At 40.5% G+C, this 72,089-nt stretch overlaps 1 long non-coding RNA gene across 3 annotated transcripts; it reads right to left on the reverse strand.

Annotated features, from left to right (window-relative positions):
* Positions 1-25,885: 25,885 nt before the first annotated feature.
* On the reverse strand, positions 25,886-51,994 carry LOC129145822 (uncharacterized). 3 transcript variants are annotated; one of them, XR_008551910.1, is made up of 4 exons: positions 51,878-51,994; positions 49,981-50,218; positions 46,106-46,399; positions 45,538-46,022 (listed from the first exon to the last, which is right to left on the reverse strand). It is a non-coding gene; the product is annotated as an uncharacterized LOC129145822 (long non-coding RNA). The 3 variants fall into 3 exon arrangements; XR_008551911.1 differs by lacking the exons at positions 45,538-46,022; positions 46,106-46,399 and adding an exon at positions 25,886-26,024; XR_008551909.1 differs by having other exon boundaries at positions 45,538-46,399.
* Between the last annotated feature and the right edge of the window lie 20,095 nt (positions 51,995-72,089).

Genomic DNA, 72,089 nt, shown 5'->3' on the forward strand with positions numbered 1-72,089 from the left:
CAGCTGTGACTAATAGCAAAGAGAAGGGGGGAAGAAGCTTCTCGAGCCTGCAGGCTTCAGACAGGCGGGCTCTGGGGGAAACAAGAGAAAGCCATTAACTAACCACAGTGTTATCTTGATTCTGCGAGGAACGAGCTAGGGACGCCTAATGAACTAGCCTGAACCGTTCAGACTGAGTGTGCCTCTGGGAGCTCTCCTAGAACAAACAGTGACAGATCAATGCTGGTTCCCCTATCAAGAGAAAAGGTTACTGGCTCCTCGAAGGAATTGCAGGATGAGTCTATCTCTATGATACACTTTCTCTTCTGTTAAAATTTTAACTTTGCTTTACTATGGTCCATTGTAAGTGGCGGGAAGTGGAGAGGGCCTGCCCGTGTGTGTGTGTGTGTGTGTGTGTGTACACTGGTTTTTCCAGTTCATTAATACAGCGGATTTTCTTGTGAGAGGACATTTCTTTCTACGCTTTTTAGATCATAGCTGAATTTTTAGTTGTCCTGGCCCCACGCGAGATAGGTATTTCACACGAAATCCTACAGCCTTCAAATCCTGTCCCTCTGTTGGAGCTAGATGGGGTCAAGGCAGAGGCAGGCAGAGCTCACCTTTTCCATTCAAACATCCCAATGGGGTACTTGCCAGAGATTTTCCAAAGGTGATCCTTGGCTGAATCCTCCACATTGTTCATTTTCTCAGAGGCTTAACTGCATCAGTTATCATTCTGAAGAATTTCTTGATACGAAATGATGTTAAATCTCAAATTCTTATCTTATCACTCCGTCATGACTGAGATTGGAGAGTGCTTCTTAGGGGTGGCCATGTGGAATGCTACTTACATACTTAGAGAAAATTGGTCTGGGGCCTCCCTGGTGGCACAAGGGGTTAAGATACAACCTATGAAGCCATCCGCAGCCACTGCAGCAGTCCCGGCCAGGAAGCTGCCCAAATGGTGCCCACAGGGACTTCGATTCCCAGCCAGGGAGCTGCCCACATGGCACAGCAGACCTCTCCTGACTCGCCTGCTGCTCCCCTCAGCAGCGTATTTCAGTCAGTCTGCCTGTTCTGCTCCCCACTCTGTCTCTGGTGAATCCTCTCACCCCCACACCTCTGGCCTGTATCCCAGCTCTTGTATGCAAAAATAAATAAATTAAAAAAAAAAAAAAAGAAAGAAAACTGGCCTGGATTCCCAAATTAAAAAAGAGAGAGAGAGAAAGGAAAAATATTTCGAATCATTGCCCATTTCAGGAAACTATTGATAAGGTCAGACTCAATCTTGAAGCCCATTTGTCTCTATCCTAACTTTCCTTTGAATTAGGTCACAGAATCAAATTTTTTTTTTGCCTGCTAATTTGCACAGTGTATTCTTAAATTCTCCAATCATTGTAATTTGGTAGCTTGGCTTTAATTATCCTAAGTGAAAGTAAGCTACCTCTCTTCTGGTATCTCACATTCTCCTAGAATTTTTGTTTTCTATTGTGCTACGTTTTATTGAAGTAACGTCAGTTTATAACACTGTATATGATTCAGAAGCAGAGGGTCATACCTCTTCAGAATTGGTGATCCTAGCTCACCCACCACCAAGGTGCCCATAGTCCTCCAACATCACCCACTGGTCCCCTCACCCCTTTTCTCCCTCACTAGTAGCTTCAACTTTGAAGTCAGGTTTCTAGGGTTTGTTTTGACTTAGATTTGTCTTGTCCTTTGCTTTGTTTCTTTCTATTCCACATACGTGTGAAATCATCTGGTATTTGTCTTTGTTCTTCTCACTTATTTCACTTAGCACAATCCCCTCCTGTGCTATCCATGCTGTTGCAAATGGGAAAATGGCAAGATTTCTTTTTTTAATGTGTGTGTGTGTGTGTGTGTGTGTGTGTGTGTGTGTGTGTGTGTATATATATATATATGGTGCAGCAGACCTCTCCTGCCTCACCCGTTGCATATATTTATATATATACTATATATATAGTATTCCACATCTTCATCCACCACTCTGTCCTTGGCATTTAGTTGATTCCATAGCCTGGCTACTGTGAGCATGTAGCCCTTCAAATTGCTGTTTTTGCGTTTTTTTTTGTTTTTGTTTTTTTGCTTTTTTTTTTTTTTTTTGGCAGATAGCTAGGAATGGAATTGCTGTAGCACATGGTAGATCTAAATTTAATATTTCGAAAAATCTCCATACTGTTTTCCATAGGGGACGGGTCAGTGTACATACTCACCAACGCTGTGGGAAGCTTCCTTTTTCTCCACATCAACACTTGCTGTTTCTGATATTTCTGATGTGGGCCATCCTGAGGGGTGTGAAACAATATTTATGATTTTGAATTGCATCTCCCTAATGAGGAATCGTAATCTAAGCAGAGATCCCTGAATGTCAGCTATCTATGAGGGATCTCAGGGATCTCAGATCCCTGAGAGTCAGCTATCTATGTGGGATCACACTGTCTCTTATCCATCAATATGTGGGCTAATTTTGCACATAATATGCAGTTAATATTTCTGTAAACACATACTTCCTCAAAACCTTAAGATATGCACTCTTTGGCCCAGAAATTCCAATTTCAATAATATTTGTAAGAAAATGATCCTGATTATATGTAGAATTTTACCTATAGGAATATTTCTTGCAGCAGCAGTAATGTTAAAATATGTTTTCCAAACTCGTTATTATGACTCTACCTGTGTTAGAAAAATCTGTGTCTTGCAAATATGGTTCTATTATGTTGACTCACTTAATGTTATGTGATGTCAAGCAAACCAGTTCTTCATATTAAGTAAAAAAGGGAAAATTTAGGTAATTCTTACTTGAATTATATGAGTCCACTTAGGCTGCCATACTAAATATCATGGATTGGATGATTAAACAAAAATTTCTTTCTCATAGTTCCAGAGGCTGGGAAGTTCAAGATCAAGGTGCTAACAAGGTAGTCTTTATCTAAAGGCCTTTCTCATGACTAGTGGGTGGTTACCATAGCTCTGTAGATTCATATCACCTCTTCTTTGTGCTATGGAGGAGGGGAAGAGGAATAGAGAGGAAAAAGAGAGAGATGAGAGAATGACATAGAGAGATGGGGGAGGGGACTCTGCTGCTTATAAGGACACTAACCCAAGGGTTTAGGGTCCCAACCTAAATACTTCATTTAACCTTAATTATCTCCTTAGAGTCAGTGCCCTTCCCTGAATATAGTCACAAGAGAGGTGGTTAGAACTTCAGGATATGAATCAGGAGGGGAGACACAAACATTCAATTGATATAACACAGTTTCTTAGTTAGTGGAGGCTTTTATTAATGAGCTATTCTTCAAATACATATTTCAAAGACATTTCATTGAATTTGAAATAAGATTGTATAATTAGGTCAAAGAAATTCACAACAATAGCTTAGAGAAAGTTCTTGTTCCTTTGTATACATGCAGACAGAGGGTCTCGACTTGTCCCTCCACTAGTTCTGTGACCAGAAACAAGGCCTATGACCTTTCTGGATGTTGATTCCAACATCTTTCCAGAGTAACTCAACCAGATGTCTTCTCAAGTTTCTTTTAGCTCTAAATTTCATGCATCTGTGACTGATTTTTGTAGCTCAACATTCTCACACCTATGATATAACTGTCTGAAATTATAATGTGGTAAATAACAGTTACAAAATCCATGACTATAAAAATTGCATGTATAAATAATTTACACATGTGTACTTACTTTCTCACCAGGTTCATTTGTACAAATCATTCTGGATTATTGTTATGGTCAACAGAATAAACTATGTAGTATTCTCTTAAATTCAAGCCTTGAAGTTGGAAGCCAAATGAAATGAAATACAACTCAAATTTAAAGGAGAAATTGAATCCATATTTGGAATTTCAGCAAAAGCAAGAACAAGAAAAAACATTCCAGGACAATAATGTAATTAATTTTTATGAGTAGAATATTAACAAACATATTTCAAACTCTGAGCTATATTAATATTCTTATTTTATTATTTTAATATTTATTGCCTAGCAATTTCCTTCATATAGTCCATAAAACAAAGATGGTTTCATATGATGAGGTCCTAATACCAATTATATAAACAAGTTGTTAAGGTTATAAAAGTGCAAAAGGAAAAGTATAAATATTGCATTGTATATCAACGAGTCTGTAAAAATCTCAAAGGTTAGAGGTTATCAATTTCAGTTTGATTCTTGAGTTATTCATCAGTGATCCAGATTGATCAAAGAACAAACCAAACCACTGATGGACATTTTGGAGGAGTCAAAAGCATCAGCCTCAAGGGGTTGCAAAACAGTAGTGAGGGAAATCATCCCTGAAGTCAAGATCTAGAAAATGTTCCAAGATTCTGAGACCAATGTTTCCACTCAAGTGTTTAGTCATTTAATAGGTAATTACTTTAAAAGACACTTATTATATAATTTCCATTTATAAAGCCCACTGGGTAGAGAGGCCTCAACTCTCTAAGGATTTCTGGGTGCATCTTTTTGCATAGTATTTTAAATGTTTTGTCAATCATTTTTTACTTCCTTCTCCTTGAAGCCCTCATAGGTTTAATACAATCAACGTTCTAGTCCCAACATACTCCATGATAGAGCCAATGTAATTTTAAGCTATGCTGGACTAGCTCAAATTTTCAGAGGAGGAATCAAAATCAAGAGGGACAAGAACCTGACACTTTTATAATGGGGAAACATGGTCATTTAAAGAGGAAGAAATGCCTGAAGACAAGGCAAAGCTAATGCTATGTCCAAAGGGGGTTTAACCTGGACAATTATCCAGAAAATTGAGAATTCAGACTGGTAGATAATAATTTGGATGGTCCCAAACACACACAGAAAATGTGTAGCTTAATTACTGAATTTTGCTATCTACAGTTTCTATTTTGCACACAATTGTAAGCTACCTGCTTGATTTTACAGTTTGCAAAACTAGTCATTTATTTCATGATGGTTGAAGATTGGGTGGTAGCTGGGAAAAAGACTAGTTTCTCAGTACAAATTTGTTGCAGAATATTGAAGGAAGGAAGGAATAAAGGAAGGAATGGAGGGAAGGAGAAAGATAGGGGCTTTGCTCCCCCATCTTACTTGGGGGTGCCTGCCCTGCCCTAGCGCTGTCTCTGGCACAGTAGGGAAGTCCAATTTTAAACGGTTTGCCTAAGAAGTTCCCAGAAAACATTCATTATTTCCCTCCCTCTTTCTTTTGTTTATTTCTTTTGCTACTAAAGAGAGAAATGAAAGTTTTCATTAGTTGAACTTTTGCCATTCTCTTGCCTTCTCTTTCCCTTAATTTGAAAAAAATTAATGACATCTCCAGGAAAGAGAGATGCCTGGAAGTCCTCGGTTCCCAATAAACTCCCACCCACCTCCTTTCTGCAGAACAATTGTTTGAATCCTGAGATTTATTTTTTCTCTCTCCAGTATGCGTCTACTTCTCTGGGTGGCTCTGTTTACAAGAGAAAGACGCTTCTTTAGTGGGTGTTTACGTGTGTTGTTTTTTTTAGTCTTTCCTCCCTTTTTTCCTAAGAGAAGATAATCAGGTTCTCATGTTACGACTAAGTGTTCTAGTGGATGGAAAAAGGTTGCCCGTGAGGTCGTTGCTGTGTGGATGAACTTGTAGACAGTGACATATCAGAGCACATCTAAGGGAAATATTATAGGGGCCATCAGGGCCGGTTCAAATTTCCTGATTGCATATAGTAAAACAAGATAAGCTTCAGTTACTGGAGTCCTCACTTCAATATAATGGAGAATTGGAGCTGTGTGTGGATTCTGATCTCTCTAAGTGGCCAAGTGTACCCGAAAATATGAAAATAAGGTTAACTATAGCTGGAAGATCAAGGGTGCCAAGGAGTTAGGCCATATCATTTTGGTCAAGAAATAAAAGGGTTACAAGAGTTCAAGTAGGTCTGTGGCTTTTCACCAAATGCAGAGTGGGACTTGAAATGCATAGCCTCGTATTTCTTTTTCCTGGTGATAAGTCAGATAAGATAAGGAAACTTAGCCTTAATGGCTTCAAACCTTTCTATCTGTGACCATAAAGTGACCATTTACAAATTGGCATCCGTTACTGACCTCAGACTCAGTTCTTCTGGACCTGTCACCATCAGCGGGTCTTCCAGCTAAAACAACAGCCGACTCATACAAAAAGGTTCCCACTGTCTGCGTGCGAGGAGTCCTACCAGAAGACAGCTGCTGAGAACAGCTGTCTACTTACACAGCCATCTTCGGGGAGAGTGATTAATGAACTCACTTGGGCAGCGAGGAGCCCAGTTCACTGATCCATAGTTGCAGCACAGGTATTGATGTGAAACTAATGAGAAATTTGATGCTCAAATTTGAATGTTTATTCCAATTACCAACCAGCAGATCCAAATTTTTTTTTTAAGCTTAAAGTATTAACCTTTTGTTAGGATTGGGTAGCATCAAGCTGTGGTTTTTTTGCACTGTGTGCTAGAATTTGCAGACTGAAGGGTGCGGGGTCTGTTTCGACAAATGGTCCTCCTGCCATACACATCACTTGCTTTAAATATCATGTTAAGTTTCAAGCCAAGGAAAGAGAGAGAGAAGGAAGTACCTGCCATGTGCCTGTCACACTGGCAGCCACTTAGCAGCTAACACATGGATAGAATGAAAAGTCCCTCCCAAACCAAATTAATATGACCTCAGAATGACTATATCTCGGTGTGGAGACCAAACCAAGAGTCCTGGCATTCTAGAGCCTCTCCATGCCCACCAGGCTGCACTCACTTATAATGCACAGCCCTGGCTCTTGCACTTTACAAGAGATATGAACCTTTACTCTGGAGAAAATGTGAACATGGCAATGAATGGATAAAACACAAAATAAGGTATTTGCTTAAAGGAATGGAACTATACAAGGCAGAGAAGAGAAGGCCGTGGAGGAAAAGCAGCAGGGACATTGGAGGCCTGCAATGTGCATATGTTGACTATGTAGGTCAATCCCTACCTGGCACCCAAAGCAGATGATTTTTTTTTTTTTACACTAGCCAGGATAGGGCTAGTGTCTGAGCTTTCAATGTGGAGACAGTACCGCCAAACAGTCAAAATCCACAGGAGACTGAAATCCTCTTGCCTGTCCAGAATGGAAAGGATCAGGAACCTTGATAAATTTCCTCCAGGGCCTCTTCTCACACCTAACCTCATAGGTGAGGTTTCACTCGCTACCTGATACAAATTCAACTCTTCTCATCCTGCATGTCCCAACATCCTCTTCTGCTTAATTTTCCTTCCCCTGATATTTTACGTTTGCACATATTTGTTTGCTTATCTTCTCCCAATCCAGAACATGAGTCCCAGGAGAACTACCTCATTAGTTTTCTTTACTGATGTCTCCCCAGCAATTGGATAAAGGGGCCAGTAAGTGGTTGAAATAAAGAATGATTAAATTAAAATATTAGTTGGAATGCCTTTGGGAAACTCATCAGCTCCACTCTATGAATCCCTGTAGTATAGAAATAGCTCAAGTGGTTGAAGTTTTTGAGGGTCGACTATGGCAATGTCTGAAGAAGAAGATTTTATCCCACCCACCTGTTTTTGGAGGTGGGGATTCTTTGAGAGCAAAGAACTCAGAATCCTTGTGTCCATCTATCAGTGACAGAGGAGACTCACAAATCATCCAAAAACAGACCAGACGGCCTCTGAGGTCCTTCCAATGTGCTGTGTCATAATAATTTCTCTGGAGGTTGAATATCAATGTTAAAGACTTGTGCCATTTTAATAAAGTCATCACACAGCACTCACAGACCTAGAAGAGGTTGTCTTCACCTTCCAGCAGTTGTCTCTTTGGGGGATAATGCTAAGAATATTCTTATTACCGTTCTTGTTAGACACTACTAATAGATGTGGAAGTATGATTCGGGTATAATTTTGTGACAGAACGATTGAGATTATCGTGGTATGTCAGCTGTATCCTCAAAGCAAAGAGCCTTTCAAAGAGCAGGGAGAGGTTTCGGAGCATTAAAATCTCGTTTAGGAAATGACAATCTTATTGAATGAAATGGGACCATGAGGCGTAGGAAGAGTTAAATGTTCTTCCAGAAGAGCCTGACTCTAAGCCAGGACATGGCATTAAGCACAGAGAAAATTGGGCTGAATAATCCCTTTAGACTCTTTAAGGTGCTGAGCTGACATTTTGATATGCTGCAAGTTGGCAAGTCAACATTTCATAGTTTATCTTCAAATTCCACATTTTAAAAGTCTTATTTCCCTCTTCCAAAATGACTGTACCTGCAACCACCTTAAGCCATACCTAAACAGAATTGGATATCTACGTTTTTGTTAGTTCAATAAAGAGACAATTTATTATCCCAAAGTTTGCTGGGAAAGGCGTCCCATTTCTGCTTAAAACCCTTGCCTTAAATTTCATAATAGCCACCGAATTTTGTAAGTACAACACATTCTGAAATGATAGTAAGATGTAAGGCATTACAGAGATAGTGCTCTTGAAAATAAAAATTTAATATGTGGTTGAAGTATGAGTTTTAAAATCAGTTGGGGCTATTTGATGTGGTTTGATTATAGATGTCAAAATATAAATTTTTCTATTCTTAATCAGACAGGCTACTGAGAATGTTCCCCTGTAGGGATTTCCAAATTTAATTGAAAGAGATTCTTAAACTCTAACTCGTGTGTTGTGATAGCTAAAGGGAGATTAATCAGGGTACAGCTGGAAAAGAGAGAATGTGTCTAAAAATTATTGTAATACATATGGTACACAACAGGGATTCAGTAAAACCAAGTCCGTCAGTCAACCACACATCCTATTCTTCAAAAAACTTTCCCCATTCTTCAACCTAAGTTTCCTTCTTTTCTATGTTCCATCAGTATCCAGCATTGCCCTTCTTGTGACTCAACACAAGAAGAATTACCTGTCTCAGGTCACTGTCCTTCCTAGGACGTGAGCTCCATGAGTGTTGGACTGTGTCCACTGTATCTCCAAGGACTGAAATAAAGCATAAGCCAGTGCATTTGCTATATGTAAATTATGCTTGAGCTTTGTCAATATTTTATTTTATTTCATTTTTAGATTTATTTATTTATACAAGAACTGGGGTACAGGCCAGAGGTGCAGGAGGGTGAGAGACTTTACCAGAGAGAGAGTGGGGAGCAGAACAGGCAGGCGGACCGAAGACTTTGCTGAGGGAGCAGTGGGCAAAACAGGAGAGGTCTGCCGCACCATGTGGGTATCTCCTTGGCCAGCCGGGAATCGAACGCATGCTGCAGAGCCTGTGGACAGCTTCACAGCGCTGTGATCAACCCACTGCGCCACCCAGGAAGCCCTGTCAATATTTTAGACAGATTGTGTCAATCACCCCAAGTATAAGAACTCAAGTTCTAGCCCATGAGTTGCAATACTTATTTCCTTAAATTTCAAGACTTCTAACCAGAAGTCTTGGAATGCAACACACGTATGCAGGACTCACTCCACATCTACATCCTCCAAGGAACACCAAGCGCAGCTTGTAGTATAAGGTACTCATCAGTCATTGGCTCATTAGCAAGTCTACTGTGAGCAAACACAACTGCCTCCATTTTGCAAATGGGAGAAGTGTAGGTTTCTTCCAGAATTCTCCAGTGACTTGCAAGTAGTGCATGTTATTTTTGCTCCCTTTGTTTTTTAATTAATATGTCAGCATCCAAGGAAGTACAATGTAACAAAAAGCCTCAGTCCTGTGCATCTGGAGCAGAGAGAATCTTCTTCCATTTAATAGAAATGGACTTTTCTAGTCATGTTTATGTTGAACATTTCATGTGTCAAGCAATAGTGAAAAAGACTACTACCTGGACAGAAGCTGCAGCATTGTCTGCTGCGTGCAAGAGCATAAATACCACCATAGCTGCTCTGTTCCTTCAAAACAATGGGATGCAATTAAAATAGAAATTTCTGACTGCAATGCCAGGAATATTCTCAGTCTCTTATAAGCTGTTTACTACTGAAAAGATAGTCTCTCACTTTGACTTCTTCTCTTCTCCTAATGTGTATGTGTGTGACTTTGTGTGTGTAATGTTTCCAGATTTGAAAGGTTTCCTTCACCTTTGTAGTATCTGTGCATGTATGTGTGTGTGCATGTGTGTGCATGTGCGCATGCACACAGCCTTGAAATAAAGTGCCTGATTCCTGCCTTGGTTCTGGCCCCTAGCTGGTCAGGGATCTCTCTCTGAAGAGTCCCCAGCCCAGCAGCAGCCACCCAGAAGCTGTTTGTCTGTGTTAAGCCTGTACACTTGACAGGGACTGCAGTGGAGATGGGCTGACCTTCCTGGCCCAGTAACCAAAAGGGACCCTGTGGGGAGCACCTGCAGAGGCGTTTCTCCCCGGGGTCACATCAAGTCTGTTCACTTCAGTCACGCTATTTTAACTGTTCCCTGTCTTCCTCACTGACCAGGGGAAAGGGAGATTGTTCTCCTGCCCAGCTTCAGAGGCACTGAGCCCTTCACCTTGACTTCTCTTACAATAGCAAACTAGGGAAGGAAGGAAAAAAAGAGGGCGTAATACTTAACAAAGGCCCTGGCCTCTGATCATGGGGTGACTACCGTGTAGCCAAGAAGGGCAGGTAGGTTCAGGCTGAGGGTGGCAAGCTCAAGGGTCCCTATTTACACGCATTTCACATGCAGGATACTTTTCAGCTGCCCCCACAGATCTATCTTTGTTGGTGGGGAGTCTTGGTCACAAAACATGATTTTTTGAGGGTCCTGAAGAGGTGGTTTGAGGGTTCTGAAGAGGTGGGCAACTAATACAACTTTTCAATTATGGATGGATTGTGGAAAGTCAATGATCTCACATTGTATGCATAAGTCAGAGGCGTGGGGCTCATACGGAGGTGCTTACATAGAGACACCTGCTTAATATTTTTAGTAAAAGAAATCCATATTTAGTATTTTTTTATTTAGTTTTACAAATTCTACTCGAGCTTCAAAGACACCGTCTCAGAGCTTTAAGAGATTAAATGTTAGGCTTGGGGAAAAGGATCAAATAGCTTGCATTTCACATTGGTCAATTATAGGCCAAATTTCCTTTAAATGTTTCAGAGAGAGGAGTTTCCTGGGAGGGGAGCTTTCTATTCGAGCTTTGTGAACAAAGGCAAGTTTGTACACTGGAGGACAGGCCCAGGGGACCGCTACGGAGAGAGATGGAATGATTGCAGTGAAATCAAGCCCACTCCACCGCCCCTCTGTCCAGTTTGCACCCCCTCCGGGATGTTCTCCTTTTGCCTGGGAAAGTCAGGCAGCGGTCAAGCTGAGGTGGAGCCTAGACTTCAGGGGTGAATGTGCACACCGACCTCAGGGACCTGGGGGACCCCAGAAAGTAACCGGTCAGGGAAAGCACTTTGAAAATGGTGGGATGTCGTTGCTATTGCCCTTAGGATCTTGAGGTCCCCCAGACGCGTTCGTGGTGAGTCTGCTTTAGTCCTCTCGCTGCTGGAGTCATTCTGAGAGGTGGGACTTGTCGCTCATCGACCTGCATCTTTTGAACTGCGCTCAAATAGGGCAAATTACAAAATCCGTTCTTGTTTCAATCGTCTGAGAGAAGTTGCTGTTTCTACACCGCACTCCATTGAGAAATCAATGAAACTGTTATATCATAGTTACAATGAGCTGATACTGATTTAGAAAGTGCAAACAACAAGAGCACTTTTTTAAAAATAGGGACTCATAAATTCCTTGGGACTGGCCCCACTTCACACACACTGTAAGCCGGAGGTGGGGCTGCTCCTCACCAGTTGAGGAGGGAGCCAAGATTGAGAGCAGAGAGGCAGAATTACTGAACCAGCTTGCCCAAAGGAATGATAAACTGGGAGGCACCTTCTGTCGCAAATAGAATGTCCTAGACGTGGGTGAAAATAAAGCTGGTGTACCCTGAAATCTCAGGCCAAATAAACATATACTTAGATCTGGTTACACCACAGGATAAATCCCTGGCTACTAACCACCTTCCCCAATTTCTCAGTCACATCTGGCCAATTTTAACTTGTTGCTCGAGGTTGAAACCAAGCGAAATGCTGTGGTTATAGTAATTTCCACCAGGAAACCAGGAGGCGTGGGGTGGCACGCAAATGCAGGATTTTCAGGAGGGTTTATTTTTATTTCTAACCTGGAACTTGAGGTTTGCTAATATATAAAGGACTGAGGTGGCAAACTAGCTCTCCACGCGGCTCTGAAAGGGGAACTTTTGAGTTGCCTTTTCCCTGAAAAATGTCTTTAGATTCATGGAATTCAGTGACTGGAAGAGAGTCTTTTTCTTTCTAAGAGGAAGCAGAGAGCTGATTCCTCACTCCCCCCATATATTACCCTGAGGCCTATTAAGAGTCACCAGTTTCTGTAGGATCCCCGACGGCCTTGAATCTGAAATGGGCACGACTAGCCATTTCAAAGATGAGGCAGCAGATGCTCTGACCTCCTTCCAACAGCAAACTTCTCACACTCATACCTGTCTTCCTTGACAAAATGCAGTTTAGGCGGTGCCTTTCCCTCCTCGCCAGCCCTGACATGGTTTCTACAGCTTCAGGACTGAAAGATGCATGTGACCCAGTTCTGGGGGAAGCCCGTGGTGGGTGCTGGGGCTTCGGTGCACCCCAATCCTCCGCCACATCAGCTGTGATGCGGGATGCCTGGCGCATGGCGCTTCTCCACAGCAGTTTCTTCTCAAGGTTGGTGGCCTCCAGTCCGGGCTTATCTGTAAGTTACTTCTCAGGAATGGGGCCAGATCAATACTGTATTCTTTCAAACCTCTCTAAACCCAGCGGGGAAGGCAATCACCATAGAGCCGCTCCCCACACCTTCTGGGGCAGATCAATATTCCGACAGCGCGTGTCTTTGTTCCTTCCCCAGCTCTGAGATGTTCTGCATGCGCTACATGATTGCTTAAAGGCCCGCGTCCCCTTCCCCCTGGATGACAGCCCTGATCTTCCCTAATACCATCACTGTAATTGCCTTGACATGAAATAGCAGCACAAGCCCAGCGCTGGGCTTTGAGGTGTTTTATCTTTTTTGAACATCTCTATTAGTAAAGGGTGTTGATTTGGCTTTAATATGTAGTCGGAACTTTAATGCCAACCTGTGCTTATTTACACCGGTTTGTGAAACCCACTGAGCTGATGTTACCTATGGGAATCCTATAGGGACTGTTTCAGGGGGAGAGGAAAATGGAAAACTCTAAGCCCCAGAATATTAGCTTAAACTTTATGCGGTTTGCAGCCCATTATATCCACCCCATACTGCCACAGCAATTGTCTTAGAAGGGTTCCTTGTCTGATTTACTTTTTAAGTGATGCTGGGTGAAATGAAATATTTATTTTACTGTTTTCGGCCAACATACCATTAAGTGGTAAATTACGCAAAGGCTCAGCAGATGCCATTTTTCCAATTCTTATTTTCATCGATGTTTATGCCTGCTAAGCAGCTGTTGATATGGTCTGAATCTTTACCACACAGGGTTTTCTTTCTGTTGCCCTCCTACTTCTCATCTCCCTCCAAAAAAAAATAGTGAAATATATTTAAAAATATCCATTATGTGATGCATTAAAAATTTCAAAAAGTGTAAATAAAAGCCCACTCTTGGCCTGAACAATACACGCCATGAGTTTTGGTTTGTATTCAACGGGCTACCCATGCCTCTTCAGCTTCTGCAAACTTGATCTGCTCCGGCTCTGGGTATTGACCTCCAAAAGCACTTTCCTTGCTTCCAGCCTCCCCTGATTCTGTTCCCCTGAGACCCACTCTTCCTTTGTTCCTCTAAATCCTCTGCACCCTTCAAGATCAAATGCCAGACTCAACCCCCGTGAGAGCACTTGGAAATGAGTCTGACCCAGAGGTCACAATAGATCACTGTATTGTACCAGTGATAGTCAGACAGCAGGACACTTGCTGCCAAAACCTGTTGAACATTCAAAGTTTGCCAATGATTTGTTTTTCTAAAATATAAGTAGGATGCTAATTGATCAATGTTGATGTTTATCGAATACATTGATAAATGACAGCTGGAGATTATCCCTCATCTTATGCTCTCACTGGCACACTGATAGGTTTTTAAGGATGCAGGTGTGGGGTTGCACACCCCAGCTGCACCTTTTCTGGAGCTCAGAGAACTTACACGTCACTCATGGTCAAATGTGGTGTGGCTTTTATGCATCTGACTGTTAAGTTCCCAGGTAGGTCATTTTTATTGGTTGGGTCATTCACTGGTTCAGTACAATGCCCTATACATAGCGACAGGCACAGAATAAATGCCTATTAATGTGTTGGCCGGTGGAAGCGATCCTTTAATAGAAAGCAAGTATGTCTGTGAACTGTAAGCACATCATGATTGTGAAAAAGCCACACCAGTGGGAAATAATTCAGAATGCCCCCAGTAATGCAAACTAATTAGTGAATTGTCACTTCTCCTGACAGATACACCAAATAAAGTTGCTTTAGTTAATATTTTACTTTAATTTAATACTCAGACCATTTCAGGTCGAATATTGAAGTACAACTTCTGAATACATTAGATTTCTAAGATCTATAATTAAAAAGTCCAGCTAAAATATTCTGATGTTATAACCTGTTATGTGTAGCTGAGAAAAGAAATCTACTTGTCCGACACTTGACTGTCTTAAGAGGAAAGAAAGAATTGGTTTTACTTGCTACACTCAGAATGACAGTCACATCACAATGTAATGCTGTGAAATACAACATGTAACATATAATGTGTTGAGATGAGAAAGGAAGAAAGATAATGAGAGAGAGTAAATGATTTCTTCTGCATTCATGTCAGTTGATTGCAACTGAATTAATATCCATTTTCAAGTATGTTACATTATTGCTGTGGAAATTACAAGCAATGTGTACCAGATATTATGAAATTTATTTTAAAAGCATTGTCTGAAATATTGATGTAGACAATGAAAGCATAAGGGAGGACAAAACTCATTAAAGAGCAGAAAACAGGTTGATGAAAAGTAGAGACACAACAGTCTACAAAGTTAAAAAAAATAAAATCAAAGTTCCGTTTTCTTCAGGGTTAATGTAATACATTTTGAACAAGGAAAATACTTGGTTTTGTTCTTCCTTCCTTCCTCTCTCCCGTCTTCCTTCCTTCCAACAAGCCTCAAATTTGAACTTCCCACTTGCTCTCCAGGCTTGAGAATCTGCTAGACTGGCTTACAGAACTCAGGAAAACTCTATACTTATGATTACAGTTTTATTGTATCAATAAGCGAAACACAAAACAGACAAGAGAAGAGATACCTAGGGTTGAGTTTGTGAGGGTCCCAAATTCGAAGTCCCATATGGTGCTGAGGACATGTCACGCTCCATCATCATGGGACAGTGCACAGTGTGGCTCATCAGGGGCTCTCTCTCAAGCTCCTGTGGCTGTCGTTATTATTGGGGCTTCATTAAGTGGACACAATCGATGGACTCACTAGCAATATGAATCCATATGCAGTCTCCCAAACCCCTCAATGTTTAGGCAGATACCAAATGGCTCCACCTCTTCGATGCCGCTGATCACACAGCTTCTCCTTCTGGCATGACCGTCCTGTCCTCCATCTTGAGTAATTCCATTAGCATAGATTATGTGGGGACCCCCATGAGCCACCTCATTAGCATAAACCATCAGACGTGGTCTAAGGGGCCCACTATGAATAACAAAGACAGACATTCCCAGCACAGGAAATTCCAAGGGTTTAGAATATAACTGCTGAGTCCAGGATAAAGGCTGGCCAAATTCTTTATTATACAGAACTGTTATTATTTTGCTGAACCATATAACATAAGATACAAATTCCTAAGTGTTTCCACATGTGTCCCTTATAAGCAACATCTACAATATAATTATTAAACCAAGGAAATTGAGCACAAATATTGTAATATTATATGAGATATAGTGCAAATTCATGTCTCCTTTTTTTCCCTGTGAATTCCGACTCTTATCTAGATTCACACACGCTACTTAGTTGTTATATCTCATTATTTTCTTTAAACAGAAATCACTCTGTAATCTTACTCTCTCCTCCCATAATATTGACAGCTGGGAAGAGTACAGACCAGGTATTTTGTTTAAAAAGTCCCCCGGTTTGAAGTTGTCTGATTGTTTCCTTGTGATTTGATTTAGGTGATGCACTTTCTGGCAGGAATACTGCACAAGTTTTATTTTGTCCTCCTCAATGAACCATATCAAGAAGCACATGCTACCTTAATTTAGGTTGTTTATACACTCTATGTCTATTCTAAATTTCTTTTTCCTTTGTCATTAATAAGGAGACAAGTGGAACTACTTGAGACTCTGTACATACACTATAACAAAATTTCACTCAATCGTGTTATTGCCCATGAATGATTCTTGTCCATATTAATTATGATTATGGTGGTTGCAAGTGTTGATTTTCAAACTCTATTTTTCCTCCTGTGTTTGTACTTAATATTTTATAGCAGAAAAAAGCTTTTCTTTTACTCACTTCCATAGGTTGGTTTGTTTAGTTTTTAGTATAGGTAATCATGGATTTTTTTTATTTGGTGTGTTATGACACTGTTAAATTTCCTTTTTTTTTTTAAAGATGCATTTGTTTATGCGTACAAGAGCCGGGGTACAGGCCAGAGATGCGGGGGTGGGGTGAGAGGATTCACCAGAGGCAGAGTGGGTAACAGAACAGGCAGATTGACCAAAGTACACTGCTGAGGGGAGCAGCGGGCGCGGCAGGAGAGGTCTGCTGTGCCATGTGGGTTTCTCCCTGGCCGGCAGGGGATCGAACTTGTGTTACCGATGCTGCTGCAGATGGCTTCACGGTGTGTTGCTTAACCCCTTATGCCACCAGGGACGCCCGATGCTGTTAAATTTATATTTCCAGCAATACATTCAAGCAACTGTATGTAAAATGGTGTTCTTTGGAAGAGATATATATTTTTTGTATCTCTCACAAGTAAGAAAACTGTGATCAAGAATCAGTCAAAATGCAAATTCCTTAGCTGGTAACTTTCTAAGCCTTCTCGTTGAAATATAGATGTTGCAATAAACATGTCAAACAAACAAGTAAACAAAGATTCCAACAACAATATTCCTATGTGGGGCTTCCAGAGAATGCCTTTTGATCCAAGTAATCACAGAAAGAGCTAATTCACTGTGTACTCCAAAATATACCCATCACTGAAAGAGAACAGAGGATGTACTTCAAGGTCAATAATTTTAAAATCATACCGATCTGCTTCAGATTTATAGTGTATCTTAGGAAAGGGTTTTGGCGCCAAGGTAGATGAACATGGACTCCCTGAAAACCACCATGTGCTACCTATCTTCTGGCACACGAAGTCCTTTCTAGAGCCCACACCTGATTATCCATACCTGGGATGCCACCAACCCGCTTTCTGCACTGACAGCTCACCTGCTCTTACTGACCCAGCTTTCCCTTTGAGTGAAGCTGTGACAATGTCAGAGATTATACGCAAAACCTTTTTTCCAGTATCTGTATCTGTGCTTCCCTGGTGGTGCTTGGGAGGTCATGAGTTCTGGGGCGAAACCCTGGGACAGAGTGGGCCCTGAGTGGGTTTGTATGTCAGGCTATCCTTTCCAAAACCGACCTCCAGATCTCAGGGGTGTCAGGGTCCACCGCAAGAAGGGACAGCTGTGTTCTGCTAGTGCTAAACTGCCCCCAGGGAAGCTTCACCTGGATAACAGTACACTCAGGTAGAAACACTTTAGATTGAAAGAGTCGGCTCAGGTGAGCTCTTTGCAAATCTGCCTGATGTATTTTCTCATTTGAAGCTCAAGCTGTCAAACTTCACCATGGTGTCAGACAAGGTGAACCATCTTGTAACCTGTTAATTTGCTCGAAATAATGACAGCAATAATCTGATCAGGTTCGCTAGACTGTCTCCACTTCAAGTGGACAGTGGTTTCCCCTGTTAAGATTGTGACACATTAAGACAAGTGTGTGATTATTATATCCAGTTATGGCACTTGGGTAACTTGAGACAGCCCACTGCGTGCGAGTAGCCAACATTTACTGCCCTGTGTATCCATTTGCTGTGATTGGCACATTGGTATGCTTGAACCTGTCTCCAGATCCCTTATTTCCTTCAGGGACTACATCAATCAAAAATTCCTTCAGCTGACCTCAAGTGTATTTATCAATATTTAAACTCCTCTCTGAAGATATTGTCGCAGGAGTTATTTCTAGATTGTCTTGAGCAAGTTACTTGAACTCCCTAACTAAGGAGAACAAAGATAAACAACCACGATGGAGAAGTTATATTTAGACTCCTGATGGAGTAGAAAATGGATCTTTGTTTCCTGATAGTACACAAAACAGCGTTCTTCCTAAATTCTTTAGAGAGGCCATGTAGTCCTCCTTGATATCCAAACTGGAGTGGAGAGGATAATTCGAGAATATTAATGTATTAAAATCATTTCAATTTAGTTGTGTCTATATTGACAATTTCTTATACTCAAACATTCAAACATCTACTATGTCTAATAAATGATAAGTTGGGACACATCATTGAATTCTCCATTAAAGTGCATCAAGAGCAAATATATCAATAATTACAAAGTTGTGGATCTTCTCTTCCATTAGATTCCTTTCCTCTGAATAAACTTATACAATTATTCAAATATAATTAGGATCAGGGTTGGAATAAATTAGCTTTACTTGAATTAAAGTTAACCCTCAAGAAGCTTTTTATGGTCTTATCTTTTTAATTTTTTTTAAGAAAGACAAAGTATTTTTATGAGAACAGATAGAAAATAAAATAGTAAAAGGACATTAAAATCCCATTATTGTAAGATATTTTTCAGAGAACCCCACTTAAAATAACTTCAAGCAAAACATTTTATAAAATTTACATTCAAATCTCTGGTCCATATAAACAACAATAAAGAGAAAGCTGGATAATGTTGGCTTTCAAGAGAAATAAGATAACAGACTAAATATGAACAAACATTCCATTGTGCAATAACAATGTAATGGAGAATCTAGAAAGTTTAGTGGGGTTGATGTGGTGTCATTACTTAGGAAAAAAATCTAGAAGAAACTATTAAAAAGGAAGCAGTGATCAATGAGTCGTTATAGTACAAAAGAAATGAGTGATGTTAGGTAAATTTCACTTGCTCGGTAGATTATTCTTTCAGAATCCCTTCCCGAGTATTCCTTGCTTTTACCCCCTTCTACCTCTGGTCCATTCTTTACCCTCCATATTGAGTTTGTCTTCTAGAAACTCCTCCAAATCTTATCACATGCCTTGATAGCATCAATACGTCTCCTGTGTTTTATGAATAAACATTCAAACTCCTTTGCATCTCATTGAAATTTCTGCACTATTTGGTCATTTACCATAACTTCATGGTATTTCTTATCACAATGACCACCTCTATCATGCATCACTTATTGCTATATTCCCAGTGATCCTTCGATATCTAGCCTGGCCACCATATCCCCTGTGCCAACATAGAGTGTGTACATGCTTCTGTTGAGAGTCAATGCAGCAAGAACAGATAGGGATATAATTTTTACTTGACACATCTTATGCCCTTCAATGGATTCTCACCATTCAGCGGCAACAAAGTTACCATCTCTTGCAATATCAGTTCAGTGGTGACGAACTCCTTTAGTTCTTATTTGTCAGCAAAATTCAATTTCTACTTCAATTCTGAATGATAATCTTGCTAAATACAGAATTTTTAGCTTGGAAGCTTTTTTCCTTTCCACCACTTTGAGCATGTCATGACACTCTCTTCTGTTGTGCTGTGTTCTATTAAAAAATCTGCTGAGAGCCTTACGGTACAGTCCCATGATTTGGGGCTTATATTGCTCCACAGAGTGAGGTCTGTGGTTGTGTGTGTTTTTTTTTTTCCCTTCACCTCAGAAAGACTCTTCTTAGATGTCTATTTTCTTGATTTTCCTCTGGAAAACTAGCCAAATAATGGTTTCACTTCTATTCCTAAGGACTCTAAGTCTTTTCACCACACTTTCCATTGTGTTGAAAATTCCCATAGGTTTAACTTCCCTACACACTGTTGCAATTAAGTCAGTTTGTTGGGAAAAGATTCAAAGTGTTCTGTTTTTTAATTTTCTTTTATCCTGGGGCAAAAATCTCTGAGTCAAGGCTCTGAAACTAGGGGCAGAGTCAATGGTGTAGATCTCTCTGAGTGACAACCTGTATAAAGTGGACATTTAACTGGGGTTGGGTACGTGCAGACCAGGTTGTAGCCTCTTGTTTCAATTCATTTTGCCAAAAGTGGGACAAACTGGAGTAAAGGTGATTTGAGTCTTAATATTCTCAAGGTTCTCTACCTAAGATAGGGGCTCCATCCCTATGATGACTAGAACTAACTTCTTGGCTGTGCTTGCTTGGGACTCAATATTTGCAATAGGTAATAAAAGCACAGTGAAAATTGTTGAAGCTTTGGCTCTAGAAAGAAGCCACAGTCCTTCAGGTGGAAGCTGTTGGAAATGGGACCTTAAGTTCTGTGTGGGGTATATGTTGCACTGAGTTGAGATAGGGGCTGGAGGGAGTGGGCCACATTTCATTCAAACACCGTGGACTCACTATTCTTACCAAGTTTTAGCGGGTTTTCTCAATGAAATAATTTTTCATTTGCTCTATGCCCTTAGGATCATTTCCAGAGACTTTAAATTTTCATTTTTTATAATTTTCACCAGCTTCATTTAGCAACTGCTTTGCATTATTCCTCAGGCTTCCATGTTAGAATTCCATTTGCCAGAAAGTTTCAACACTGGTCTTCAAGCTTGAAGACCTCCTGGGAGAGAGATGGGTCCTCCACTGATTCATTCCTCAGATGCTCCAACACAACCTACATTTTTCAACTAAGCCTCCTTTTGTTTGGGCCTCAACAGCTTTTTGTTTGAAGGAAGTTGGGAATAAAAGGAGAGGAGACTGTTTTCAAGAATTCTGTCCTCTGATTTTCTCTAATATAGCTTCACTGTGCTGAAGAACAAAACACCCAACAATTTATTAATGTGAGCAAACTTTTCCAATAATATTTAGTTCACTCTATTAAAATTGGCACCATGGTAAGGAATAAAATCCAACTCATTATCTTCAGATCCTAAGTCTAATTCTATGAAAATCCTCCGTGGTGCATATACTCTGCATGAATAATTTCATGGCTCTTTCACTTTGACCTTTGGCTATATTAAACAAAGCAATCATAAGATTTACAAATGAGAAACATAAGAAATATATAATGATTAAAATTTAAAATATGTAACATAACCTTTTATAATAAAAATGAATGTTTTGCTAATTTTATCTCAAAAGTGTATTGATTAAACACATTTTATATCTGAGAAATATAGGAAAATTTAATTAATATGTGTCTGAAATGAAAATATTCGTAACAATGAACCCTAGATCATACATGTTAATGCAGCTTAAGGAATTCTTCAGAACATTTAATAATTGGGTCTCTTTGTTAGCAAACATTTTAAATTATATTTTCCTTAATTGTTTATAAAAACATTTATATTTGCCAGTTGAAGATTTCTTCATTATTTTTCTCTATGCAGATACATTTAAAGAATTTTAGAAGTACTCTATTTTGTTCATCATTGGTGTCTTAATCATTAATTCTGATGGTAATTTTTTCCATAAGTTTGGATTTTGTTAAAGTCTAAACATGAATTTTAGCACCAAACAGATGTTCATTGGTAAACATCTGTCACTAAGCGACTAAAATCTTTTTAAAAAAACCATTACTTTCTGGACTCTTTAAGGGTGTTTAAAATATCTTATGTATTTTTATATGCTCAGGGATTGGACCATAGCAAGCATTCAATAAATGTCAAAACACACATTAATTGATCACTTCACAATTTATAATATGACTCTACAGTTTGAACATATTTATATAATTTATTTTCTTCACTTAAAAAACAATTGCAATATCAGCAAAAGAACATTTGGAAATACAAATAGCCTATGTCCAAAAATATAATAAAATAAATATTGCCCAAGTTTACATAATCTAAATATAAGCAATGATTTATTTAATATTTATTGGATATGAATATTTCCTCTTCCCTCTCTCCATATATATATACATATTTCCTTTTGTATCTAGTCTTTTAAAAATGGAAAATTGTATTTTATCTCATGACTATATCACAACCAGTTTAGCCATATCTCTATGGAGAGCCATGTAGGTAGTTTTTAGGGTTTTCTCTATTATATATAGTGTTGAGAAAAATATTTTACATGTGTCTTCATATATATCATGATTATTTCTTGATGAAAGGAACTTAGGTTTTGCCACTTCATTCTCTAATGCCTCATTAGGCTCTTGAGAGATGTTCAAATTGCTGTGGTTCTCAGATGGCCCTGGTTGTTTTGGAGAGAAAGAAACATTTGACCCAGAGTCTTGAAAGTTATTAGAGTTCAGTCTTTATAAAGATGGAGATGAGAAAGTCAAAGTTGCCTCCAAACAAAATGGGCTTTTTAAGAAATTAGAGATTTGTTACCTACTATCTCCCACCTGCATATTTTACACTAACTTTGGTGGGACTGTTCTCTCCATGTCGCCTCCAACTCACACCCAACACCTCTGGCCCCCTGTTGTTGCCAAGCAACAGTCATTGCTATTGCCACTGTCCCTACCACTGCTGTTTATGGAGCATTTGCTGGGATGGGGCAAGCCTAAGAACTTCTTCCTACATCACATTTCTAGGTCACAAAATCTGTTCTGAACTTATCATTTCTAGTATCCCATAGAGGGGATAAGAAACTTGTCCAAAGATGGACATATTTATACCAATCTCTCTGACTTGTGTAAATTCAGCGGTGCTCACAAAGTGTCTTCATCCAAGACGAGAGTCATTGGTCTCTATAATGTGTTAGATAACCAGGTTTTCTCCTCATTCTGTATTACATCAATGGCACCCACTAGTATCCAATCCATGAGATGTAATCCATACCTCTGCTCTGTGTCTTCTACTGTCAGAAAAGTCCAGAGATGTGATTGGTCTTGTGTGAAAGTGTTGGTTATGCATTGTGATTCCCCTGAACTGTCAGTCAGTTCTGTGCATTTTATTTTGTTCCATCTGTTATTATTATGGAAAAGGTGTGTTTAAGTCATTATCTATTGAGAACGTATTTTTATCTTGTAGATACCATGGCAGTTTAATTGAACGTTCAACAGAAAAGTGGGTTTTCTGTGTAAGCTAAAGAAATACCCAGCACTTCTGAACACAGAAGATACGAATATACTTGTACAGGATATAAATGTTCTGTTTCAGTTTGGGGGAAATTTCATATTTGAAGATTGTATTATGAAAATTTTTTGCACTGAGATAGCTAGGGGTAGAGTGTGTGTGTGTGTGTGTGTGTGTGTGTGTGTGTGTGAGAGAGAGAGAGAGAGAGAGAGAGAGACTTTGAAAATATTATGATAACTTGAAGTATCAGAGTACCAGATATCTGAATTAGGACAGCCTAAGTAACACTCAATGATGACTTTAACCAAAATAGAGTGTAGTTAACCTACCCAAATTAACTCTTGTAGACATAATTGACTCTCTGGAAACTATCCAAGTTCTATCAGGAGATGGTGGGGAAATTCATTGTGAGAATTCTTTAGCAGCTAAAACCTGAACAAAATCTTATTCCCCTGAGATGTATGTGAAAAGTAGAACCAGATAGGGTTATTATCCAGACTCTGGGTTCTGGAACAAGAGAATCCCATGGGATGACCCTTCTCTGCAAAGCAGGCTCCAGAGAGCAGCCCAGCTTCATCCACGAGCAGAAGAGGCAGGTCTTGAAGCAACCTGAGTGATGCTGAGACAAAGATTTTTTTGTGAAGGAAACAAATCCTGAGATTAATAGGCACAAGCAATTGTGAAAATATTTAGATGAAATCATAGATTATTAATTAGACTTGGAAATAGAAATAGTTAGTGTTTAGTTTTCCAGGTGAGGGAAGTTCTTCCCAGAGTTGTTAAGTTACAAATCTGAAGCCACACAAGAGTGAAATATTAAAAGGAAAATCTAAGTTTTTGATGTCTATTGTCATAAAACTCACATTGTCTTATTTAATGCTTTGCTCGTGGTAGATTATTTTGAATTTGTTTTATTGGATTTTTATGTTCATTGCATTTATTAATTTCATAGTACTTTTCAATTCTGTTTATAGGTTATCTTATTCAATTTACATTAACTCAGTGGATCTAGTTTATATTCACTCTGAAATGACTGGGCTGCTCAGTGAAAGCCACAAGAATTCTGTATACCTGTTACCACACAGAGACAAAAGTCTAAAATGCATGTTCTTGGATAAGTACAAGAAAGAAGCACTGTGAATTACCATGTCCGATCATAAAATAGAATATGACATTAAGGTTGCCATGTGTCCTGCCGCCCGCTGCTCCCCTCAGCAGTGTACTTCGGTCCTTCTGCCTGTTCTGCTCCCCTCTCTGGCTCTGGTGAATTCTCTCACCCTCCCGCGCTTCTGACTGTACCCAGTGCATGTATAAACAAAGAAACAAACAAGCAAACAAACAAATAAATAAATAAAAACATGCCTCTATAAAAAAAAAAATAAAAATAAATTAAAAAAAAAAAGATTGCCATGTGTGTATAATCACATCTGATTTTATCTTTGGGTAGATGTGTTACTGAAAGATACATATCACATTATTATGGTACCTTCCCAATCAAATGATACTAGCTTACAGATGGAAATGTCCTCACCCTATTATTCTATTCCATCTCTAATCTTTATTAGTATCTTCATTGTTGGGCCTCCCCTGATGGTGCAGATGGTTGAGCGCAGCACTGTGAAGTTGTCAGCAGACTCTGTTGTATGTGTTCAATCCTGGCCAACTGGCGAGAATCCCACATGGCATGGCAGAGTTCTCCTGTCTCACCCGCTGCTCTCCTCAGCAGTGTATTTCGTCAGTCTGCCTATTCTGTTCCCCACTCTGTCTCTGGTGAATCTTCTCACCCTCCCATTCATCTGGCCTGTACCCTGGCTCTTGTATAAATAAATAAATATTTTTAAAAAAAAGTATCTTCATTGTCAACCAGGAAATAACAGACCATCTGTGGACCAGATCTTCTACATCTGTTTCCATTCTTTTTTTTTTAAGGTTTATTTATTTATGCATACAAGAACTGGGGTATAGGCCAGATGTGTGGGGGGTGAGAGGATTCACCAGAGACTGAGTAGGAAGCAGAACAGGCAGACTGACCGAAGTACACTGCTGAGGGGAGCAGCGGGTGAGACAGGAGAGGTCCCCCACGCCATGTGGGTAGCTCCCTGGCTGGCTGGGAATCGAATCCATGCTGCAGAGGCTGTGGACAGCATCACAGCACTGTGCTCAACCCGCTGCTGTTTCCATTTTTAATGATTATGCCAAAACAGACCCAGGGTTATTTATGGCTGTAACAAAATATCACAAACTGAATAACTTAAAATAACAGAGATCTCATATTAATGCCATGGGTTGAAATCAAGGTGTTGCCAGGGCCACACTCCTTCTAAAGCATCTCAGTGATGACCCTTACATTTTCCAGCTTCTGCTGAGCCCTGGTACTCCTTGGCTTATGGTCATATCACTCCAATCTCTACATCCATATTCACATCCAGCAATTCTTTGTGTGCATTCAACTCAATTCTCTCTACCTCTCTTTTAAAAGGACACGGTGGTTGTATTTAGAGTCAACCACATAATCAAGGGTGATTGTCCCATCTCAAGATCTTAACTTAGTCACATCTGCTAAGTCCTTGCCAGATAAAATAACTTGGTAGAGATTCAAATCTGATATCATTGGGGCCATTATTCTACATACCTCAAATCTCCTCCCTGCTTTTTGGACATATGGAAAGTCCACCTCCTACTTAAAAAGTTTAACAGCTTTTGCTGATTGGAAATAATCAGGAAGAGATTTAGGAAGTCATATTTTTTTATAATATTGAATCCATATAAGTGACTGTTCCTCCTTAGAGAATGAGCATAAGGATAGAGATGCCAAGCTGAGTCCTGGGATTCTTTAAGTTTAGGAGTCAAGGAGATGAGAAGAATTTTGAAAAGGTAGAGCCTTGGCCTAGAAAAAGAGCAGAAAAAAGGCACAATTTAAACCAACTCTAATCAACTACATATATACTAAAATAACCAAGAAATATGGCATGGGAAGTGCTAATGAAGGAAACAATGAGCTGAGGGTAAACTGAGGAATAGGGGGATCCTCAGAAGGGAGGTGAAGCTGTCACAACAAAATTCCAATTAAATTAGACTAATTATTAATTTAAATTTTATTAAATTTTTATTCAACTTATAGAGTTAGTAAAAAAAAAAAAAAGTGACCATCCATTCAAACCTTAATTCCCTCTTCCAATTGTTTCTGTGACAAGAACAAAATATTAAAATTAAAATAGAACTGCTGGCTCCTTTGAAAGTTATTATTAAAAGAAATGAAAACAAACCATGGATCATGGGGAAGTATTTGCAGAGCTTATATCTATGAAAGTCTTGGATCTGTAGTGTATAAAGAACTCTCGTAACCCATTAAAAGGGTCAATAATACAATAGAAGTAGGGCAAAAGAATAAGTACATCAAAAGGTGCTCATGAAAATTAAAATCATAGTGAGCTATCACAATATACTTCTTAAAATGGTGAGATTAATTGAAATGGACAGGGGCCTCCCCGGTGGCGCAGCAGTTGAGCGCTGGGTTGCGAAGCTGCCCGCAGCCTCTGCGGCGCCGGTTCGATCCCCGGCTGCTCCCTGGCCACCGGAGGAGGGTCCCACATGGCGCACAGACCTCTCCTGCTGCCCTCTGCTCCCTTCAGCAGTGTGTTTCGTCAGTCTGCCTGTTCTGCTCCCCGCTCTGGCTCTGGTGAATTCTCTCACCCTCCCGCGCTTCTGACTGTACCCAGTGCATGTATAAACCAAACAAACAAATAAATAAATAAATAAGACATGCCTCTAGAAAAATTAAAAAAAAAAAAATGAAATGGACAATATAAAATGCTGGTGAATAGACAAAGATACTGGAGCCCTTTGAATTGCTGATAAGAATGAAAAATAGTACATCCATTTTGGAAAATAGCTTGACAGCATCTTATAAAATTAAAGACTTATTTCTATGACCCAGCAATTCCATATTTAAATTTTACCAAGGCATATGTACAAAGAAAGAACTGCATGAAAATGTTTATAACAGCCTATTTTTAATAATCCCAAACCAGAGATAATTGAACTATCCATCAAATAGTGATGGATATAAAAATGATACCTATCCATGAAAGTGGAATATTACTTAGCAACTAAAAGGAACACATTCATGATACATGCAAAGAAATAGGTAGGTTACGAGAAAGACGCTTGAAGGAAAAAAAAATAAATGTATTATTTCATTAATGGTGTGTAGCTTGAATTATGTTTCCCAAAATTCATGTTATTCTTAAGTACCAAGTCTCCCTTCCTTATTTGGAAGGAAGGGTATTTTATAGGGATAGTGAAGTTGTAATGAGGTAATTAGGATGGCTGCTAATCCAATATGACTGTTTCATTATTAAACAGGGAAATGTGGGAGCAGACATAAATGCACAGAGGGGTTATAACATGTAGACTCATGGAGAAGACAGCCATCTATAAGCCAAGGGAAGAGGACCAGATCCTTCCTTTAGGACCAGATCCTCCCTTCAGGGTTTCACAAGGAACCCACCCTGTGGACATCTTGATTCCAGAACTGTGAGGCAGTTCTGGTTGCATAAGCCACCCAGTTTGAGGTGCTTTGTGATAGCACCTCTAGCAACCTAATACAGATGACGTCTGGGAAAGCCATACAAATTATATGGAAATATTATACAAGCTTCACCTCAATATAACTGACTTGAGCACAATTTGCAACCTTTCCCCAATTGCGCTGCCACTGACCTTTATTCAGTTATTGAGTTCATCATGATCATTGGTAAGGATATACAGCGGGAAAAGAGAGCAGGGGAAATTGTTCCACACGAAAGCTGAGAAGTGTAGAAAGAGAGAGAATGAAATGGAAGCAAAAGATAGGAAGGAGGAGAGATGAGATTGCTGAGGCTGAGCACTGGGGAGGATGGGATTTCTGAAGAGACTTAGGTAGGAGCAGAATGACTCTAGGGAGAAAGATGAGCAAAGATAACTTTTTTTCAAAAAAAAAAAAGTATACAGTTGAAAGAGCTCATTTCCATGGCTATGCCTTGGAGGAAACCTTTAATAAAAACTTACATTTCTCATTAAGGGTTTTGGAATCAGACACAATGTTCCTCTTGTATCTATCACTGCTCTGCTGAGCTGAGTCTTACAGAGGAAGCAGGGGACTCTCTTTTTTTAAAAGACTTATTTATTATTTATACAAGCACTGGGGTATAGGCCAGAGGCATGGGAGGGTGAGAGAATTCACCAGAGACAGAGTGGGGAGCAGAAAAGGCAGATGGACCAAAAACACTGCTGAGGGGAGCAGCAGGCAAGGCAGGAGAGGTCTGCCGCACCATGTGGGTAGCTCGCTGCCTGGCCGGGAATCGAACCCAGGCTGCAGAGGCAGTGGACAGCCCCATAGCACTGCGCTCAACCCGCTACACCACCGGGGAGGCCCTCTCTTTTTCTCTGGATTCACACACACACACACACACACACACACACACACACCCTAGGTCTCCCACAGGGCAGGTAGGGTCACACCCTTCCTTCCTCTCTCCTGCTCCTTACACCTGGCACAATTTCAGGTACAACGTGATTGCTGACCACTGAATTTAAACTAAAGTGCATCTACTTTTCATTTCCCTGTAGTAGTGATCTTAGCTAAAGAAAAAGCATATGGAATGTTCTAGTCCCATTAAAACAAGCAAATAATGCCATAGGAATAAACTCTGTCTTTGCATGTAACCGCATAGCTACATAGATCAAATTTTTCATCAGTAAATATTTTATGAGGAAACAGCTACACTAGCTAGTCCTCCTATGAAGCAGAACTAAAATTGCATTCTCCGACTTTGCCTAGACCTCAGAGTATGAGAAATTAGGTCATGAATGCTGTATGAAAACCAAGGCAGTTTCCTGAGTGTCCACAGGTGAGTTTGACATTGTTCCCACCTGTTGAAGTCTATAGATTTCAATAACACCAGGATCCATTTTTCTTTTCTATTTACGAAAGTCAGGGGCTGAGAATTTTACACTCTGCTCAAATACCATTGAGTGGGGAGAGACATGTATTTCATATTTTATAAAGAAATTCCATGGGGGGATTACATGAAGGATCATATTACCATGGGAATAGGTTTCCATGCAAATGCTCATATACTTGAATTTACAAACGTTTTGACATTTTTTTTAATATGCAAGAACATTATGGAGTGTAAGAAAGAATCCATACGAGTGACTGCTTCTTTAGGAACCAGCTCTGAGTGGACACAGCACAGATGTCTCTGTTAGGCTCTCATCTAAGTGTCTTCCCTCTAGGGGCCGGGGGGGCTGGGCAGGTGAGCACTAACACACTGAGGTGCCTCTGTGACCAGCTCTGTCCTCATTAACCGGGGTCACCTCACGTAGCGGGCGTGGTATCACCATGCTGCTGAAGCATAGACCCTGTGTTGACTTGGGGGAGACCCACGCAGACTTCCAGATACCCCCTCTCAAAGTGAAGCATCATCACGAGTACCTCCCCACTAGCCATCTCTTCCACCTGCGGTTTCCACCTCAGGAAACAATTGTAAAAGCCTTGCCCTAGCCCACCCTTCTTGTCTGAAGAGTAGATGGCCACCCTTCTTGCTTTCTTGCCTGGGTAAATCCGAGGTACCAATAGCATATAATTTTCCAAGTTGTGCATTTTCATTCATGGGCTTATTTCTTAAGAGATTTATTTATTTGTTTGTTTGTTTGTTTGTTTGTTTGTTTATTTATTTATTTATTTATTTATTTATTTATACAAGAACTGGAATACAGGCTAGAGGTGCAGGGGTTGAGAGGATTCACCAGAGACAGAGTGGGGAGCAGAACAGGTAGACTGACTGAAATACATTGCTGAGGGGAGCTGTGGGTGAGTCAGGAGAGGTCTGCTACGCCATGTGGGTTGCTCCCTGGCCTGCTAGGGATGGAACTCGGTGCTCCAGAAGCTGGAGATAGCTTCTCATTGCTATGCTTAACCCCTTGTACCAGCAGGGAGGCCTGTGAGTTTATTCTGGAAAAAAAAAAAAAATGAAGTGAAATTTTTTTACTACTGTGATTTTACTTTTAGTTCTATTTCAGGCATAACTTCTATAATCCTTTGGTTCATAGGAACGGAACCCAACAGTATTGTCTTGGATTATAAAGAAAATTGGAATTAGATGTGGAAGAGAGTGGTGTACATGGAGGGGTTACCTTGCGTTTCTTTGCCATAAGCAGTCTGATTTCTATGAAGGGGCCATCACGGTGGGAATTTTCTCTTTCATATGTAAGTGGGTGGGAATTTTCTCTTTCATATGCAAGTGGAATCTATGTAGATACCTGACTCTTATCTTATGTGTCATTGGATTAATTTTTTTAACCAAGAGAAAATGCATCATAAATGTATATGTTTGCTGTTTACATGTGTAAAATTTCATGCTGAGAGAAATAATAATACTTCTCATTAAAGTGCACTCCTTGTAAGTTCATTTAAGTGTTTAAAACTAGATTAGAAAAATGAACTGGAGTTCAGTATTATCTCTGTTGTGTTGGTAACAGAAAAGAAAAAAACAGAACCACCAAAATTTTGGACTTTCTTCCGATCTATAACTTTATCACCATTACCCCTGTGTTCATTGGGGAAATTAAAAATAGAAAACTCATTTTAAAAGCTTTTTTTCCAAAAATTAGAATCCATTACAAACTCAGTGACTTTGCATATTTTCACTGATTTTATGTCCACCTACACAGCAAAGGACTTTTTGTGACTCACTTGGGAATAAATAGTCTTGACCCTCACTTTCAGTGACTTGCTTAATAGAAACTAGATCAGGAACACTGTAAATGTGGTTAAGCCACAAGTTAATTAAGTTTGACACCATTGCTGGGAGTTGGCGAGGGTGAAAAGAGAATTATAAAGTTAGTACTTTGATACCAGAGAGATTTTTACTGTTAAAAATATATATAAAAGTTATAACCTTACGTTAGAGGATTAATTTACATAGAGCCAAGAGAAATGTGTCTAAAATCTTTGATCTTCACACCTCTCTGATCTTTTGCACACATTCTCTTTACCAAACATTCCCTGACTTTTTTATATCAAAAACAAATATTTCAAAACACACACACACACACACACACACACACACACACACAGATGCATGTGCCGGCACAGCAGTGTACTGAAAGATGAGGGCTCAAATCTTAACTGGCATGTGCTCAAAATTGGAAAACAGCATATATCACCCTGTGAATTAAGTGAAAGGACATTATTTTAAACCAACAAACCAGAAAAATCTATAAAATGCATCAGAAGAATTTTTGGGATTTTCAGCTATGATGAGAGGATCCTCTTTAAGCACAGAGATTGAAATGGTATGTTCAAGATGGGAATTTGTAGTAGTGAAGATAAATGATCTTTTAAAAGAATCCCTCCCTTTCTGTGAGACGTAGTATATGCATATGTAGAAATGAAACTTTCCCCTAGTCTCAGCAGTAACATGGGAAACACATTCTCCTGCAGGGGACAAGAGGACAGACTGTTCAATATTTCCTAAAAAAGCAAAATGAAACAAACAAGAAACATCAAAAAGAAAGAAATGATTCCTCAAAAACAAGGATATTTATTTTTTTCATTTCCTCTTCCTCAATATTTCTCCATATTCTTTTTTTTAATTATGTTATTTTATTTTATTTATTATTTTTTAAAAGATTTATTTATTTATTTATTCATACAAGCACTGGGTACAGTCAGAAGCGTGGGAGGGTGAGAGAATTCACCAGAGCCAGAACGGGGAGCAGAACAGGCAGAAGGACCGAAGTACACTGCTGAGGGGAGAAGTGGGCGCGGCAGATGTCTGTCGTGCCATGTGGGACCCTCACCCTGTGGCCGGGGAACGAACAGGCGCTCCAGAGGCTGCGGGCAGCTTCGCAACCCAGCGCTCAACCACTGAGCCACCGGGGAAGCCCTATTTCTCCATATTCTAATGTAATCATGTAGCCTCTACATGGCTTAAGGAAAACTATCCATTCTTTTTTATTTTTTAAAGATTTATTTATTTATGCATACAAGAGCTGGGGTATAGGCCAGAGGTGCAGGGGGTGAGAGGATTCACCTACACACAGAGTGGGGAGCAGAACAGGCAGACTGACTGAAATACACTGCTGAGGGGAGCAGCGGGCAAGGCAGAAGAGGTCTGCTGTGCCATGTGGGTAGCTCCCTGCCCGGCCATGGATCAAACTCGTGCTGCAGAGGCTGTGGACAGCTTCATAGGTTGTGTCTTAACCCCTTGAGCCACCAGGAAGGCAACGGAAAACTAACTATTCTTTATTCCTTTTTTTAACTGTTTGAAATTTTACTGATTTTTTATTGCATGACATTGTGTTATAACATTGTTTGTTTCAGATGTATATAATAGAATTTCCTTCATTAATGCACCAGTTCACCCATGCACCATCACCACAATCCCCTGTGCTCCTCCCTTCCTCTCTCTGATCCCTCCTCCTCCTCCTCCCCTGAGAAACAAAACCACATTGAGATACCACCTTACACCAGTAAGAATGGTACATATAAAAAAATAGCTACACAAATATTGGCGAGGATGTGGAGAAAAAGGAACTCTCCTGCACTGCTGGTGGGAGTGCAAACTAGTCCAACCACTATGGAAAGCTGTGTGGAGATTCCTCAACCTGCTAAAGATGGAGCTTCCATATGATCCAGCAATCCCACTCCTAGGTATTTACCCAAAGGACACAGAAACATTAATTCAAAAGGGCACCTGCACCCCTATGTTTATAGCAGCACTATTTACAATAGCTAAGCTATGGAAACAACCCAAATGCCCAGAATAGATGACTGAATCAAGAAGATGTGGTACATATACACAATGGAATATTACACAGCAATGAAAAAAGATAAACACACATAATTTGCAGCAACATGGACAGAGCTGGAAGGGATCATGCTCAGTGAAATAAGCCAGAAAGAAAAAGAAAAAATACTGGATGGTTTCACTCATAGCAGGAATTTAGAAAACCTAAATAAGGGACCAGGAAAAAAGACTAATTATAATAAAGTAAAAATCAATCAACAAGCAACTATAAACCAGAGACACACTATGGAGGGTGGGGGGAGGGGAGAAGGGATTAAGGTCAAAATAAGGGGGGTGGGAATTGTATGGGGACTATAACCAAGATGAAAATGCATACATTGTGCAAAATTGAAAACTGATGTAAAAATATATAAAATAAAATAATAAAATCATTTTGCTTCCCAAAGACCTAAAAAAAAACAACAAAAAAACCACCTTTACCAATTGTCTTACATTCTTATCTATCTGTTCAACCAAGATCTGAACATACATGATGTCCCCCCACTTAAAGCCCAAATCCATTCTCCATCACTGACTTGGCTCCCTTTACTAAATTTACCAACCCCTCTTCTACCTCCTCTTCTGATAACTTCTAATTTGGTCTTAAATTCCAAAAGCTTACCTTTGTTTTATTTAGCACATTATTTGCTTTGTTTCTTTTTGTACCACAGATGAGTGAAATCATCAGTGTTCATCTTTCTCTGTCTGACTTACTGCACTCAGTGTAATTCCCTTAAGGTCTATCTGTATTGTTGGAAATGGGAGGAGTCCATTTCTTTTTTAATAGCTGAGTAATATTCCATTGTGTCCATTTACTACATCTTTCATGTTAATATAAACTTAAATAGATTTTAATGGTGTTCAATAATTTCAAATGGTAGGAAGGCTACTCTACATACCCCATCTTTTGTTGCCACCCTCCCGCCATGGTGAGACAGTATGCTTTCTCTCAGTTCAGTCCAGTGGGATTTGCCCTGTATCAACCCAGATATGCAGATTATGGGATAAGAGCACATATTCTAAATCTCAGTGTCTTCTCCAACTAAGGTTGATTTCTTGCCCTGGCTTCCTGTGCTGGGAAGATATGTATCCCCCATTCTTTGGAGACCCAGATATAAATAAGCATCTTGACCCCAGTCAGTCATCACACCAGTGGGAGAAGTTCTCTGGAGAGTCTTGTCCTAACAGGGAAAGCTTGATCCAGAAATGACATCACCTTGTTCACAGATAATTGGCTAGAACTTTCCAAGTACCCACCTACTTAACAATGGAACCAAGAGTTTCACTTTGTCATGGTCTGTGCAGCAGAGACCATGCCTCTCCTGGTTACTGCTCTCTTTGGCCATTTCACATTCCCTTTTCACAAAGGACTTTTTGCCTTAAATTCACTAACTTTATTCCCCCGCCCCCAACCTCAAAAATAATCCTAGACCATTGTGGTACCAGTGAAGATAATTCTGACATGAAAGCAGTTTAAGCAGAGTACATCCAGAGCCCATACTTCCTATTCGATAAAGGCTATCAAGGATCAGCTATGTCATACTAAAATCTACTATTATGATACATTTTCTTTCCTTCATTATTCAGAGACAGTGGTCTCATTTACCCATATTTGCATAAAGTTAATGTGTAGTGATTCTTTTGGGATGGTGATTGTTTTGCTGTGAAACATCTGATAGTATTCTTTGAGCAGAAATGAAAGATCTACTTGTTTAACAAAAAGGAAAGTCATTTGAAAATGAAAACATCTTTTTCATTTCATTTTTGTGTAACTGAACTGATAATATTTATTTTGCAACACTTTATGGGGGCCCAGTAGTTTTTTGTTTTTTTTTTTTTTTGCATTTGGAACTTGACTACATTTCCTACTGGATTCTTTTAATGTAAGATTCTATCTCTTTTTTTTTTTCAGGATAGAGGACTAAATTGAAATATAGCACATGTAGGAAATCATGTTGAATGTGAGAGGAAAAAAATTACCTTTATATTTTCTACCACAACTTTCATTTTACTATCTCTTCCCTTCATTCAATCACATCATTTTATTAGTAAAAAAAAAAAAATGTTATGAGCCATAAAGACATAATTCATACAGGCCGTCTGCCCTATTATTAACAACTCATCTACTAAGGTTACTCAGTTATTTTAAAAGCCACTTAGACATTTCGACAAGAGGCTGTATTCCCAGCCAGCTCTATTCAAAATCAACCTGCTTTTAGCCAGATTCAGGACAGATAACATGCAGAGGAGAATGTTTTAAACTCTTGATGTCAACATGATAAGCCTGTAAAATTATATGGATACAAATAATGCTGTTTTAACCAAGCGATTGACAGAAGCTGTCGGTGCAGAAATTCCAAAAGCTACTTCGGGGCTCCTGGTGCCTCTGATTCCACCCGGCCACTCCTTTCGGGGCTCCTGAGGCGAGGCAGCTCCTGGGGTCTGTGAAGTCGTTCTCTGAAGCTCGCCATGGGAACCGGGGGGAGAGCGCTGGCGTTAAGGACATACACAGCTGTGATGTCACGGGCACAAAGACAATAATCCAATGTGGCTACTGTGGTGTCAACTACACCTTAACACTTTTGTCTTCTCTCCCTCCTCGTATAATTTTGTATCCTTGTGCGAATCGCCTCATTAGGGAAAGAGACTGAAAATTGGGGTCAGGGTATTTAAACCTGACCTGTGCAGGGGCCAGACAAGGCCAGGGCCCACCGAGGTTTCACTTCAGAGCCCCAGACCACCCACCAATGAGGTGACACCAATTCAAGCCTCATTTTATAAAGGCCTTATTAATTATTGTCCTTATAAGAAGGAGAAGAAGCCTTATAAAGAAATGTGTCATTCTCAGAGTAGGAGTGGGCAGACAAAAAAAGGAAGAGAGAGACAGGGAGGGAGAGAGAAAGAAACAGAAGATCAAAAGGGAGCTTTTTTTTCCTTTTGCTTTTCATGCCTCCAAACCTCAAAGGAGGTGGAGGAACAATCAGGCTGGGGTCTCGTGTGCTTTCTGGCAATTAGACTCAGCTGATGGGCTGAAAGGGATTGAATGGCAGGGTTCAAGGCCCTTCTCCTGAGCTGCAGACAACAGGCTTTTCCAAAGCAGCCGACAGCAGACACCATCGAAATCATTTCAAATGGAGACTTACAGAGGGGATTCATTAATTCACTGGCCTCAACAATTACGGGAACCTATAATGTCTCTATAAACACTGTGATAAAGACTGTCATCTTAGACCTTCATTTTCCCTATTTTATTAAAGAGTTTTAATGCCATGTTGGAAAGGCATCTTTTATTTCTCCAATTACTAAATTATAAACCCTCTTGCTGAAAATCATCTGTTCCCAAATAACTGAATATTTCATTTTTAGCATTAGGCTGCAAAATTCAAAAGGAAAATGCACGTGTAACTATATGGACAGAGCTCTCCCACCCGCGAATCTATGAAGCTCACTTTGTCATCAGCTGAAACACAACACATTTCCTCTCTGGTTTAATAATTCTTGCACATCTCCGTTTCTCCTTATGTATTTAATTTCAGCGGATAAACTGAGAAAATAAAATGTGCTATCAACTTAATGCTACCAAATTGAGTGATGGTAAATAAAATAATGGCCATGATTTAGTGTAGGGGGGCATCCAAGTTGGGGGGGGTTACTAGTGATTACGGTGGGCATTATGAAGATTTAAAAAAATAAAAGGATTTTTGAAAAAAGGACCTTAAAAGCTATTTGGCTTTAAGGACAAATGAACATTTGGAAGTCGAGCAAAAATCAAAGCGTACGTACAACAAGAAGGAATGACACTGAATCTCAAGCACTCTGCTTCCCAAGTGTAACTGGATCAAAATGATGGCGGGTGTTTGGTCACTACCTAAAGTGGTAATTTGTAAAACAGCACTGCTAACCTGACTTTTCAAAAGATGGGGCCTGTTTTAAAAACTGTCTGTGAACATATCAGCTTCGTGTCTCCAGTTTTATTTTCTCCATAAGGTTTTCACCTACAATACCTGTTAGGTTTTGATTCTGAGGTGGAGCTGACCTTTTGCACAGCACCCGGGAGCAAAAATAGCTGCTCCTCTTTGCTCGGCCGCAAGAAGAAAATGTTTTTATGTGTGTGATCACATCGGGCGGCTCAGCAGGCCAAGGGTTAACTACTTACATACTGTGGAACCCTTTCAAGCAGGGATGGGGAAACGCTGCTTCTAGGCAACCACATCAAGCACTCGAGGGCTTTGGTGATCATTGATGACAAAGTAATAATTAAAAGAGATATGGCCGCTCTCTGGGCATTTTTCATCGACGTACAGTGAAGCACTTGTTGCACAAAAGGTTGGTACTTTGTTTGACATATTTGGAAACTGAGGTATGTGGCTCAATTGCATTTTCCTAGAGGCTCCCAGGCTGACTCGAAACCAAACCCAAAGTACTTCACTTGTCCACTTGGGAGCGGGCTGCCATCTTGATTCACCAGAGAATGGTGCCTACTTTGTTATCTCCTCAATTGCGGGAGCCATCTTTGGGGCCAGCAGTGAAAGACCATTGGGTGTGGTTATACAAATAAGCACAGGCTTAGGTTTCACAGAGAACATCTTCCTGAACATGGAATGCCTTCACAGCCTAGAGAAATGCTCATCCAAAGCCTACAGGGTGGCATCATGGACTCCCTGTGTAGAGCAAGTTAGTTAATATACTTTGAGTGGTTTCCTTGACTTTTCTGGAGGTAAGACATGAGGTTGCACAATTGTAAGGATTGCTATGAAATTATAAGACCAGGTATATTTGAGATATTCACCTGAGGGTCGGACAAGTGAAGTGCTTTGGGTTGGGTTTTGAGTCAGCCTGGGAGCCTCTAGGAAAATGCAATTGAGCAAGATACCTCAGTTTCCAAATATGTCAAACAAAGTACCAACCTTTTGTGCAACAAGTGTTTCACTGTACATATTGCTGTAAATAGTTTTGATGAGAGAAATTTTACTTGTACGGAAATTGTTCACAGGTGACTTTTCTCCCTAGAGTGGTTGACAAAGTTTAATAAAGGGTCTAGGGTACATCGGTATTTGTGGGCATTTAATTCTTTGCTGCAGAATGTAGGATAGATAAGCCCCACCTTTGCCTTCCTCTTAGCCAGTGGCTGAAGGGAAAATGAGGACCCCTCTGGTGCTTCACTGAGGGAGGGTGACTAATGATTTGTGAGGGCTGACTAGCTTTCTAATCTAAACCCCTTCCATCCAGATAAGAAAGTGAAAGTTAAGGAAGTACAGTCCTTTTTTCCGGTTTTCATACTTGGGAGTGCTAGACCAAGTTTTAACTTACTTTCTCTTTTCCTTTAAAGTGTAAGTTCTTTCCATGTCACTCATACACTGGTTGATTCATTCATTCATTCATTCATTCATCCATTCATTCATCCCTTTATTCACTAAAATAATACTCCTGCCAATAAGTGTGCACTGACAGATGAGTAGATGAACAAAATGCTGTCTAGACATGCAAGGGAATATCATGCAACCCTAAATAGCATGGGCATCCTCACACAGGCTAGAACATGAATAAGGACATTCTAAGTGAAATGAGCAGATACCAAAGAACAGAGGCTGTAGGAGGTCACTTATTGGAGATTCTAGTGTTGTCAAATTCATGGGAACAGTGTGTGTCTGGGGGGCGGGGGCAGGGCAGCTGGGTGTAGATGGGATGGGAGGTGGGGACGTGGAATAGAGAGCTAGTGCTCAGTCAGGACAGTTTCAGTTTTTCCTGATGAAAAGGCCCCTGGAGGGGTCTGGTGGTGGTGATGACTCGACAGAAAATGCATTGCTTCCCACTCAACAGGACACTTAAAACATGCTTAACATGGTAAATTTTATGTTATGTATATTTTACCATAATTAAAAACTTTATTTTGAAAAAATATTATATTCTATACACTCTGCTAGTTCTAGAAAATACAGGGCTAGGAAGACTGATTGTATAATTAAAAAAAATTAAATAAAATGAGGTTTTTTTTGTTGTTGTTGTCTGGTCCAGATGCAGCCTAGACTTGTCCTGCTATCACAGGCTGTGTCTGAGTCAAACAGAAAGACATTGTTTATCAGATTAGGCAGGATTTGCTTCTCCAAGGACAATATTAAGCTCAGTTTTAATTATATTTCAATATATGGGTAGGACTACCAGTGACTATAACCCTGAAAAAAGCCACTGTCTTTAGATTTATTGTAATTCTCACTCTGAGAATTATCCACTGTCCTTGTGGCTTGTTGGTCTTCACTTTACTACAAGGGATGAAGTTGTTCTCATGTAAATTTTAAAAGAAATGAGTCAAACATTTTGGTGAGACATGCAAGGATATTCTCCGAGAAGCATGTTGATGGCATGTTATTTCTAAAAGGAACCCTCCCTTCCCTTGACGTGTATCTGTGTGGATTTCTTCTAAGTTCGCCTTTGATCTACATATATTCTTCCTTTTGTTTAGTGCCAATTAAATGTTGCGCTCGCCTTGGGCAGATTCATTCTCTCCCCTTTTGCTGGGGTGCCCTTTCTGAGAGCAGGGCCTGCAGATGCCTGGCTGCTGTCTCGCTGTGTGACATGCGAGTTTCTCTCCAGCATCTGAAATATTAATGCCCAGTGTCAGGTAGCACATTACCTACAGAAGCCCCTCTCCGGAGATTTAAATTCCCTTTCTCACTCCTCTCTCCTGTGAGGCCCCTGGTTGTTGATGTTTTGCCCAGCTGCACATAATTTGGAATCTGCCAGATAGATTAAAGAATTTAATTTTTAAAATGCCAAACTGAGAAGTTAAATCTTATCGTCTTTGCAGCAGCTATGAATTCTCTACCCCTTTCCAGTCAGTTTGATCATCTGTTTTTATATAAAAGCTCTTTTTTGCTATTGCAAACAGGTAGAATGCCAGTTCTGAAAGGGGCAAAACAAGACAGGGGTCAGTGTGATGGAAGAGAAGCCGGGATAGGAGCAGGGGGTGAGGGTTCTAGAGATGACCTATTTCAATCTGGCTAACCTCTCCTCCCCCACACACGTCTTTGCTGCGCCATCCACAATCATCTCCTGGAGAAGGTGACATGCAGGCGCACCTACAGCACGTATTTCTCACCATGGTTCATGTCGGCATCACCTTGTCTAGCCTCCAAAATACTGTATCTACATGTTTCATCCAAAGAATCACCACTCAGCTATTCTGACTCCTCCCAAATCCTTGGAACCCCAGTCCAATGCCTGTTTCCATCATGATGAATAATCCTCATTCCTCTCCCATGGGTCGTTTAAACCTTTAAACGCTGACGCGGATTGATTGTAACGTGTCTGATCACAAATGGCTGCCCCACTGTAGGGTAAATGAAGATGTTCAGGCTTTTGCGCCGTTGGCCTCTGTGGCCATCACCTGCGGCCTTGAATGCAGGAGGCTCCTGGGAGCGCAGGCTCAGGGTATTCATGCCTAATGGTGGACACCTGGAGTATGGTGTGCGCATGGATGAGTGGGCACACCTGAGCCGAGAGACTGAGGCTGTAAGGTTGGGGTCACAGAGGACAGTGCTGGCAGGCAACAGTGTGTGGGAGAAACCACAGGAGATACACCACAGAGCTCAGGAAGAATAAAGATTCACTGGGGCCCTCGGCCACCCTGCCTGACCTGCATCTGGTTGCCTCACTTCAAATGGTATAGAAAGATCATAAAAAGCCTGTAAAAGCCACCAAGGCTCCAGGCCTCTGCTTTACCCATCTGCCCCAATCCACAGAGAACCTGCCCTGTGTTTGCTGGCACTACGCCCGCTCTAGGCCGGGACATTGACTCACAGATGATGTGATACTTTCTCAGCACGTCTTCTCCCCAGTGAAATGCCGTTTAGATGTCACTTGTACACCAGCATTAACTCAACCAAGTTTCATCGAGTCTCTCACTGGGAGTCAGCAGAGATGATGTGTCACACCCCTGCCAGAAAGAACTTTGCAGACAGGTAAGCGGAAAGGTGTGCATATCCAGAGGACTATGAAAACGTGATGATGTAAGTCAGGTTTCTACTGGATGCCTGGCACTTTCCATTCATTATCTATTTGAGTCATCACTGCCAGCTGACAAATTTTATATTTCAGTCATTTTTAGCATGTGGTGAAACTGAGTTTCAGAGAGAGTAAGAGATTAAGATCTCATATCAAGCGTCCAGAATCTCCTCACTCCAGTGTATGCCTACAAGCCACTCCAGTGGGGAAATTTGAGTCCTCAATGCCCCAGACCACACCCTGGATCACCAAAGCTCAGTGCAGCAGGGACCTTACTCATATATTTCATTGTTTTTATGATCCAAGTAAACAGAACCCACTAGCTCCAAATTGTACTCACCTGGCAACCACCAAAAGGTCAGGCTGTAGTTTCATTCAAAATTAAATTAATTTTGGTGGTGAGTGTGGCATGGCAACATATATCTGATGAGGTGTGAGCTTATTCCCCCCAATCATATACAGATTGTAGGTCAATGCTACCTCAAAAAAAAAAAAAAATAGATTAAAAAGATAAAATGAAACCCATGGTTCACTTTCTCTTTTCACCCAAAACCACTTCCCGAAGGTTGCCAGAATAAAGTTCATTTTCTCCTGCCTGTGTGCAAAGAACCTGTACTTCGCTTTCCAAGTGCTCTCTTTCACTGGACAAGTCATTGAAACATCTCTAGGCTTCAGGATCAGGGCGTGCAAGAAGGAACTGAAAGTACTTAACACACTCTTAGATTCTAGCAATTGATTTATGATCCCAAATTATCAAAGTAATACATGAAGACTAATCTCTCTCCTGTGGATCTTATAAGCTCTTCAGAAAGACTTAAGAGAATTCCTGTCTCATGAGAAGTGCCCTGGACCTTTTGTGAGAGGAAATGTTTTTATGATTGATACTCAGCTCCCCCAGTGAGGCGCTACGGTAGGCCTCGGCAAGGAGGGAGTTAACCGAACGTGCCCTGGAGCCATCCAGAATATTCAGCTAAGAGGGTGTTCACTCTGCTGTGAACCCCAATTAAAAATAAAACTCCTAGCTGGGCAAGCCTGCCCCGTCCTCAGGATAAACAAGATTTGATTCACTGCAATGGCACTCACTGACTGTGCTGAAGAGCAATACAGTATCTGTGCTTCCTCTGGGGAGGCACAAAAGAGGCCGCTTAATTATCATCTAGCCAGAAGGATGGGGCATAGTTAACACCTTTCTGGGTGGGCTGAAATTAATGACCCTTCCCCCCACTATTGCCTACCTCCAAGCCCCTTTATAAATGACTATACAACACAGTAGTTGGTATTCAGATCACAAGAGAGGGCATTTAGCCAAAGCATTTGATCTCTTTTTAATTTTATTCAGATTTACAACTGTGTTATTAAGTGAGATAACTGGACCCTGTCTGAAGTAGGCTGGGGTCTTCCCCACGCAAATCTGAACATCTGAAGTTAACATTAATTTTCAAGATTGGACAGAATGCTTTTTCCTTTAGTGTTTTTTGCAGGCTGCTTTCCCGTGGTCAGGCTGAACGTCTGTTCTGAGGGGCTGTGTGCAGCCTGCCTGGCCACTTCAGCAGAGAGTGGGCTTGGGGGACAAAAACCAGCACTTGCAAAGTGCATTGCGGAAACTTTATTTTTATTTATTTATTTATTTTTTTTAAATAGAGGCATGTTTATTTATTTATTTATTTATTTATTTGTCTGTTTGTTCTGTTTACACATGCACTGGGTACAGTCAGAAGCACGGGAGGGTGAGAGAATTCACCAGAGCCAGAGCGGGGAGCAGAGCAGGCAGAAGGACCGAAGTACACTGCTGAGGGGAGCAGCGGGCAGCAGGAGAGGTCTGCGCGCCATGTGGGACCCTCCTCCGGTGGCCGGGGAGCAGCCGGGGATCGAACCGGCGCTGCAGAAGCCGCGGGCAGCTTCGTAACCCAGCGCTCAACCGCTGCGCCACCGGGGAGGCCCAACATTGCGGAAACTTTAATGGCAGATGGTCACAGGACTGGGCGAGGAGAGAACTGTGCCTTAACTAATAACACAATTTTAATTTGATGTAGCCTCTTTAACTATAAACTTGTGCATATGTATTTACATTAATATACATATATACACATATGCAAATATATATACACACACACACATATATATATATGCATATTCACAGACATATACACCTAACTGGTATCTAGTTTCATTATCTCCTTTAGCTGTACTTCTGTGGTTCACAAAGCAACGCCTGCAAGATTTGGTGATGTCACAGACGTTGTGTGATGTCATTAGGTACCTCGGTCATCCACACCACAATCTTGAAATTAGGACACCGTTAGCCTCCACATTACACTTGAGGAAAGTGCCCTTCCAAGCCTAAGTGAATCATTCAAAGCTAATGAATATTAGAGTGAAGAATCAAGTCCATTTTTTTTCAGACTCTAAATTCAGTGCCATTCAATGGTGTGACTCTGCCTTTTCCCAAAGCCACGTCACAATGATGTGGGGGCGCCTGTCCCTTCTTCCAATTTCCCTTCTCTTGAGGCATCACAGCCTAGTGGTGAGACCCGGGGCTCACCTTCCCCTTGCTGACTGTGTTATGGTGGAGGCAGCTAACCTCTTTAAACTTTGGTTTTCACACATAAACATAGGGATAACAGTTTATACTTAATGGAAAATTTTTTAAAGATTTATTTATGCATATGAGAACTGGGGTGCAGGCCAGAGGTATGGGGGGTGAGAGGACTCACCAGAGACAGAGTTGGGAGGAAACAGGCAGATCTACTGAAACACACTGCTGAGGGGAGCAGCAGGCGAGCTGGAAGAGGTCTGCTGCGCCTTGTGGGTAGCTCCCAGGCCGGGGATAGCTTCATAGTGCTGTGCTTAACCCCTTGCACCACTAGAGAGGCCCTAACATACTTAATGGAAATTTTTTGAGGCCAAAAAGAATGCAGAAACAAATACAATATAGTAGGCTCTCAATAAGTAGCACGTTTCACTCCTTTGGCAGTTTATATGGGCTCTTATATGACAATATTTGTTCTCTCATGTCCATATATAATGTCTCCTATAATTCTTAGACCTTGATTCAAAAAATGTCCATTGCACAATTTAAGGATCCACACCTGAAGTAGGGCATTTCGTAATCGACAAACTAGGACCCTCCATTAATACATTTAGACTGAGAAAGCCTATGCAGAAGCCCCTTCAGATATTATAAAATGAGAATCTTTTTCTGTATCTCCCCACTCCTCTAACACATATGGGTCACCTGGGTGGGACCCTGAGGCCAGGGATGTAGCCTTTTAAGATCTAAAAAAGGTGTAGCCAAAGTATGGGCAGATCTAAAGTGAAGGATTAGAGAGCCAGGCCGCCTGGAGATGAACTAAAGGGTCATGAAAAACGATAATTGGGTCAGATTTCATTGAATGCTTTGCTGCTGTTCCAGTTTGCTTTTACACATCTTATAGAATGGGAGCCAATTCTTCTGCTAGGCAAGCTTGCAAGCTCCAGTTGAAATTCCCACAATCAATATTACTATCTCATTCTCAAAACTGAATTTCCTCTCAGAATGACTATCTTGCAAAATAAGACATGTCCAGAAAACACTTGAGTATGTTGGAGAAATGATCCTCTTTCTGTTTCAAAACATTGACTCTAGGGTATCTTCATTTGTTCAGTGGATGTTTAATGAGCACCTATGATGAGCCAAGCAGTGGGATTCAGTAGTGAGCCAACATTGTCCTTGTTCTATAGGAGCCTACCCTCCAGTAGGACAGATGGCACTTCATGGAATGAAACACAGGCATCTAGATACAAAATGAACCGGCAACCTAACCACACGGGACAATCGTTCTATGGTAAAAACTAATAAATAAACATGATTGAAATAGGGGGTGGGGAGATGCTTAGGAGGTGTTTCTGATGCACATGTTGCTTGAGCTGCTGGCGATCTAAGAAAGCAGGTGAGACGAGAAGGAAGGTTCGTAAGAGAAGGGCAAATGTGCAGAAACCAAACTGTTATTTTTAATTTTCATTGTGGGATTACATTTTTGCTCTTCCATATGTGCACATGGTCCACTCACCCTCCACCCAACCAACCTGTGCCCGCACCCCCACTGGCTCCCTCTCTTATCTCCTCCCTCTGGTGATCATTAAATTCTTTCATGGTGTTCAATGTGTGTTCCTACAGTATTTTACCTGTGTATGATTTTGGGTTATTTCTATTCCACAGACAAGTGAAACCATTAAATCTTGATGGTGGGAACAAGAGTAGCTTATCAGGGATCCATAAAGGAGCCTCCAGGGTTGGAGGAGAGAGAAAGAAGAGAAGAGGAATGTGCATTGCAGATAGAAAAATAAACAGTGGTGGGACCAGGAAGTGCTACCTCGAAGGTGTTGGTCTTTCTCTGAGAGTAGCAGGAAACCTGTTGATTGTGTTGAGCAGGGAGGTAACAGAGTCAGATTTGTCCTTTGAAAAGATTATTTGGGCTGCCGTGGGAAGGATGCACTGCGGAGACAAATTTTGCAGGTAGGAGCTTAGCAATGACAGTAAAAATAACAAAAAAAGAAATGAACTCAAGATATATTTTGCAGGAAAAATGGAAAGGATTGATCTGCAGATGCAGAGCTGCCTGACCTCTGACCTTCTGAAAATCACACATCTCAACCCATCATCACTTACCAAAAAGGAACTTGTCCCACGTGCCCTTGGCCCCAGGCTTCCCACTAAGGTCCTCAGGTAAGTGAATGCTATGTGTCATTAGAAACTTCTTTATGTTCATCAAATCTCAATAAAACTGGAAAAATGAGTTGGATTTTTGGGACAGGAGTGAAGGAAGAAACAAAGAGCATAACGAATAAGTTGGGAAAGATTTTCTACAGGTGAAGAGGATCCTGGGAAACAGACCAGAGAAGGAGCCCAGAAAAGGTGTTCAGGATCCTCAGCAAGGTCCTTCTGAAGTCAAGCATTGATGAGAGAAATTGGAGCATCGGTATAGAAGGTCCCCAGCTGGAAGTGCCCTTTGGAGCAGTTCTTGGTACATGAGCCCCAGGGCACTGCAGGAAGTCATCCCTTCACAGTTCTGTGTGGTAGGAAAGAAGAGGCACCATTTTGTCTTCCAATGCCTCCTCCTACTTCCCTTCAAGGGAAGCAAAGACTTCTCACCTCTGCAAACATCTTCCACGGAAGACAGTAAGCACTTTTCTGTGCCTAGGTGGAGAACAGCCACCTCCCTCTCTTTGACTGCAGAGACTGTCCCTTCCGGATTTCCTTTGTGAGAAACAGTTCCCATAACAACGCAGGAAGCCAGATCTCCTGTGGCATTCTGGAATCTTCCTTGCCTCTGTGGTAGGAGGAGATTGCCAGCAATGGTGCCCAGGTTCCCTTACTGCCTGCCTGGTGTCTGGAAGTGGGCCAATCCCTCAACACCACAGGAAAATCCACTCCTCTCCCAGGTCACTGTAAATTATGCAACATCTCAAATGGCAAAGCTATATTTTAAAATCTACCAACTAATGACAAAGTGAAGCAGCTATTATAAAACATTCTCATAGACAAAGAAATAGATGTGTCTCCTGGCATTTTAAATGCAGATGCTGATAAATACTCCATAAGAGGCTGTATAAATACAGGTGCATAAAGACATTTGTGTGCATTTTGAATGTTATGTATATTCCTTATGAAAGATGATCTATATAACTTTTTTTAAAAATGTTATTTTAAGAAACAATAATAACAGATTTTAGGGTAATTAGAACTGCACCTTAGATACATAATCCGCTAATAAAGCAAACACCTTTGGAATAAAGTTAGAATTTCAGACAGGATGCCACTGGATTGCATCGTAATACACAGACACACATAGAAATATCCTATTTTTAATAAATCTACTCTGTAAGTTGGTCTTTATTTTTAAATTATTTTTGTTACGGCTATTTACCTATTGTGATTAATAAATGTTATGCTAGATCAAAAATGATTGACTGGGAAGAAGTAATGTCTGTAATATAAGGTTGTAACAATAGATCACTTTCTCCTCACATTATTTTATATCTGTAGACACGCTGGAATAGCCCACATGATTCCATTATACAAGTATTTTTCATAATGATATTAAATTACCTTCACCTCTTCCACAAATTGTACATAGTGATTTGTGCTATCTCCATCTTCTTCTGCTATTTGAAATGAGAATTTGCCATGTGATTTTTAACCCCAGCTTTCCCAAATGTACCCATGTTACACTTGAAAAGATAAACAAAACACGGCAATGGGTGAAAAATATATATGCTATTGTTAACAAGATGGAAGTCAAGACATTCTGCTAGATAAGAAGGTCTCGATTTAGGTTTTCCTTTTAATGCATGTAAGTCAGCTTGCTATGTTACGTTGCAACATAATATCATGAACTTTTTCATACAACTTTAGAAATCCAGACTTTACCCATCCATATTCTTTTCCCTAATGTGGATGGTGATTGCATTGAATTTTAACTTCATCCCGTCTTGTATCTATCTATGCAAAAGGACAAATATATCCTTAATAAAGTTTTTAGTAAGGTACAGTTTTTATCCTTCTTAGGCTAAACTGATGTCGGTTTTGGGAGAATAGACTATTTTGCATTTGGCGTTTGCAAGGTGTGTCTTCCGGGTCAGAGGCAGCCTATGCATAAGAGATGCTGTATTCTCAGCACAGCACATCTGGATACAGAAAATACCCTTTACCCAGTCAAGATGCTCTATGATTTCTGCGTTGCATAGTAGCTATGTTCCCTTTTCTATTAGTAAGTAATTAGGGGTGGGTGAACTTTAAATAAAAAATATTCAATAACCCCTTGATTCATTACAATTTCCTCCTAGACATGTTTCAGTCTTTTTCTTTCCTGCTTCTTTATAAAAGTTCCTGTTGCACTCTTGGTTCATGTGTCTCCCTAAAGATGCCTTCATCTTTCCAAGTTTTCTTGACCACAGAGGTGACCTCAGTTATCAGATGATTCTTGGGAAGTTATTAATTTGCTCCCCATCAGGTTTTCCTATTACAAGGATCAAAACTTCCATTCTTTCTGCTTGTTCGAGCTGAAATTAAAATTCGCTGGGTTTGGCATTCACATGTTCAGTCCATCTGGGGCTGATTCATGTATATGCGGTTAATTTTAGTTGACTTATTTTTATTTGTACCCTTTTCCTTTCAGATTTATTCTTATACTTGTCCCAAGGAAAGACAAAAAATTTGAAATTGCCTGCATCACGTGGCAAATGAGTGATTTTTGCATGATGCATCAAAAGAGATTCTTGGGATTCTATAAATAAAAAATTCACGGAGACTACTAATTCTTTCAGACAGAACAATCTAGAAAAAGGCTTTCTAAAAGATACCCACAATACTTCTCTGATATTTCAGAGTGTCCACCACATTAGTCCCCAGCGGGGTTTCACTAAGGTTCTCGGTAATGATACTTGCACTTGGGTGAAATTTCTAGCCTGGTTTTGTTTTTATTTTCATCTATTCTTAGGTACCATTCTATTTTTCCTTATCTGGTTTCTTTCTTATATCCGCAAGAATGTTTTAATCCACCTTCTGTCTGTAGTGGTGAGATTATGAGTTGAGGTCAGAAAAATGTGAGTTTGAAGCTTGTTTGTAAAACATTGGTCAAGTTATTTAATTCTGCGTCAGTGCCACATGTACTACCAAGTGGCTTGGTACTATCTTATGACACTTTTTTCCTTTTAAAAAATATTCTCAAATCTGATTTTTCATTGCAAACACCTATACCTATAATTTGGGTGTACAATTTCTAGTTCTTCACATGGCCACTGAGCATCACTGACCACAGGTTCTCTCTCCCTGGTGAATCTGTTCATCCCTGCCTTGCAATGCCCTATGTAAGCTGATAATTTTCAAATTCTCCCTCCAGTCCTGAACTTCTCTGAATTCCAGTCTGAATCTACATGTCTGTGCAACATCCTCTTCACCTGAATATGCAGCAGTCTAGATTGCAAATCTAATGTTTCCAGTATTGACCCTTTGATTTCCCTGGGGTAACAGGCTTTAACTTTAGAGGTCCTTTCTCAATAAATAGCATTAAGTGCTATCCAGTTGTTTTGAATAAAACAATTTGGAGACATTCTTGACTCCCTGTCTTTCCAGTTCTTATGCAGTTGATCAGCAGACATATATCCTGAATCTTCAAAACATATCTACTCTCACACCCTGGTCCATACTGACCTTAGCTCTCACCTGGAAAATGAACATTGTTCCTAACTGATACCCCTGGTAGTTAGGACTCACAGTATGGATTCTACACTAGGTTCTTCTAGCTCCAGAGTTACTACTTTATAACTCATAATAACTCATAACCATATCTTCTTTTTTTTTATTGTTATATTCCCCATACAATTGCAGCCCCCCCATTCTGACCCCAATCCCTCCCCTCCCGCCCCCGCCCCCTAAAAGTGTCTCTGGTTCATAGTTTTTTGTTGATTTTGATTTTCACTTTCTTATAGTTATTCATTTTCCTGGTCCCTTATTTAAGTTTTCTAGATTCCTGCTGTGAGTGAGACCATCCGGTATTTTTCTTTTTCTTTTTGGCTTATTTCGCTGAGCATGATCCCTTCCAGCGCCATCCATGTTGCTGCAAATAACCATATCTTCTAAACTCCAAGATACAAGTATGGAGTTTAGAAGATATGGTTATGCAAATAACCATATCTTCTAAACTCCATACTTGTATCTTGGGAGTCTTGGTCCCCATGGTGTCCCCAGTTTCTGCAGAGACAATTGCTCAGCGTGTGCTTGTCTAACTAACTTCACCCATTCTTGAAAACACAGATGGACTCAATATTGCCTCTCCTATATAAGTTCTGGTTCCAAGCCAAAAGCGATGTTTCTCCTTGGAATCCCACAATACATGTTTCACATCATGTTGTTCTACAATTTCTTTCATTTGTACAATATTATTAAATTAGAAAATTTAAAAAAATAGGTTTATATGGAAAATCATAAAAACACAGACAGAGGAATGAATTTTAAAATAGACATACCTTTCTCTTCTTTCATCTCACCTTCTGATTCCAAGAAATAGCCCATGCTAATTTCTTGTATTCAAGATATGTTCTAGATTTGTCATATATTTTTGTTGTATGACTTTGCTGTTTACAATGTTTACTTCACTGAGTCCATAAAAATGTATCAATTTGGCCAGTCCTTTCCTTCTATTGCTGTTTAGAATGCAGTGTTCATCCAGGGATGGCAGTATCTTAGGCACCTAGGTGTGCTATGCTGAGAAATAGAGGCAAATAAGGGCCATGGTGGAAATGTAAAAAGGTTTCTTGCTAAGCAGTGTTCTGCCTGTGACACTATTCCACGCTATAGAATCCAGCCAGAATATAAGCATAAAGTAAATTTATTTATATGCCCTGAACAATACCCTCCATCATGCCAATATGCTGCTGAGCTGATTTATAACGCCCATACCCATCTGCCTTTTTAAGAAACCATTTAATTTAAAAAATTACAAGTATAGAGATTTTGTCCTTGACCTTCTTACAGATATTACTGAAAAATCAAGCTAAAAACTCTCCAAAAACTCATAAATTACCTCACTTCTACAGCTTACATCATCCTGCCTCTTCCTTGACAGATGAATTAATTTTAGGAAGTCCTGTGGAGTCATCCTCAGCCATTCATTATCCCAGGCTTGTGGCAGGGCCCCATATAGGCATTTGCCAACTTGTCCTTTTAATCGTCTCCTGATGATGAATTGGCCTTGAGTGATTCTGAGCTCTATCCCTGTCCCTTCACTGACTTCCTTTCTCTTTTGGCCATCGTTTGCTTCCCTAGGGAACTTATTGGAAGCCACAGCATCACAGCAGAAACAAAGACACACTTGATAATAATTGCCTCCATCACCTAAAACCAGGTATTCCTTCTGCACACAGGCCCAACTTTTAGTGGACACCGCATTGTGCTCCGTTTCTTTCACCTTCTGTGCTTGCACTTGTAGAACTGAATGTAGCTGATTTTGCTCCCAAGTCATAAACCCCCAAATGGACCTCAAGTCCTGTGATTTCCTTTCCTACTTCTGACCTTGGCTTGGTCACACCCCTTCTACTTCCACCTCAAGACTTCTTGACCTCCAGCCTTTCCTGCTTGAGAGAGCTGACATTTCAGACACATTTTAGACACACCCCTGTATCACTCAACATCCAGTCAGGAAAACAGAGGCCACACTGGATATTTCAACAGATAGAATTAAAATTTAATCTTATTTACATTGGTGTCGAGGAAATCAAATGGCATAAAGGAAACATGAGGCAAATAGAGATGAGAATGGCGAGAAGAAATCACCATTTCTTGGGGAAGGGAAATGATAGAATAGGCATGATGTAGAAATAGAGGAGATATAATAGAACTGCAACCTAGTCTTCTGAGAAGAAAATGCTCCTAATTTAGGATGGGTTCAATTGAATTCTGGATGTTTCTGAATGTGTAGAAATAGCCAAGACCTGAATCAAGTCAAGAAATCATGGGGAAGAGTCTTTGCCAGGGGTAACCCTGACAAGAAAAGCAGGAGAACACTCCTTCAATATTTCTTCTGCTTCCTCATCTCCCTCTAATGTCCCCTTAGCAAAACCTGTATTGTGAAAAACAAACAAGGATGTAAAATAATGATACATCGTTAATAAAATAAATAAATAAAATAAAAATGAAGTAAAAATCTAAAACAAAAAAATCCAATAAGTCAGCTGACAGAGGAGCACTAAATTGAGCACTCCCTCTTCACAGAGGAGAATAAGGGTGATGATTTGAAAGTAAGAGAAAGTAATAATTAGCACTTCAGGCTCCCTCAGTTTGCTTCATCTCAAACTACCCACCATTATTGAAAAAAATTCACACCTCCATTTCTCTACCCAAAATGCACTTCTTTTCCATTCTCACCTGCTGAAGTCTTCCTTGGATGTGATTTTATTTTCCATATTTTTATTTTATTTGTCCAATTTTTAGGTGAGAAAAGAAAAGGATCATTTCTTTGTCTGAGTTCTGTGGTTCTTTACACTCATGACCACTGGGTTCTGTGTTCCGTCTGTGGCTATGAGGTGTCTGACCAGATAGAAGTCAGACTCCTTCAGGTTGAAGACTGGTGTATCCTGCTATCATTATAGGGTATGAAAATAATGGTTCAATTTATGTTATAATAGTGACTTGACAGTAAGTAAGAAGTGATGCCTACCACTTCTTTCCAATTCCACTCTTCAGAACCCAACCGTGTGACACCAACCCATCACAAGGAAGGCTGATAATACACAGATCTTCCTCCACCTCTGATGAGGTTATTCCAGATAAACTCATTGTAAGATGAAAATATTTTAATGCTGAAAATGCATTTAATGCACCTAACCTACCCAATATCACCTTAGCATACCTTAAACGTCCTCATAATGTTCCCATTAGCCTACAGTTGGGGAAAAGCACCAAACGCGAAGATTATTTTGTAATAAAATGTTGACTAGCTCACGTGATATATTTACTAATGCATTGAAAGAGAAGAACAGTCTTTAGTGTATCAGTTAATTGCTCTTAGGACTGGCACTGCATTTCACTGCTGCTGTCCAGCATCAGGAGAGCATCTCCCCCAATGGATTGCTATCCTTGCAAAAGATCAACATTCAAAATTCAAAAGAGGGTGTCCACTAAATATGTATTGCTGCTGCACCATCTTAAAATTGAAAAGTTGTAAGTCAAACCATAGTAATTGCCTGTATTCTTCTCATGTCCTGCAGGAGAAGGTGGGGAGGGAATAAAGATTAGTTTGAGCCTCTAAATGGCCTCTTTCACCCTCTCCACTTTCAACTATACCACCAAGCAGAGGAAGCCATACGGGAAATATCACACATGCTTGCATGCATATGCGCATGTTGCATAGTGAATCATGAGTCATTCAACCCTAGTTATGGAAAAGATTTGCAAGCTGATCACATCAGAGCAACATATTTTTACTACTTTAATCATTTTTAAAAAAGATTTAGTTATTTATGCATATAAGAACTTGGTAGTGCAGGCCAGAGTTGTGGGGGGTGAGAGGATTCACCAGAGACAGGGTGGGGAGCAGAACAGGATGACCTACTGAAATATACTGGTGAGGGGAGCAGCTGGTGAGGCAGGAGGGGTCTGCTGCATCATGTGGGTTAGCTTCCTGGCTGGGGATAGAACTCATGCTGTAGTGCCTCGTGATAGCTTGACAGTGCTGAGACTTTAAGCCCTGTGCCACCAAGGAGGCCCCCTACTTTAATCATTTTTATAGACATTATTGAAATATGTCAACAACTGGACTCTGCATCTGTAGGAAACTAAGTCATCTAGTTCTTGAGGTACTGAGTCGCAGTAATTTAAATAAATAGAACATCCTCACATTTACATTTTCCATTATAGTTAGATAGGGGGAAAGACAGTATAATTTAGAATCACTCAAATTAAGTTGAATTTCATTGTTTTTGGTATGTTTCACTCAATAGCCCCTTTTACACACAAATATTAGTGATTTTTTTAATAAATCATTGCCCCTGATGTGCCATTCATCAAATATGTATTTAGTATATGTTAAATATGAATTAATATATTACAATATTGATATTCAAGCATATATTAAATATATATCAGATTGTATTTCTTACATTCCCATATTTCAAGTGAATAAACAAAAGAACTCATTGATTTTGGTAGGCTCAAGAAACAGACTCAATTCATATTTGGAGTATGGCTTTTGTATAATGGAGACAATACTAGTTTGGAAGGTAGAGATTCAGTGTTGTTGTTTTCCTAAAATTGCAATCCCTCCATCATACTGTCTTCCTTTTCAGATTAATTTTTCTCAGAATACTTGCCTCCTTCTAACATACAACAGTTTTCTTTTTAAGTAATTCTCAAGTCATTCCCACAAGAATGCAAGTTCCACATGAAGAGGAACTTTTATCCAGCTTTTGTCCTATATTCTCAGCACTCAGATATGCCTAGAACAGTGCCTGACACATTGTGGAAGCTTACTAAAAATACTGATATATTTAATATATTACACAAATAGAAGCAATACAAAACAAAGTAAATGTCCACTTAAAGGATTGTTTTGAGTTTCCAGTAAAATAAATTTACTTTGTGAAACTTTTTTTTTAATTTACTTTTTTTTTTATTTATACAATAGCTGGGGAACAGGCTAGAGGCGCAGGAGGGTGAGAGGATTCACCAGAGCCAGAGCGGAGAGCAGAACAGGCAGACAGACCGAAAGCACTGATGAGGGGAGCAGCGGGCGCAACAGGAGAGGTCTGCCGCACCATGTGGGAATCTCCCTGGCCAGCTGGGAATTGAACCCACCCTGCAGAGGCTGCGGACAGCTTCACAATCCTGTGCTCAACCCGCTGTGCCACCGGGGAGGCCCTGAAACTTTTAATTATAAGCCTCTAGTTACATATATTAGAGTTGCTGCTAATAATAGAACCTTGAAATTATTATGTTTTTACTTAACCCAGACTCTGCAAAGTGCTGTGCATTCTCCCATTTGATTTCTACAGCAGCTCAATGGGGTGACTGTGATCATCATTCCCCTTTTAGAGGTGAGGAAGCTGAACCTCATTGATCTCCTTATGTGCTCACCTTATGTGAGTTAGGTTTATAGTTTTGAGTGAAGCTGGTGCGGTATTAAGGGTAAAAGTTCACTTCCTCACTTAGTCTCCCCTTGGTCTGCTAAAATTACTGCCATTCTATGATGTATTTCTTTTCAAGATGAGTGAAATGGATATATGTTACTGTTTAGAAAATCTTTGGAATCCATAATTTAATGAAACTGATTTGTGCTATAGGCAACAGTCTAAACTATGAGAGAATCAAGAGAAGTTCATCTTATTTATTGCTACAAGAAGGCCTGCTTATCACTGATTTTTTTTTTAATTGAGTAACACTGGTTTATACTATTGCATAAAATTTAGGGGTATACCGTTCACACCTCTTCAAATGTATGTTGTCACACCACACCTCCCACAAAGGCACCCATAATCTATAATTATGGCAAAGATTTCTTAAACAAAACATGATAAATTGCATTTTACTAAAATCAAGACTATTAATGATTAGGGGAAGAAAATGAATCCCAAAGAATGGAAGAATATATTTGCAATATGCATATTTCACAGAAAACTCATATACCATACACACACACACACACAGATCTCCTTAATGAAATAAGAGTGACAACATGTGAAAAATCAGCAAGTTCTATGAATATATAATTAAGAACGGGGGATCTCCAAATAGCTAATAATCATGACAAAATATTACTCAACTTTTTAATACTCAGAGACACAGAAATGACATGAACTTGAGCATTAAATGTAAATAGCAAACATTAGAAAAACAGAAAACACAGGTGATCATCATCATATACAGGTGATGATGTGGAGCAACCAAAGCTAGCATCTACTGCTGGTGGAACTACTTTAGAAAATCATTCAGTAGTAGCTATTAAACCTGGATATATGTCTACTCTGGGTCAGAGCAATTTCACTTTTAAGAATATATGCCACAGGGCCTCCCCAGTGGCGCAGTGGTTGTGTGCTGGGTTGAGAAGCTGCCCGCAGCCTCTGCAGCGCTGATCGATCCCTGGCCACAGGGCAAGAGTCCCACATGGTGCGGAGACCTCTCCTGTTGCCCGCTGCTCCCCTCAGCAGTACTTCATCAGTCTGCCTGTTCTGCTCTCCACTCAGGCTCTGGTGAATTCTCTCACCCTCCCACGCTTCTGACTATACCCAGTGCTTGTATAAATAAATAAATAAATCTTAAAAAAAAAAAAAGAATATACGCCACAGAAAAGCTCATATAGGTTTGTCCAAAGATAGTATTATTTGTAGTGGCCAAAAGTGGGTTACTAACTAAATGCTCAGAATATTAGAACAGATAAATGAATTATGGCATATTCACACAATGGGACTGAATGGCCCATAACTCTGGGCAACAAAATAAATGAACTTCAGACATAATGACACAAAAATCCACATACATGTGGGTCCGCAGGTGTTTAAAACCAGACCAAACTCACTTGTACTGTGTGACTTCCAGGCAGATACTATATTTGGTGGGGGGAGCAGATGAACAGCATCTAGAGTGCTGGGTTTACTTCCATGTCTGATCGAGGCATATCCAGTTTATACTAGTATGAAACCTGCACTCTTCTGAATGTACATCATATTTTAAAATTAAGCTAAGAAAAATGAAGGTGAAAAGAGATTCCCTTTGTGTCCATATCACACATAAACAACAAGTGTGGATGAGGATGTGGATTAAAAAGGAACCCTCATACACCATTGGGGAGCATGTAGACTGGTTCAGTTCATATGGAAAACAGCATGGAGGTTTCTCAAAAGATCAAAGTAGATCTACCATATGATCCAACAATTCTACTCCAAGTATCTACTCAGAGAATGCAAAAACACTGGGCCTCCTGGTGGTGCAAGGAGTTAAGCAGAGCACTATGAAGCAATCCGTAGCCTCTGCAGCATGAGTTCAAACTCTGGCTGGCCAGGGAGCTACCCACATGGCACAGCAGACCTCTCCTGACTCGCCTGCTGCTCCCCTCAGCAGTGTATTTCAGTCAGTCTGCCTTTTCTGTTCCCCACTCTGTCTCTGGTGAATCCTCTCACCCACCCTGCACCTCTGGCCTATACCCCAGTTCTTGTATGCATAAATAAATAAATCTTTAAAAAAAGAATGTGAAAACGCTAATTTGAAGGAATAGCTGCATTCCTATGTTCATTGCAGCACAATTTATAACCAAGTTATGAAGTTCTGGGAATGACCCAAATGCCATGTAGCAGATGAATGGATTAAAAAGATGCAGTGTATACACATAATGGAATACTACTCAGCTATGTATATAGAAGAGATGAACTCTTACCTTTTGCAACATCGGTAGAACTGGAGACTATTATACTCAGCAGAGTAAGTCAGAAGAGAAAGACAAATACCAGATCATTACGCTCATATATAGGCTATATATATAAAGAGCAGACAAAACTACACCAAAACAAACCCTAGTAATCTGACTGCATAATCGAAGTTACCAAACGGCCAGAGCAGGTGTAGGGAGTGAAGAAGTGAGGTGGCATCATAAGCTATAGAGGATAATGATGCATTTATGATGGGCATGGGATGGTAACATACCTGAAGAGGTGTGACCCAATACCCCTAAAATACATAAAGTGTAAAACAATGTTATCTCAATAAAAAACAGTATAATTTTAAAAATATGTGCCACTACTGCTAGGTATTTACCCCAGTATGGAAACATTTATGCACCCTAAGTCCATAGCAGCATTATTCACAGCATCCAAGTCATGGAACCAACATAACACCCAACTAAAGACAACTAGGTAAAGAAATTGTGGAAAATATACTCAAGTCAGCTATTTTAAATGGTGAAATAGTGCCTTTTGGGACAAAATGAATGCATTTTGAGATGATTATACTAGGGGAAATAAGTCAGAAAGTGAAAGAGAATTACTGGATGATTTCACTTACTTATGGAATATAATAACCAAAGAAAACAAACTGACAACACTAATTATTTTATTCTTCGACTCTGAAAAATACACAGGATTCCTGAATGGATGGAATGGGGGATAGGGAAGAAAGAGAATAGGACAATGGAATAGGGTTTTTGGTGGAGAATAAGTAATGCATGGGCACGTATGGAGGTGTGAGGTTGTATTCTCAAAAGTATAGGGGCCTCCCTGGTGGCACAAGGGATTAAGTCACAGCACTATGAAGCTATCCGCAGCCACTGCAGCATAAGTTGGATCCCTGGCCAGTTAGGTGACCTACATGGCTTGGCAGACCTCACTTGTCTCTTCTTCGGCTCCCCTCACCAGTGTGTTTCAGTTGATCTGCCTGTTCTGCTCCCCACTCTGTCTCTGGTAAATCCTCTCCCCCCCAACACCTCTGGCCTGCACCCTGGCTCTGGTATGCATAAATAAATAAATCTTTAAAAACGGTATGTAATTATGTAAATGACCGACCAATAAAACGATGTGGTAGGTATGCATAATGGAGTACTACTGAGCTGTAAAAAAGATGAAATCTGACATCTGCAATGTCATTGATGGACCTAGAGGGTATTCAGCTTAGTGAAATAAGCCAGAGAGAGAAAGTCAGACAGCATATGATTTCATTTATATGTGGTATGTAATGCAACAAAACAAAATAGCCCAAATAAAACAAAAATAGCACGTGTTCTATAAGACCAATTAGTGGTTTCCAAAGGGAAGAGGGAATAAGGGGAAGTAAGTAAGGGAGAAAAGGCCAATGATATGGTGAAGGATAGGGTTTGGATTTGTAACAATGACCATAATGTCGTACAATCACATGTTGATGCATGAACACGAACACCTGAAACTTACATCTGTTATAATACAAAGTATTAAGTAAAACTTTTCTTTTTAATTTTATATATTTTTTTCATCATTTTTCGTTCTTGCACAATGTATGCATTTTCATCCTGGTTATAGTCCCCATACAATTCCCACCCCCCTTATTTTGACCCTACTCCCTCCCCCCCACCGCCACCTCTAGTGTGTCTCTGGTTTATAGTTGCTTATTGATTTTGATTTTTACTTTGTATTCATTAGTCTTTTTCCTGGTCTCTTATTTAGGTTTTCTAAATTCCTGCTATGAGTGAGAACATCCGGTATTTTTCTTTTTCTTTCTGACTTATTTCGCTGAGCATGATCCCTTCCAGCTCCATCCATGTTGCTGCACAGAATCATTAATTCAAAGGGGCATCTGCACCCCTATGTTTATAGCAGCAATATTTACAATAGCTAAGCTATGGAAACAACCCAAATGCCCCAAAATAGATGACTGGATCAAGAAGACGTGGTACATACACACAAAGGAATATTACTCAGCAGTCAAAAAAGATAAACTCATGCAATTTAAGTAAAACTTCTTGAAAAGGTTGACTTTGCTCACTTTGCACTATTGTTCTTTATAATAGTATTGCATTCAACACCAGCAAAGTGATGACAGTGAAACATCTTTAGAATGTAGGGGATAAACAATCATAGGTATCTTTCTAATTCAAGGGCTAAACCATAATGTAGTATTGACTGACTTTGTGTCAAATTTAGATTCCAGCCAGTCCGATGCTGTCCTTCCTCTACCAGGGGTGACTTACCTGATGCATCAGGATTTTGCAACTCGAGGTCACTCCTTTCCATGGACACTTGGTTTGGGATCCCAGGGAATGCTGAGCTGACAGGCACCCTGGGGTGTTGCTGGTTACCTGGCAGAGGTGCCTGAAGAATTTTCAATATTTTCCCTTCTCATGTGAACAAGCATTAAGGCACATCTTTTAAAATAAGCCCAGATTTCTCTGTGACTGCTTAAGTGTCAGAGGTGAGTCACCCCTTGTCTTCCTGGGGAAGGAGGAGAGGTAAGGGAACTGGGGTTCCCGATGCCTCTGCTGGGCAGAGCTGGGAAGACTGCAGAGGAAGAGCAAGGGACCAGGATACTCCCCACGGGGCACACTCAGGTAGGCTAAGGAGCCAGAGCACTCGCTGTCCCTTAGCCAGCGCCCTCCAGGGAGCGACCCCGCACCACTGGACGCCTAACTGGTGGCCAGAGCCGGGCTGTAGATTCCATCTGGGCTAAACTTTCTCGCTCCCTCGCTCCCTGTGCCAGTTCCCCCAATGTTTCTCGACATCACATTAACTCCCCTCCCAGTACAATAATCGACTCCAATCTGCTATTATCACGGAACTAGAAGAGGTAAAGTGCCTGTAATAGGATCCAAATCAAATCACTTTCACTTCAGCCGGCTTTTGCTGTGAAGCCAAGGGTTCCCCAGGGAGATTCAATACAGAGAAACACCTGCAGACACCGGCTGAGGCCTGAGGAGCGGATGGAACACGACAGGCCCGCTCCCCTGTACATCTCCTTAGTAACCAGCTGGTCACCTCGCGAGTAATGGCCGCGGGCGGGCTCAGATGCACTTGCAACTCAAGGCAAAGCTGGGACTTGACTGGCCCCGCTTGGTCCATCCTGACGCAACGTGTAGGTTACTACTCCCAGCACCAGGGCCTAAGAAGGGACCTTTCCTGAAGTGTTTGCTTCAGTGGAGGATGCTTTGGCACGGATTGCTGCTTGCTCTTTGCGAAATCTACCCTCAAGGAAAAAATTACATTTATGGGGCCTCCCTGCTGGTGCAAGGGGTTAAGACACAACCTATGAAGTGAACTGCAGCCACTGCAGCATGAGTTCGATCCCCGGCCAGGGAGATACCCACATGGAGCATCAGACCTCTCCTGACTTGCCTGCTGCTCCCCTCAGCAGTGCATTTCGGTCAGTCTGCCTGTTCTGCTCCCCGCTCTGTCTCTGGTGAATCCTCTCACCCCCGCACCTCTGGCCTGTACCCCAGTTCTTGCATGCAGAAATTAATAAATCTTTAACAAAAAAAAATTACACATATGTATGACTTGCTCTTATGAAAGGGAAAAGGTCAAAGCAAACTGAATGGAGCAGAAATCGAGGCCTGAGGTGGGAAAACACCAGCAAAACTTCCCTTTGGGAATTTCAGCACAAATTTCACACCTAGTCTCTCTGACTGCTTTTCCCAGGCAGCTGCAGGTTCAGGTTCTGTAGAGGGAAACTCTTTCTAGATGAGTCCATTTGTTTGTGCCCGTGTGGCTGACTTCTCTCCACATGTACTGTCAGCAAAACAGCAACGTTGTGGGCACCATGATCCTACGTCACCCCTCCACTAGGCGGGGGATCTGACGTGCACTTGACAGGAAGATCATCCAGTTGATGTCGACTTCTGTGGCAGAGTCTAGAGATGTCGGCTGCCCAGACTAATTGATAGTTCCAGTAAGTGAATTATCAGATAAGCAAAAAGAGCAATGATAATCTTCCTTTCATGGAGCTATTGAAAAATCATGGCAGACATTGCAGAGTAAATGATTCAGTGGAAAGATTTTCTTCCAGGAGCCTCCTTCCATAGTCTCTCTCTCTCTCTTTTTTTTTAAAGATTTATTTATTTATTTATACAAGCACTGGGTACAGTCAGAAGCACGGGAGGGTGAGAGAATTCACCAGAGCCAGAGCGAAGAGCAGGACAGGCAGACAGATGAAGTACACTGCTGGGGGAGCAGCGGGCGGCAGGAGAGGTCTGTGCACCATGTGGGACCCTCGCCCCGTGGCGGGGGATCAAACCAGTGCTGCAGAGGCTGTGGGCAGCTTCGCAACCCAGCACTCAACCGCTGTGCCACCGGGGAGGCCCTCCTTCCAAATTCTTTGCAGTTTTGCCCTTTAAGTCCAGCTGTAAATAAGAAAAGAGGCCCTCAATACTAATGAAGCCAGAATTGGACTGAAAGATGCTGAGTTTGCATTAAATTTTCACTCCTTACCATGTGGCTTTGAATCAATGTGTTTACCCAGAGACAGAGAATACAAAAACACTAAGTCAAAGAGTTTTACACAGCCTCATGTTCATGGCAGCATTATTTCACAATGGCCAAGGATTGGAAGCAACCTAGGTGCCCACAGGCACATGAATGGATGAAGAAGTCGTGGTATATATGCACAGTGGAATACTACTCAGCCATAAAAAGTGAAAAAGATGAAATCCTGCCATTTGCAACACATGGATGGTCCTGGAGGATATTATTCATGGTGAAATAAGTCAAATGGAGAAAGATAAACACTGTGATTTCACTCATGTTGTACATAAAGCAGCAAACACGTGAACTAAATAAAGCAAAAGTAAAGTTTTAGATTATAAGACAAAATTACCTGAAGGGAAGGTAAAATGGGAGTAGGGAAAGCAAGTAAAAGGGATCAATTGAATGAAGGATGAAAATGGACTCTAAGTGATCAATAGAATATATTATATACAGATGATTTATACTGACAATTGATAGTTGATGATTTATACTGATTTATAAATCAGGTGCTGATTTATACTGACACACACCTGAAGCCTATATAATGTCATCATGCAATGTTACTTCAGTGAAAAATTTAAAATATATCTGATAAGTTTTTATACATGTAATTACTAGATTAAAGACTATGGTGTCTAAAAATATCATAAACTCTCTAAAACTCAAATTCCTCATCACTGAAATCCTTCTTCATGCACAGTTGAGAGTGTTACACAAAGCCTGGTATTTGGAACCACGTTGTACATTCTAAATTGGTAATGCAAAATTATAAATTCCCTGAAAGTGGTCTATGCTCAAAACTTAAGTGAGGAAAAAATAAAACATTTCTTCTGAAAGTGAGTTTGATAGGCTCATGGGAGACTGTGATGGCTTGAGATAGGGACACTGGAGTTGTTCTGCTCAGCAGTCCAGACGGGCTGGTTAGCACCCACTGGAGGGACATCCCGCTGCCACCAGCTCAGAGCTTGGCATGTGCTGGTCAATGTCTGGGACCTGTAGCCTCGTGTGGTCCTACCAGGCCAGCACTTTCTCCCTCCGGCAACCACAACTTGAGGAAGCAACTTGAAGGATTTGAGGTACCCATTGAGCCTAAAAGATACTTTTCCAGAAAGTGGCCACTTCCAGGCTTCTTATGAGAAGAAGAGGGGGCATTACTCAGGGCTCACTGGAGGGACTCTCCATGGCTAAAGCTATTAGTAGGATTTATGTTTGCAATACTCGATGATCTCAGGCCCTTAAATTATAAAACGTATCTAAGGAAAAGGGATTTCATGGTAAATGTGGATAGCAGGGCTGTTTAACCCTGAGATGCCTGGCCTCTTGAGGAGACTCTCCTCTGACACTATTTTTCCTGCTACTGCCCTCTATCAAGGGCTTCCAGACAGCAGGCGAAGGTGTGTGAGGCTGGCACGGTGAGACCGTCTCTCAGTACCTCGGGTAGGGGAGTATTGGCACAGGTCGTACAAGCCCCTACCTGAAGCCAAGATAGGTTTTCTTTGTACCCCACATTCACTTCAATACAACACAGGTTCAATATGTACATATCTCAGTTAAACAGGCATAGTGTTAGGGGGCATTTTACATGGATACACAGAATATATTTAAAAAAAAATAGTCTTAGGGTCCAGTTCAAACCTCTGCAAATGTATACCTTCATACCCTGCCCACCACCAGTGCCCCAACCACCAAGCATACCCCACCATCTTCCCTGGGGCCTCTCCTCTCCCCACTTCCACCCACCACCCTTCTCTTGTGGTTGCTTCCTCTGGCTATAGTCAGATGTTAAATAGCATGTCAGAGCAGTGATCACCATAAATAGGGGGTCCAGGTGGGCTTCCTGCGGTCCCCATATGCCCGATGAGGACCTCCCTCTCTATCTTAATAATCTCCCCCATTTATTGAGCACCTGATATCCAAAAGATTGTTGTTCCCATTTCTGAGATAAGAAATCCAGACTCAATCCCTTGCTCAATTTCCCAGAATTGAGAGATTCTACAGAAAACATGTGCCTGCCTCAGTTCCCTCTTTGCATAACTGTCTGACCCTTTACCCACATTCCTTTCGTCTCCCCTGTCTCTCATGCTTTTCTGAGACATTCCCAGAACAGTACTACCTGGTGGTGAAAAAAAGCAGAGATGGGGAATCAAAACACAAGAGCCAATCAAGAAACAAGAGCATGGGTGTCAAGGTAGTTTGAGGTCAAAGTTCAAGAACCTCTTACTCAAAAGGGACATGAGGAATGTTGGAATGTTCGCTGTACAGCCTTGCAGGAGCAACCAAATCCATTCTCAACTCTGGGCTTCAGAACTTCACAGACCCAACAGGCTTTTTGTAGGTTCTTCTGTTGCATTTGAACCTGACCATGGCATTGCCTTAGCATTGCTTCAGTTCCAACTGATAGAATAAGGTCACATTATTGAATAGTTTGAAACTACATCCTAAACAGCATTGGCAAGACAGGATTTGTACAAACACCCAGACCAGAGCCTGATCTTCAAATGCTTTCTTTCTTCCTCTCCCTCCCTTCCTACCTCCCTCCTTTCTTTTTCTCTGCCTCTCTTTCTTCTTTTCCCATCGTCATTCTCCAATCACTTCCTCCAGTCGTTCTGCAGTGGTCTCAGCTATTAATATTTCATAAAAAATGTAAAATATATGCATAATTTTAAATACCTGCGCAAAATTTTATAAACTTTTAAAAAGCCAGATGCCTATGGGAAACTCCAGCAGATAAATAAAAAAAAATCTGTGGCAGGTGAGGGTCTTGTGCAAGGACTCATTTTATTCTCCTCCCTGATGCCAAATGCAGAGTTCAGCACAAAAGAATGCTACTTCAGCTTAAACTTAAAAAGAGGAAGAAAGATTTAAAGATCATGTAGGCCATAAGCAACACAAATGCACACTTTCCAGAGACATTTCTGATTTCTGTCATTTCCATTAAGACACTGATGTGGGAGGGTCTCCCCTGGTGGTGCAGTGGTTGAGCCCTGGGCTGCTGGGCTGCGAGGCTGCCCACAGCCTCTGCGACATGGGTTCATTCCCCAGCCACCGGTGAGGGTCCCACAAAAAAAAAAAAAAGACTCTTATGTGGGAGAGTCCATTTATGTCAGCTGTGTATTTTGTGTATATCTACATATCTTAGTGGATGTCCCTGGAGTGCTCTGATATACTGATTATTGTAAAATAATGATGATGTAGTGAACATATAGAAATGCCAGGGATTCTACTAAGTGATTGACATGAATCTTTTCAATTACTAGTAGATATGTCCACGTGTTTTGCAATGACATTCATGAATCCATAGATTGAAAAATCTCCCTCTTTCCAATTGATCTCAGAGAGAACATTTATAGTCATGTTTGAATGTAGAATTGTCCTGTTGAGAATACGTAACTCATTCTAAGAAACGTGTAGATAATGTCTAAGAAACATGTAAATACATATTTGCATTCTTTCCCATAAAAATAGTAGTGTTATTTCCATTACTTTGTAAGTCTAGAGAATAAATGGATTGGATTTGCACTTGATCTTAGCCATTCCTATTGAGAAATGTAGAGAATCCTTACCTTCAAGCATCTGGGTGTACCGGTGTCAGGGGTCAATTTATCAATTTTATTTATAAAAAATTAAAGGTTGAACCCAAACAGAGAGGAAAAGTCTCCAAAGCATATCATAACATTATAATTGCTGTTTTCTTGCATGTTTACAATCTTTGGGGAAAAAAATTCAATGTTTGTCTTAAGTACACCATTCTCTAAGGAGAGATTTTTGTATTTTGTTAATAATAACTACGTAGATCACTTAAAATGAAACAGCTTATAGCTGCAAAAAATGGTATACCTGTGTTTTTTGATATTTCTGAACAATTACATATTGTAGATCTTTTATGAGTAAACAGAAATATTCCCCTTGGCACACTACCCATGCTAGCATTTATAACATTAGAAAATTATAGTGGTGACTGAGAATTTTTGACTAATTAGGTTTCTTGGATAATAAGAGCTTTTTAATAAGGTACATATCATTTACAATATTGCTAATGAAATGTGAAAGCGATTCAGTACCCAGTAAGATAATGGCTAACTTGTTTTAATTGTTAACATTTTTTCTTGCCTTCAATGACACAGTCATTATTTCACAGTCACCACTTATCATGAAATCCAAGAGGATTAATGGTTTCACTTATACTGGCGAAAATGTTTAAGCTGTCCCGATTATCAGTGCCGTTGGAAAGAATAATGGTTATTTGTCATCGCGTTTAGCAGGAGAATGAATTGCCCCCTGGATAGTGGTGCCATTAACCCTTTGAAGAAGTGGTAATAGAGGTTTATGGCAGAGTGGAGAACACCAAGATTTAGGACTGGGTGTTTGTTTGAATTTGTCTCATTCTCATCCACGACCACCTAAAAGAATTGCATCCTCTCCTGGCAGAATTGGAAACAAGCAGATTAGCTTGCTACACAATTTTGGATATCTGAAATTAAAACTAGATAGCAATTGATCTATTCTTGTGATGAATGAGCAAACTCCTACATTAAAAAAATAATCAAGAGTGAATTCTAGAAAAGGGAAAAAAGAATTGTAAATTCTTTGTTCTTTATCTCCTCTGCTAAAGAATCCCACAGTTTCTCAATCCCTGCTAATGTTTTAGTTCAAATCCTACATTTCAGTAGATCATATGTCTACTTTAAAAATTCTCCTCTTTCCTATCCGGTTCAACCATAAGCAAATCACAATTAAAGAAACTTTCTCAATTTTAAAAGATTAAGATTATGCTAGCTGAGGAATAGGCTGGGAAAGACCCATAAAGATCTGCAGCCAGGAGTGAAGCCTTTGATGTACTAAAAAAAATATTAAGTATACAAATAATCATCTGCTGTCTTCTGCTTAATATTCTGGCTTCAACGAATTGTTTCAGTTAGGTCTTGCAGGGTTAAAACAAAATCACAGTATAAAAAATGCAGGGCTCTGTGAAGAAAATCAATATTTGCCTTTGGTGAAATAACCAGAAGTTCCCCCTTTCTGGATGATGGCGTAGATGGGATGTACTGAAGTTTGCCTTGAAGACAAACAAGTGCTGGAAATGGTCTTGCAAGCTCCTGACTCCTGGCTGGCTCTCCTAGGGCTCAGACATCAGGGAGATGCTCTGATTCACAACAGTGAGTCCAGATTCCCAGGAGGGCACCCAGGTGGAGGCACCTGGAGCAATTGCGGGAGGAAAGTGGACAGCTGCAACAAAAATAAAGCGTGTTTTAGGAGAGACAGCTTGGCTGCCTTATCTTGTTACAGCAAAAACAGTCTCCTGTCTCTGGAGAAGCAACCACAGCTCAGCCCTGTCAGGCAGTGCAAGGTCTCTCTGCTCAGCACAGGATGGTGAGAAATCTGTTTCCTAAATACACAGAGTTCTGGAACATTCTATTGCTGTCAAAAGCCTCCAATTTTCAAAAGACACAATGAGGAAGCCATCCTTTCTTTCAGCAGGGCACATAAATGCTGACAGTTTCCTTTACAAAAGCTAACTTTATCCCCAACACATTGATGAACAAAGTTTCAAAACAGAGCAGGATGATTCTGGAACTAAAGTACAGGTAGTTGAGCTGTGAATAGAAATTATTCAACATGATAGGGAAGAAATCGAGTCCTCGGGTGCCTTCCATCCTAAGAATCAAGATGGTCGGTATATGGAAGCTTCTAGCATCTTCACTATCATTATATGTGATCTATTGACTAACAGGGTATTTCTTTGAGATGGTAAACAAGACCATTTCCACAGGAACCCCCTGGGTATGCTGAAACTACAGCTCCTAGCCACTTTAGATGTAAGAGGTCAGAGGAAACAGCTTCAGAAGATGAAAAGACATAGAAACGAAAAGAAAAAATAAATAAAACAGGGGAAGAAAGACAGGATGAGCAAAAAGGAAGCAAGAAAGGAGTAACATGTCATACCAGATTTGAATGGTCCACGTACGGTATGCAGACACTGAGCTGCAGATGTGGCTCACGAAATGACAGAGGGAATTGAGCAAGCAGATCCAATTCAGAGTTCTGACTGACACAATGAAATTATGGTCCCCTCCACAGATGGGAGTCTTTGTTTCCATAACACTGCTTTTTGAGTTTCCCGGACTTCGTTTGGTGAAGAATGATTCTGGTGGAAAATGAGGCAGAGTGCTAAGGATGATGATGATTTCTCAGAAAAACAGCCCCAGCAAAATGCCTATAAGAATTTAATTCCTTCCTAATGGAGTTCAGCGCCTTCTAAGTTAGAAAACAAAATGGTACCCTAACCTTGATCAGCCACCCAGATGCTGGATTTCAAAACAGCACAGGCTAAGATAAAATTTAACTTTTATTCCTGTCTCCAAAATAAATGTAAATGCATTAAATGGGTAGGTAGGAAAATAAAGATCCCAAACAGACCGATCCTTAAAACACTGCTGACAGATGGTAAGGTTAGAGACAGAGGTCACAGACAGAGACGCTTGTATCTGAGAAGGTGAGTAGCAGTCTTAAAATCAAAATGATGTGTGTGTTTGAAAGACTTTCCTTTATGATTACCCACTTCAAATCCTGTTTCCTTTGCTCAGATTGTTGTAGAATTGAGGAGGCGCATCTCTGAGTAAGGGCTGAGCTTGAACGCAGTTGGGTCTGTTTCTGCTTCTTAACTCTTTCTCTGGTCCTGACAAAATTAATCTTTTTAGTCAAAAGACAAATAAAATTGCAATTGTATGGGGAATATAAAAATAAAATTTATTTAAAAAAAAAAAGACAAATAAAATAGGCCTCAAAATCCTGGACGTCTAGAAAAAGAAGAAAGAAAAAGTAAAAAAAAATCCCAGGAAGGCAACTGCCAGCAATAAAGAAAATAAAGAGAAGGGAGGGTCTTTTACAGCAAGACAGAGGCCAGAGTTGTTACAAACTGGTGAAAGTTGAATTTCAAGGCATCCTGTTCTTGTGATAGGACAGTAGCAGCTTGCATCCACTGAATGGTTGCCTAATTCCAATTTTTATTTTTCTCAATTATAACCACCTCTTTCATGCCAGCTGGAAGCCACTATTCTGATTTTCCCCCAGTATTTATTATCCTGGAATCTGTACCCACTCCCTTTCCTCCAAAGGGCGCATTTTTAATTGACACAGTTCTGAAAATATATTAGGTCAATTTAGCCGACAAGGTGCCAAATGTATGTGAGATCCTAGTTCTTTCATAAAACTATTCCTTAGACAAGTGTGTGTAAATTTCCATGGTCCCTTAAATTTCAACCGTGAGTTACCTGTATAAAAAGATGTCTCCTGTTATTTAGTAATTTAACTTCACAAATTCTATCATGTCTCACTCCCTTAACAACTAAACAGGGCCATCAGACATAATTAGGGGAGTCTAAATGTGCCTGCATTCTAGAGCAGGGATGTCATTTCACTAAAGATAACACATGGTCTGGTTTTGAAGCAGTGCTAATAGGAGATCAGGTGAGTTAAATGCCTTCAAATAATTGGTTCACGTGGTGATAGAAATGATTGTGTTGGGGCACTGGGGTGCCATCAGTGCCCTGGTTAAGATGATGTGTCAGATCAGACCTTGGCGCCTTCCAAGGGCAACTGACACTCTCTGTGTCTCACACAGCTCATTGAATATAGTCACAACTATTCCAAAAAAACAGTTTCCACTGTTTTGGCACCATCACCGGAATGATGCATCAAGACAGAAAAAAAATACCAGCCATGTATACAAAGAGGAAAACATGATCATGAGAAGCAGAGAATCAGAAAACTTTGAGATGGGAATCTTCCCCGCTGACATTTCTATCCTGGTTGGTTCAAATGGCTGTATCTTTAATAATTTTAACTCATATTTATTGAATGTTGGCTGTCTATGATGAGTTCAACTCATCCAACCTGGGGACTATTAGGGCCCCGTTTTACAGATATGGGAACCCAAGCATAGAGAAGCGAGGCAAGTTGCTCAATGTGTTACAGCCAGTAAGTGGTAGAAGCAGTGCCAGATTCCAGGCAGTCTCAACCAGTGGCTAGAAACCAAAACATTATTCAGCTCTGCCTCCTCCATATTTTGGCGAGAGCCATGATACATCTTGTTGTTACTTTCTGGGGAGTAATCACTAAGGCAAGACATCAATGAGGTATTTAGAGTCAAAGCTTGGATCCTAAGTTTTATTTAGTTGCTTTTTCAAAGAAACAAATCATATGATTCGTTTTTCCATAGAGAGGATGCAATTTTTGAAATTAGAATGTCGAATGGTAACTTGGGTTTGGAATGGGCAAGACAAATTCTTCTGAACTTACCAGTGAAATGACCTTGGGGAAGGCATGTCACCCCTACTCCCACTTTCTTCATCTGTGAAGTGAGAATGAAAAGCTCTCTCTTCAGAGCTGCTTTGACCTGATGTTCTGAGCTAAGCCAGCTCTCAGCGTAAACCCCATGGCCAAAGCTGCTGCCACTGACTGTCTTGGCTTCCATGAACTCGGGAGAGATTTGCTCAGTTTATGTCAGACCTCATGACATTCTACTTGCCTTTGTTTCGTTAACCCAAAGAAGTATAGTTCAACTTATGAATGTTCTCAGTTGTCATAATGCCTTAAAAAAGCATTTTTGGGGCCTCCCTGGTGGCTCAAGGGGTTCAGATGCAACCTATGAAGCTGTCCGCAGCCTCTGCAACACGAGTTTGATTCCCGGCCAGGGAGCAACCCACATGGTGAGCAGACATCTCGTGTGTCACCTGCTGCTCCCCTCAGCAGTGTATTTCAGTCAGTCTGCCTGTTCTGATCCCCCACTCTGTCTCTGGTGAATCCTCTCACCACCCACACCTCTGGCCTGTACCCCAGTTCTTGTATGCATAAATAAATAAATCTTTAAAAAAAAGCATTTTTTATTTTTTTCCCAATTTGTTTGAATTTCTAAGGCAATTAGAAAGCAATATCAAGTCTTGAGGATTAACCACAGGATACATTGCTTTAGTATATAAATTTTTCAATTGAGTTTTTACTAAAGGTTTTTTGTTCTTGTTTCACCTACTACATATTCTCTCTCCCCTACTACAGAACTTCCAAGAACTGTGTTATAATCTGGCATACAGAGATGCACAAGCAGACTTAAAACAACAAAAACAATTTCACTCCATAAGTTACCGTAGAAGATTAAAATCCAGCGATCTCTTATGCATTTTTTTCTCATATAATTTAACAGGAAATTGGAGATGGTGTTTTTTAAAATATGCCCAAGTCAAGTAATACATTACAGGCCTTGAAAAATGTAATGGGTGTTTATTTACCATACAACACATTTTTTCACCATGGTTTCAACTGGTGCATTGTCTTTAGCTCTGAGCTGAACTTCAGCCCACAGCTCAGCACAGAGAAAAAAGGTCTCTGACAGAAATGAGATCATAGTTTGCCCAGAATTAGTTACTTTTAACCTTACTTTAGTAAGGGGGCTTCCCTAAAAGTGTTAGCTAGCAGGTCATTATCAGGGGCCTTGCAGATCTGTTCCAAATTGCTTTCTCTTTCTGGCTGTTCATCTCCAAAGTATGGTTCCATGGGAGATAGTGGTAACACAATGAAGAAAGACAGCAGGGTCTTAAGAGGAGAGAAATGGGAAGGGAGGGCCTGCCTCAAGGCGCAGGGATTAAAGACAGCACTATCAAGCTACTGACAGCCACTACAGCATGAGTTTGATCCCCGGCCAGCCAGGGAGCAACTCTCATGGCACAGCAGACCTCTCCTGTCTAGCCCACTGCTCCCCTCAGTGGTGTATTTCAGTGGATCTACCTGTTCTGCTCCCCACTCTCTCTGGCGAGTCCTCTAACCCCCCACCTCTGGCTTACACCCCAGTTCTTGTATGCATAAATAAAAAAAATCTTAAAAAAATGGGGAAGGAGCAAGGTCATACCCTGTATTTCCTCATGAGACAGACAGATTGAAAAAAAATAGCATTGGGGCCTCCTTGGTGGTGCAGCAGGTTGAGTGCAGTGCTGTGAAGCTGTCTGCAGCCTCTGTAGTGTGGGTTTGATTCCCAGCCAGTCAGGGAGATAGCCACATGGTGCAGCAGACCTCTCCTGTCTTGCCTGCTGCTCCCCTCAGCAACGTATTTCAGTCAATCTGCCTGTTCTGCTTCCCATTCTGTCTCTGGTGAATCCTTTCACCCTTCCGTGCCTCTGACCTGTACCCCAGTTCTTGTATAAAAATAAATAAATCTTAAAAACAAATAGCGTTGGTTTTCTTCTGTGATTATTATAGTGATTCTGTAGCTCAAACTGATAAATTCTACTCCAGGAGTAACTGATGAGCTGATAGAGAATTAGCATCCCTACCATTTGTGTAATTACCTTGGTGAGCTAGGCACCTATTCAGGATTATAAAACTCTGCAAACTTAGTGATATCTTCTGCTTAGTAGTATTGATTGATCACAGAAATTCAGTTCCCAATAAGAGCTTTTCTACTGATGCTGGATTATCTCATATTTTATCTTAGTTGATCTGGTAATTCTTTGACACTACATTTAGGACAGATATACCACAATATTTAAAAAATAAAATTATGAATATAACAAGTATTTGCTCCAAAATGATGTTGCAAGTTTTATAAAGGTTCTGACCCTAAAAACCAACCAAGATTTAAACAAGAATAAGCTTGCTAGAGAAACTTGTGATAATGTGTT

This window comes from Talpa occidentalis, unplaced genomic scaffold (genome assembly GCF_014898055.3).
Source record: "Talpa occidentalis isolate TD23 unplaced genomic scaffold, MPIMG_talOcc4v2.1 talOcc4.14, whole genome shotgun sequence".
In the NCBI taxonomy this organism is placed as follows: Eukaryota; Metazoa; Chordata; class Mammalia; order Eulipotyphla; family Talpidae; genus Talpa; species Talpa occidentalis.